The sequence below is a fragment of the Xyrauchen texanus genome, chromosome 14, assembly GCF_025860055.1.
Source record: "Xyrauchen texanus isolate HMW12.3.18 chromosome 14, RBS_HiC_50CHRs, whole genome shotgun sequence".
In the NCBI taxonomy this organism is placed as follows: Eukaryota; Metazoa; Chordata; class Actinopteri; order Cypriniformes; family Catostomidae; genus Xyrauchen; species Xyrauchen texanus.
The window spans coordinates 7,432,479-7,504,567 of NC_068289.1; the positions used below are offsets into that span (position 1 = coordinate 7,432,479).

At 37.1% G+C, this 72,089-nt stretch overlaps 2 protein-coding genes across 3 annotated transcripts; one reads left to right on the forward strand and one right to left on the reverse strand.

Annotated features, from left to right (window-relative positions):
* Nucleotides 1-1,073: 1,073 nt before the first annotated feature.
* gmppaa (GDP-mannose pyrophosphorylase Aa) lies at nt 1,074-12,444 on the forward strand. 2 transcript variants are annotated; one of them, XM_052142624.1, is made up of 13 exons: nt 1,074-1,345; nt 1,666-1,763; nt 1,907-2,010; nt 2,149-2,341; nt 2,546-2,605; nt 2,849-2,979; nt 3,124-3,138; nt 4,629-4,763; nt 6,467-6,564; nt 6,656-6,702; nt 11,088-11,180; nt 11,280-11,448; nt 11,544-12,444. In XM_052142624.1, exons 1-13 carry the CDS (start codon nt 1,306-1,308, stop codon nt 11,642-11,644), a joined length of 1,284 nt encoding a protein of 427 aa, XP_051998584.1. In that variant the 5' UTR covers nt 1,074-1,305; the 3' UTR covers nt 11,645-12,444. The 2 variants fall into 2 exon arrangements, with proteins under 2 accessions (XP_051998584.1, XP_051998585.1); XM_052142625.1 differs by lacking the exon at nt 3,124-3,138.
* A 424-nt stretch (nt 12,445-12,868) lies between these two features.
* On the reverse strand, nt 12,869-36,061 carry LOC127655107 (rac GTPase-activating protein 1-like). Its single transcript, XM_052142734.1, has 19 exons — nt 35,979-36,061; nt 35,780-35,892; nt 35,546-35,711; nt 28,203-28,303; nt 27,570-27,772; nt 26,804-26,940; nt 26,629-26,701; nt 26,423-26,479; nt 26,144-26,239; nt 24,733-24,874; nt 22,144-22,289; nt 20,406-20,567; nt 20,233-20,328; nt 18,699-18,897; nt 17,030-17,135; nt 16,817-16,949; nt 13,325-13,448; nt 13,004-13,115; nt 12,869-12,923 (listed from the first exon to the last, which is right to left on the reverse strand). The coding sequence occupies exons 1-19, from the start codon at nt 36,059-36,061 to the stop codon at nt 12,869-12,871; spliced, it is 2,304 nt and encodes a 767-aa protein (XP_051998694.1).
* Between the last annotated feature and the right edge of the window lie 36,028 nt (nt 36,062-72,089).

A 72,089-nucleotide genomic window follows, 5' to 3' on the forward strand; every position in this document is an offset into this window, starting at 1 on the left:
AGTGGGGCAAAGCCAATTAAGGCTGAACTTCTGAGAGAGGGTAAGAGAGAGAGAGAGAGAGAGAGAGAGAGAGAGGTGAGAGGCATAACTTTCATGTATTTTCATGTACTATGTACATTTATACACAAATATGTCTTGTAGTTCATCTGTAATTTATCCTCAAACTGTGAAGACGATCAAACTGTGAAGATGATTAAACTAAAACCTTTAATAAATAACTAATATAAATGTTGAAGCCTGTTTGACAGTCTGCAGATAATTTTTTTAACTCAGATTGAGTAATTTAGGAAGGTTTTCATCCACTAATCTAAGCATCAAAAAACAGTAACAGGCCCTGAGACGAGTAACTTGCATTTGTAGACCAGACGAGTTTGCCATTCTCAGCCCAGTGTAAAACATGCCTTGTTGTTTTCTGTCTACAGTAGTCTAATCTATCTATCTATCTATCTATCTATCTATCTATCTATCTATCTATCTATCTATCTATCTATCTATCTATCTATCTATCTATCTATCTATCTATCTATCTATCTATCTATCTAATCTTTTTTTAATATTATTATTAACAGCTAGAGATGGAAAAAGGTAAACTGTCACTTGAGAAGAAATGTTAGTCTGTTTATGCAGCTGGAAGCAAAGTATGGGTCTGATGTCTTTTGTGTCCAGGTCGACCATGTCTAACTGCAAATCATTAGCGGTGTTAACCCCCGTTGGAGGGTTGATGACTAATTCCTGGATATGTTGATGTTTTGTGGCTAAAAATTAACATATAAAGCAATTTGTTAACTGATCTGAGATATTTAGAATAACATGTTCACAGAAAAACAATATGATCCAAATATATTGCACATAGGCCTACATATAGAAAATATTACTTCACAATATTTAAGTAAACTGCAATTTACTTAAATATCTAAAAACGTTTTAGTTCTGTGTACTTTCTCCTTTCCATAATATATACTACTTGTCTAAGATGCGACTTATAAATGATAAGCTTATTTTTGGACTGTTTTCTTGATGAGTATAGATTTTGACTTTTATTTTGAAATGTTCAACCCCGTCCGTGACTTCCGGAACTATGACTGTCGCTGATTTTGTGCTGCTGTTGATATGAAGTTGTTTATTTTGGCAATGGATGTGTTACCAATTTTTATTTAGTATTGTTTATTTGTTTAGTATTTTTTGGCACGTTAAAGACAAACATGTATCATCATTTATGCATCAAAGCGAGTCACTAAAGGGGCTTGTGTACTTACTATATGATCTTCCATTTGTTTACTCTATACAATTACCTCAAAATTGAGAATGCTGAAGGCTGTGATTCTTATTGGAGGTCCTCAAAAGGGTGAGTAAATGTTTCGTTAACACTGGTACAGATCCATACAATCACAAGACTCAATTCACCAGTATATTGCATATGTTTAAGCTTAAATGTGTCTTATTATATGTCTATAAATATGTCTTAATATCTATTATATGTCGTCTAATATGACTATTATATAATGTGGATAAGTAGTCTTAAAGATACAGAAGATATGTGAAAAGTTAGATATTGTATGACTAGTATATACTGTATGTATAATGCCTTTTTGTTGTCTGTAGTATTATATAGAGAGTCTGATGTGGATTTTTCATGAGTCTTGTGATTTCCTACTGCTCATACAGGAACCCGGTTTCGTCCGCTGTCTTTTGAGGTGCCCAAACCTCTGTTTCCAGTGGCTGGAGTGCCAATGCTACAGCATCACATTGAGGCCTGTTCTAAGGTATATAGTGCTTAGATCACACAGAGAAGATTGGATAATTTCACTTTATTGATGGGAAGTTTTGCACTGGGCTAATGTCTAGTAATGCTTGATGACCTGTTTTTTTTTTTCTTTCTAATTATATATTTTTTATTTACATTTAGCTTTCGAATATGAAGGAGATCTTACTTATTGGCTTTTATCAGCCCAATGAAGAACTTAACCGTTTTTTGTCGTGTGCCCAACAAGATTTCAAAATATCTATAAGGTAAGTTATATATAATAAAAATGCACTTGTATACCATGTACTGCTGTGGTTGTCTTCTTTAGCTTTGCAGAACTGTCTGTTAGAAAACATGTTTTAAAAAAAGCCATTTAATCATGACTTGTCTGAATTCCCTCCAAGATACCTGCAAGAGTATGCTGCTCTGGGCACCGGTGGAGGAATCTACCATTTCAGAGATCAGATCCTGTCTGGTAGTCCAGAGGCATTTTTTGTCATGAATGCTGACGTGTGCTCTGAGTTTCCACTGTCAGAAATGCTGGACTTCCAGAAGGAGCATGGAGACGCCTACAGTTTTGTCATCCTCGGCACCACTGTTAGGAGACATTTTATAATGTGTAATTTATATAGACTTTTCCTGGACACATATTGAGCCCAGCTAGTCCAATTGTAAAAAGGATTCTAAATTGATTTTGATAATTTCATCTTGTTTTTAGTCAGATATTTTGTAATAGGTCCCTGATGCTTTGTTGTGGTACTTGAAAATCAAATGTATTAACTTAAAATCTGAATGATTTAGGCCAACAGGAAACAATCCCTGAACTATGGCTGTATTGTTGAGAATGAGCAAACTAATGAGGTAATTTAATTTAGTGTCTGCTACAATTAAAATTTACAGAGTGTGACATTTTAAATCTGAAATGTACTACAGTTTCATTGTTTCATTTTCTCTATAAATGCCTAGTACGTAGATCTAAATAGTTATTAGTAAAAATATGTAGTAAATTTATAATGAATTAATTTAAAACTGTACTGAAATTACAAACAAATAAGATAATTTCTACATGTTCTGAACAGTAATAGAACATGTTGCATTCCCCAGGTCTTGCATTATGTAGAGAAGCCTGGCACATTTGTGAGTGACATAATCAACTGTGGAATATACCTGTTCACTCCGGAGATATTCCAGCATATTGGAGCAGTTTTCCAGAAGAACCAACAGGACATGCTGTTGTGAGTAGGAGAAATCCCGTGGGGTTCTTTAGTGGAAGTGCATGCATATTTAATCAGCTTCTTTTCCTCGGTTCTCTTCATTTGTCTTTTTCCCCTCAAACTTCTTCTTGTCCACCATCATTCTGTTTCCTGTTCCTTCATCAGATATCCATACGACGGGTAAGTTTGAACATGGACTGAAGCGCTGGTTTTATAATGATGTAGAGCAAGAGAGAGCAAGTGTGATGTATGCTTTGTAGTGAGCACACCAGCTCGTGTGATGCAGTTACCAGATATATTAACTAGATTCACATGTTAGCATGTCGTGGTGTGATAATAAAGTCACATGGGATATCAAGCATGCTTTGATACCACAATAAATATAGGGGACAACAATAAAACAAAGCTTGTTTTTCTGGTTTGATCTTTTAAAGTGGTCATGACATGAGGACTCAAATTTTCCTTGATCTTTTTACAATTAAGAGGTTATACTAGCATATAGTATGTTTCAGAACTCAAAACCTCCTCACTGCAAAAGAGCATTTGTTGAAACCAAGCTGCCAAAAATTACTCATTCACTACATCCTCCATATTGTGATGTCACACTGTGGTAGACATTTGCATCTGACCGCCTTAACAAAAACAAATTAACGCCTACTTTACCTTATCACTTCTGTAGCTTTTTTTAGTAGCAGTGATCAGTGAGATGTCAAGAAGAGAGCAGATCAGTCAATAGCAGAGAGCCTGTCATAACAGTTGGTGTTTACTGTCAAGTCTTAAAGGATAAGCAGCATCAAAACCAAGCGTTTCTGACAAAGGATCAGAATGAGGGTGGACAATTTCATGTTTTACAAATATATGACTGTTTTTTGTGTGCAAAAAAACTTTGCTAATAAAGTGAACCACAAGAAAAAAAGATGTCATGTCATGACACCTTTAAGTCTCACATAAATTCTACTGGCTGTTTAAACAGCAATAACTTGCTTTTATGATGTCATCCCTTCTACAGTATGTTGTAGAACTGCAGTTTATCTGTCCGCCCCTCATCATGACCCCTTTTACAATGCATTGGCAACTTAATTTACATCTTGCATTTAACATTAAAGACAACATGTTATCAAAATTGGTCTATTTTACTTTTTTTTAATAAATGTTCCTGATTATATTGTGCACAATTTATCATGTTATTCTAATGAAAAAAATTCGTTTTTTTTCATAGTCTTGTGTACAACAGAACTTCATCCACTTCTGGAACTAATTTATTTTTCTGCTGACGTAACCAAGGTCTTAAGGGTGGGGAAAAATAATATTATCCAATAATATTGTTGCCTAACTGTCAATATCCAATCAATTCCTGATGAATAAAGTTAAGTCCCACCCTATAGTATTTTGCACTGAATATTCTGATTCAATCTTAAATACATCAAAGTATGAAAAGTTAAAAACATTGTGAATGCTCTTCCATGTTGTCTTTAACACCCAGCATTTATCTTCATAAGTGTATAACATTCATACATTTGTTCCTTTTCAAATTAATCTTCCTATTAAAGCGTTTGTCTGTCATCACATCATTTTTGTTATGTTCTGACCTGGATTGTAGAAAACTATTCTGACGGTACTAGTAGGTGAAGTGAAAGCTTTTTTATATTTGTCTGGTTGTGTTTACTCAGAGAGGAGCAATCCAATGGCTGGCATCGGGCAGAGGTGATCCGTTTGGAACAGGACATCTTCACTGCACTAGCAGGACAGGTCAAATTATATGTGTACAAAACAGACCGCTTCTGGAGCCAGATCAAATCTGCAGGGTTAGTTTCTGATAAATTCAGTATTATAACACTTGTTCCCTGATTATAGTACTACATTTTCTCTGTAATCTCTGTTGATTGTTAGGAATGTCCTAATACCATTTTTTTTATTTATTAAAATGAGTACGAGAACCGATACTTCCATTTTGGTACTTGCTAATACCGATAACTGATTATATATTTGAAATGAAATTAGATCAATTAACTTTCAACATTATATTGTATTATTTATTATAACAAATTATGTGCTTTTATAAAGAACCTCACAGCACAATACAAAATACAACATTGGAGTTATTTTTCCAAAAAGAGATGCGTATCACAGATGTGTGATATTGCGTAAATATAATACAATTACTATTGCTTTTATTTTGGAGTGAAGCCCTATTCTGTGTGTTTTTGACAGTCTCACATAAAAAAAAAAATCAGGTCGCTACGTGACCAATGCGATTTTCAATCCACAAAAGGCTGCTATTTAATTAAATATTGTTTTCCGTGAATGTGCCAAGGAGCTATAAAAGTTATGAGCAACTGGTATTGGCACAACACAAACTAGCATGTAGCACATGCAAACTTTATAATGAATTGCAGCCTTTGCAGTTTAATAGTTCAGTTTCATATGCCATTGTAGAAATGTAGTATTCACAAGCTGGGTTTCCATTTAAAATGTTTAGCAATTGTACATTATATTATTAAATGCTGCCAGGAGAGGTTGCAGAATAAGTGCAATAGATCACATAATGAGGGCAAACATGTCTATTCCCATTCACCGCCAGCCTCCATATACCTGGGAGCACATATGCTTAAAACAAGGTGGATAATGAGGACCCAATTTAATGACGATCTGTGGGTGAAGCACTTTCGACTAACCAGGGCTACATATGAAGAATTGTGTGCCATGGTCGGGCCTTTCGTTGAGCCAGTCACGTCAAACTCTTGCACACCCATACCATCCGGCGAGCGCATTGCCATTGTGCTTTACAAATGGTCATGACTCGTAATTGTTTACGTGAATAAGCCATTTCCATTACTTTAATGTGCATTTTAACTAATGCTAAACTCTAGAAAATCCACCTCATCCTAGCGCATTAAATCTTATGCGAATTTCGAGAGTTTATTTGCATATCAAGCGTTACCATTCAGGATTTCTGGTTAGTTGGATGGCAACGGAGTCGGCCATGATTACTTTAATCAATGAGTGAAAGTGTCGAATAACAGGACGGTTACTGAGATTAAGCGAGTAGTATTTGGCTGGTCATATGATTCTGAAATGCAGCGGACAATCTCCATGTAGAATAAAACAGCTTTTATAAGGTCACTGATATGATTGGAGTCTGCATTTTAATTTAAGTGGTCATGATTTCCTACATATATTGCAAATTACAATTTATGTCTTTAGGAGTTAAACTATTTGAATGTGGAGTGAACTGACTGCACCTTTAATAATTACACTAGGACACAACGTGATTTTAATTTGTGTGCCAAATGTTTAATGAACGACATCCGTACGTCAAATTGTTATTTCGTATTGGAGCATTTTACAGAGTACGAGTACATCGTATCGGATTACAATACCAGTATCAGGATCAGGACATCCCTATTGATTGTGTTAAATTATTATATATATATTAATATTGGCTGACTTCGAGCAGACAGAAAATATTTTAAAGTAATAATGATTTTTTCCTCCTGTCTTATCTCAGATCTGCAATCTATGCAAGCCGCTTGTATCTGAACCAGTATCACAAAACACATCCAGAGAGATTGGCTACAAATGAAGTTGGAGGGCCAACGACCAGAGGTACCTTTTTAACTAGTGGAAATCTAAAATTTTTAGGTCTGAAATATCTTCATGCAGTAATTCTAATTTGTTTTTTAATATTTGATTTTAGGAAATGTTTATATACATCCAACTGCCATCATTGACCCAACCGCTGTGGTAAGTATTCAACTCTTCTAGTTGTGTTTCTGGACCAATACTGATGACCGATAGTTCACTGGTCATTGTGGTCGATACCATAACTGATATTTGTACTTTTTTCATTTGAACTTTTATACTTAAAATAATTAAAAGCCACTCACTTGAAACCAAATTGGTGTTATTTTAAAGAGTGGAATCTAGATGTTTGGCAGATGAAATGTGAAATAGAAGTGTGTCTGTAATACAAATTTTATACTGATTTGAGTTATAAATAAATGACATTACACTTGCATAAATTGTATGGTGCCATTTATATGTATGGTCCCATTTACGTGTTTACGGCAATCCTGATGAATCACTAAGAGAGAGAAAGTAATGAAATTTTAACAGATTTAATAATCAGAGCTGTTAAAATTTCAGAATTGTCTCCCCTTCAATTTATGAGTTGGAATTTAAATTGAACTGGTCTCACGCCACAGAAAGTTAAATTGGAATGATCGGAGGTGAAATCGACTAAATTGCTATTTCAAAGAAGTTCAACACTGTCAAACTACACAATTTCATTAGTCCAAGACACATTTTGTGAAATAAATAATGTGTTATTAGAGCTATTATTAGAGCTGTCAAAATTAGCATGTTAATGCATACAATTAATCTAAGGCCTTATCCCAAATTGCACCCTCCGCCCTTGCGGTCTTCCTCTAAGTGCAGACTTGAGTGACATAAGTGAGTGCAGACCGATGGGGTGCTAGTCAGCAAGTCCATGAGGGTGCATGAGTGGTAAAAGTGTGCATTTAGGACAGACTTGGTCATATGATGCATTTTTTACATAGTTTTTATACAGTTTTACAAATTATTATTTGAAAAATTCATGGCATTGATAGATAAGGTAAAGGAACACACTTTAAACTTACTATTGAATATTTTTTTATTAAAATATTTCAAGCAACACACTGACAATAAAGCATTAGTTAATGTAATCAAGAAACTCTAAAAAAACTAAGCGTACATGTAACTACAGCAACAAGAGCCCATCGTTTTAATTCCTTAGAGAACAAATAAACATGTTTCAGACACATGGATGGTTACAGGCAGGTGCTTAGAACACGTAAAACATATAGTAAACTGTATAGAAAGAATATACCGGCATATATTTGCAAAAATAGTTATAAAATACACACAGCCATACTTCTGCAGGTATAAATATCACTGTTAGACCACATTTTGCTATATCAATAAATATAAGCAATCTTACAAGCCATATCTCTGGAAAATTAAACAAAACAAAGTTTTGAAACATTTCTACACATCAGACTTAAAAGTGAGACTATACAGTATACACATTATAAGCAAGTGATCCGGCATTGACAATCAGTAAAAAACTATTATTAAAATATTTTTTATTATCTTTTATATATTTATATTTTATTTATTTATATTTTTATATCGCCTTGTCCGCCATGTTTTTTCCTCTGGCACGGAAACTCCAGTCTGCTGTGATTGGTCGAGAGGATTATTAGCGGTGACTGTCGGGTAATAGTCCGCTGTGGAGCCCGCACTGACGCAAGTGCAGCCGAAGGGCGCTTGAAGCTGGCGTTGATTCCCTGACACAAATCAAGAATGTGGCTATACGAATGCTCTAGCAAAGTGGATTGCCACAGTCTGCCAGCTGATTAATATTGTGGAGTTTGGGATTTTTTTGTGCAATTCTATAAATATGCAAGCTATGGAGGGGCTAGTTCTTTAAATTAGGCATCCTCCCATTTAAACTTAACATTTAATATTACTTGAATCGGTACTACTGGTATTTTAGTGCATTTCTATCTTTATACTGTGGAAGGCTTTGTTTCAAAAATGTTAATAAAGCATTATGTTGTATGATTTCTAAAAAGCAAATACATGCATTTTGACAGGAAAGAAATGTACATATAGTTACATTTCACTACTTTCAAACTCTGCGATTAATCATGATTACCTATTAAAAATTATGCCATTAATCACGATTAAGATTTTTAATTGACTGACAGCACTATTTGTTATTTTTGATCAAGTATGACTACTTATTGCTTGATTGGTATAATATTTCTCTAAAAACAAAACTAAAATTATATAAATTAATAAGAGGAAACAAGAACAAAATAGATCCTGTTTTTGCCATAAAGCACCAGAAATTGTCCACCAGGTTGTTTTCAGATAACTTCAAAAAAATCTATTGATTGATTCATTATTGAGCAAATCAAAGCATTATGGTAAATAAATTGCTCTTCCACCATGGTCCATAAATGTATTAAATATTGTGAAATGCGTGTAATAAAAATGTCTTCATCTCATGAACATTTCTGTAAATGTATATTTCATGAAGAGCAAGGTGCTTGCTGTCTTATGCCAATGATATCACATATTACAAATCACACAAACACTTATGAGGGAAAAAATAACATCACTTTAGACTTTAACAGTTGGGACACAACAAGTGTAACAATCGACTAATTGATCATTTTGAATAGAGGAACAAACTCCTGTTTAAATCCTGACATCACAAGACAACAAGTTATTTACTGCAACAACAAAATCAACAAGAACAATATCAATAAAACCATGCAAATGGCCAAACAATGCAATCATATTATTCATGGCCCAGTTTGTGCTGGATGAGGGAATGGAACTGAGCCACATATATCTTAGTACATTGTAATAATAAATCTGCATCAAGCATTATTTGTGTCTGAAAGTTGCTAAGCTGAAAAACTACAATAAAGCTGTTTCAGCATTACTTACTTTATCACTGTAAAACATTTTTTGCAGTGTAATGTTTCTGGAATGTTTCTGTTATGCACATGATAACATGTTTCATTCTGACAAATCAGATGTATTATTAAAAACTAAATGTATCAATAGTTTCTTAGAATTTTATTCCAATTCAATTCTACTTTCTTAAATGTTTGCAAAATGAATTCAAATTCAATCCAAATTCAGGAGTTAAATTAGCATTCTTCATTTAATTCTCAATGATGCTTTACCCTGATAGAATTAAAGCAAAATGAGATGATAAATTAACAGCATGTAATGATCATTAAACAACAAAACACACAATACATGCACAAACCTTTTGTATACATGGTGTAATATTTATGCCAGCAGCCAGACTGTGTATGCAGCACTAGTGTTTGTGTGTGTGTGTACATGCAAATATTCAGTATCGAAAGCAAAAGTAACAAAGTAACACGGTATAGCACAGGATTTTCTGACATTTTTTAGTTTCAGTATATGTTAGCAGTTGCTAAAGCTGAGAACAAAGCCCCATAACCATTAATGGAGCACTGGTGGAGAGATTCAGCAGTTTCAAGTTCCTCGGTGTCCACATCACTGAGGAACTCACATGGTCCGTCCACACTGAGGCCGTTGTGAAGAAGGCTCACCAGCGCATCTTCTTCCAGAGACGGCTGAGGAAGTTTGGAATGAACCACCACATCCTCACAAATTTCTACACCAGCACTGTAGAGAGCATCCTGACCGGCTGCGTCACTGCCTGGTACGGCAAAGGGTGGTGCGATCTGCCAGACACGGCAAAGGGTGGTGCGATCTGCCAGACACATCATCGGGAGCTTCACTATCTCCTGGACATATATACCAGGTGGTGTGTGAAAAAAGCTTGGAGGATCATCAGAGATTCCAACCACCCGAGCCATGGGCTGCTCTCAGTGCTACCGTCAGCCAGGTGGTATCGCAGCATCAGGACCCACACCAGCCAAATTCACGACAGCTTCTTCCCCCAAGCATTCAGACTTTTTAACTCCTGATCGCGCCCGATACTTATATCACCGCACTTTATTAGCCTCAGACTGGCTACACACTGGCAACCCAGTATTTTTTATTGTATAGTCTTATTTTGTGTATTATTAGATGTATATTGTAAACTGTGTTATGTGTAAATCAGATGTTTATTGTAATTGTCATACTGGTATGTTGCTTGGAAATGCACCCCAGACTTTCACCCACTGTTGCACTTGTGTATATGGTTGAGTGACAATAAAGGGATTTTATTTGTGTAATTTTTTTTATTTTTATTATTTATTGTATTCCAGCTTCAATGAGTGAGTAAGAGTTAAATGAGTAAGCCATTTGTAGGTTGATCCTAAAAGTGCAACAATGCTGCGCTATGAAACATTCTGACGAGTGCCTCATCCAGCCCAACAAAGGCAGGACTATCTGTTTGTACCACCAGTGAAAAACAGAATTTTATTTGAAAACAATTATTATTTATGAATTATGCTAGTGTTACAGCTACACTCCACAGCTTTAAAACTTTAATGTTTTTGACTGCTGGCATGTTTTATTATAATTTGTAAATGTGCAGTTTAATTCAGTTAAAATTCTATTTTGTCATTTCCTTTTTTCTTCAGTTAGGTCCAAATGTTTCCATAGGAACAGGAGTAACTATTGGTGCTGGAGTTCGTGTAAGAGAGTCCATTATCCTCCATGGTGCTACTTTACAGGCAGGTTTTTATTTCAAATCACTGACCCTCAAACACAACCAGCATTGACAAAGATCTGTGTATATATACACGTTTATAAACTGTTTTTGTCTCCTGTAGGATCACAGCTGTGTGTTGAACAGTATTGTGGGCTGGGGTAGCACCATTGGCAAATGGGCCAGAGTGGAAGGGACCCCTAGTGACCCAAATCCTAATGACCCATACGCCAAAATCGACAGTGAGACACTTTTCAGAGATGGAAAACTAACACCCTCAATTACAATTTTAGGTAATTGTATAGTATCATAAATATATAACATATTTGTTCATTAGTACTGAAGACTTTAAACAGAGTTGTTTCATAAGTTCTCTATTTCTTCTCAGGCTGTAATGTCAATATCCCATCTGAGGTCATCATACTCAACTCCATCGTCCTCCCACATAAAGACCTCAACAGAAGCTTTAAAAACCAGATCATACTATAGTTGTATGTTCAGTTGTTTCAGATTTAATTTGTACATGTCCTCTGTACTTATGCATAGCATTTACATACAAGCAAAACATTAACAATATTGGACAAATCATCTAAATTATGTAGTAATATCTGGTGCTGTATTTTAAACATGAATTTACCACAGTGTCAACACCTTGAAGCTGAATACAACAGAAATGCCAAAATAATTATATATATTTTATTTTTTTGGTTTGTTTTGTTTTTCACATTGCTGATGAAAAGATTTGAAAGTGATTTTGATTTTCTGGTATTATAATTTTTTTTTAGCTTGTTGGCTCAGCTTCTCGCTCCTGTGAAATTAGATTTCTACTGTAAACATATTGTGAAAGTCAATTTAGAAAGGTGCAAAAAAGAAATATACATTTGGTTCCCTTTTCCTTCCAACATTTAACATGTCTTGTAAAATGAAATATGAGACAAATGGCAAAATCTAGTAATTGCATACCAGCTGTGTTGGTAATTGATTTGAATAATTGATGTTCTTGTGACTGCTCACTGTATGAAAGCTGAGCACAGTGCAACAGTCAGGCATCTGCTATGAGTTATATTTTGATTAAGTCACAAAAGGTAATAAAGTCATTTACTGCCACCCTTGTAGAATGCCATGACATCTGTACTTGTAGTTAAAGAGCTAAAAGACCATCAATTCATTTTTTTCTTAACCTTGTAGACTAAAATAAATGAGACAATTATAGACTTGGCATTATTTTCATTATTAAAACATTCACCGAAACACATTTTTCTTTTTGAAAGGAATTTCTAATAAAGGCTTCTGAGTGAACATTGAACTGGTCAACTGGTGCAGACATCAACCAGCCATGTGAAGTTTATTATACCAAATCACAACAACACAAAGACAACATTAATTCATCTAGTTTATTTCAAAATAAAATGTGCTTTCACCCATATTTAGCCATGCCACCTTTAAATATTTTCCATGACATTTCCTTTACATTATTTGTACTTATGTATAGTCTCATACCTTCTAGGTTCTTTTTGGACAAACTTGCATTTACATAACTATTTTTAAAGGTAGGACATAAAGTGCTGCAGACCCCACAAAGCCACCAAATCAGTGTATTCCTGTACAACTACCAGACACAAAAACACACACATACATACATACATATATATATACATACATACATACATATATATATATATATATATACACACACACACACACAACAATACATCATTTCGGGGATGTGAAGAATTTCTTTTTGCCTGGTTCATTTCTTGGTTTGCTCCTAGAAAGGATAGGGCATTAATTAATTCCAAAATAATAAACAAATCACAATTCAATTGTCACACAGAAAAAGTAGCTTACTGGTTATTGAAAGCACCACCAAAGTTCTTTATTCGACCCTTGATTGAGCCACTAGATGTAGTTTTAGTGCATTTTCTCATCTCAGGGGAGGTCAGGGGTTTAAAAAGCTTATCTGAAAGACATACAGTAGTGCGCAATGTGTTGACAACATTTTTTAAGACAAAGTCAACATCTATTTACAGTCTACATCTTGAAGAGAATTACATTGGATTATAAATAACGCTACCAGAACCAAATGTGTGTAAATTATTGTTCTCATTTGGATGTTATATTTGAATGTTATAACACCTGGATATACAACATGGGCACTGATGTGTGTACCTCTGCTTGTGCTTGGGCAGGCACTGTTTATGGACTCCACTTTAGGACAGTTGACCTGATCTGGCTCCTCGACTAAAAGGCCTTCCCAGAAATCTGAGGGGAAGGACAGTAACCGAGCAACTACCTGTTTTGAAGAGTTCAAAATTGCCTAGATGAAACCAAAATATTTATGCCTGAAGATATTTATATCACTTTGTCTGTTAATCTGCTGTACAGAATGACGAAACAGACGTCACAAATGAAACTTGATTTTGCTATTAGAAGTAAATGGAATAATATAATAACAATAATAATATACATACACTTGCATATAAATATACAGATTTTGCTGTTTTGGAAGGAAATTAGTAGCCTACTTCAATTTCACCAAAGTGGCATTCAACTGATCACAAAGTATGGGCAGGACATTACTGATGTTAAAAACAGCACAATCACTATTTTCTAGATAGGCCCCATTCCCAGCAGTCATCACTCCAACACCTTATCCTTGAGTAATCATGCTAAATTGGTACTAGAAAATCACTTGCCATTATATCAAACACTGCTGAAAGCTATTTGGTTTGTTAAATGAGACTTAAGATTGTCTTTGTGTTTGTTTTTGAGTTGCCACAGTATGAAATAGACTGGCATGTCTTAGGTTCAATATTAGGTCAAAAAAAGAAACCACGTTCTCTAGAAGCTCATCAGTCAATTAATGTTTTGATGAATGAATGCTATACACTGCTTGATATTGACAAAAAAATAAATAAAAAAATGAAGATTTCATACAAAAAGGTGTACACTACAGTCTTCAAGGACAACGGGATCTAACACAGACAGAAAGAGATGTGGAAGGCCAGATGTACAACTAAACAAGAGGATAAGTACATCAGAGTCTCTAGTTTGAGAAATAGACACCTCACATGTCCTCCGCTGACAGCTTCATTGAATTATACCTGCTCAACACCAGTTTCATGTACAACAGTAAAGAGAAGACTCAGAGGTGCAGGCCTTGTGGGAAGAATTGTGAAGAAAGGCACTTTTGAAAAAGAAAAACAAAAAGAAAAGGTTAGAGTGGGCAAAGAAACAGACATTGGACAACATATAATTGGAAAAGAGTGTTATGGATCTTTACCCCATTGAGCTTTTGTGGGATCAGCTAGACTGTAAGGTGTGTGAGAAGTGCCTGACAAGACAGCCACATCTATGGCAAGTGCTACATTAAGCGTGGGTTGAAATGTCACCCGAGTAACAAACTGACAGCTAGAACAATGTTTCCCAACCACTGTGCCATGAAAGATTGTCATGTGTGCTGTGGAAAAACAAGTAATTTCAGGGATCCAAACTCCTCACTTTTTGGAGAAATTCACCGTTTTGAAACCATAATTGGTCACTTTTGAGGAATGATTAATGTACGAAAGTGAGTGATATTTATACGCGTTAAGGGTCTTCCACATGACTCACATCAGCGCTGCAGAATACATTAAAGTCTATGAAGTGACGTCACACCAAAGTGTTTTTCACACACACGTTTTTGCTTCATCAATGTCTTTGAGAGTATTAAGCAACAAGAAATATTTAAAAACTGTCCAAATTTGTGACGAGACATTGAATGTCTCATTTATTTTAATTAAATATTACCTTATCGTTTTGAGTTGTCAATTGAGTTCCGTTCAGTTCATTTTTGACGTGTTTTGTTACTATTTTAATCGTATTTGTTTTTTGTAATATTGCGTTGTTCATGTTTTAGTGGTCTCCGCTGTCACTGCGGGGGAAAATACATTCATCTGCTTTATGTGATGTCTCTGTTGTTCATCTGTTCTCTTCATAAATATATGCATAATCTGCCATATGCTTGTCCTGTAAATTCATGATTCAAAATTTAAATGTGAATTAATAGCTTTTATTTTCAATGTCTGATTATCATTAAAATATGAAAATTAAAATGACGGGTAATCGATTATGACGGAATTTTTACAACCCTGTATTTTATTCTATAAACTACTGACAACATTTCCTCCACATACCAAATAAAAATATTGTCATTTAGAGCATTTATTTGTAGAACTGGTCAAAATAACAAAAAAAATAAGATTTTTTTCTCAGACCTCAAATAATGCAAAAACAAGTTAAAACATGTTTCTAAATAAATATTAACTTGGGAAGAGTTCAGAAATCAATATTTGGTGGAATAACCCTGATTTCCAAACACAGATTACATGCTCTCTACCAGTCTTTCATATTGCTGTTGGGTGACTTTACGCCACTCCTGGCCCAACAATTCAAGCAGCTCTGCTTTTGTTTGATGGCTTGTGACCATCTTCCTCTTGATCATATTCCAGAGGTTTTCAATGGGGTTCAGGTCTGGAGATTTGGCTAGCCATGACAGGGTTGATCAGGTGCTCCTCCATCCAGACGTTGATTGACCTGAAGCAAGTTTTCTTCCAGGATAACCATGTACGTGGCTTGATTCATGCGTCCTTCACAAAAGACGAATCTGCCCAATTCCAGCCTTGCTGAAGCACCCCCAGATCATCAGCGATCCTCCACCAAATTTCACAGTGGGTGCGAGACCCTGTGGCTTGTAGGCCTCTCCAGGTCTCCGGTCTAACCATTAGAGGACCAGGTGTTGGGCAAAGCTGAAAATTGGACTTGGAGAAGATGACATTACTCCAGTCCTCTACGGTCAAATCCTTATGGTCTTTTGCAAACATCAGCCTAGCTCTTCTTTGCTTCTGTTTTTTTCTAGCTTTGCACGATTTCAGCCCTGCCCCTAGGTGCCCGTTTCGAACCGTCCTCTCCCGTGCACCCCAGCTGCCATTTGCCATTCTTTTTGTAGGTCATTTGATGTCATCCTACGGTTGTTGAGTGACATTCAAATGAGTTGGTGGTCATCCTGGTCAGTGGAGAGTAATTTCTTCTTCTGGTCTGTAGATTTGTTGTCCCCAGTGTCTGCGGTGATCTTGTTCTTATGTTGCCTTTGAAATTTTAAGGATGGAAGCAACTGATTTACTGTATCCCTCTGCCAGTAAAGCCAGAATCTAGCCCTTCTTTTCCTCGCTGAAAACATATCTTCTCTTTTGTCATGGTCAATATTTATTTTTTGATTCCAATTACTTTTGAGGTACTACTAGCAATGTTTTTGCCACCCAGCTGGTCCTATTGCAAGAGGATAGTGATGACCACAGTAGGGTCCCTCCCGACTATCAAAATAGAAATCCTGACTATAAAAATAGAAAGCTTGGAATAAAACTAATTTTGAATTTATTTTTTAATTTACACAATTTGACATTTTTCTTAATATTATAACATTAAATTGTTATTACTTTAAGTAGTTTAACCAATTTGATAATTATGTAAATAGAAGCCATCCAATATGACTGTTTAAAATGCTACAAAATAATAGTAATAATAATAGTAATAATAATAATAATAATAATAATGAGGTAAAATATATTTTGTTGAAACAGGCAGGACATCACATCATGATTTACTCAAAAAAGAAAAACTCACTTTGGGCTGGGTGTTTGTGTCCCTCATAATAGTCATGGGAGAAGGTTCCAGAATCCCATGTCCAATGATAGTGGGCCCAAACACTCTGGCCAAGTTATTCTGATTCATTTGACACACTGGACTCTGCATAACTCTGAGAAACAAATTAGTATGGTTGCTGTTTGTGGATGCACAAAGTAAAAAATAAGAAGTTAGCATATGTGAGCATCTTACCTCTGCAAATGCAGCATTAGGAAAGCAAGTGTATCCTTATTGGGCAGTGGCAGCTCTTTGATAGCCTGTAATAACATTTCTGTACATTTGTCTTCATCTGCCATCTCTGTAAGTGATAACATGACTCGTATGTATGAACCAGCCAAATCATCAGATTCAATTACATTCTCTAGCTAGAGCAATGTAACATTATAGACAAATTAATCACTTCAACTTTGGCCTTTAAGAATAAAGAACATGGATCAGGTACGAAAACACCTGTAGAAGCAATGTATTATGAAGGACTTTCTATCATTTGCATGCTACAGCCATTTATGACTGAGAAAATTAGACAATATAGCTCTACCCATGACATCCAATCCAATTTATAATTTAAAAGGGAGGTACTTTACCCTGGAGTCATCCATGGTAATCCATGAGGGATAGAGTAAAAAAAAGAAAAAAAAAAAAAGAAAAAGACATTCTGCAGGAATAATAGCAGAAAGACCCTGACTGATCCTAAATCTACCACTTACCCTCTATTCAGCAGCAAATAGGCTGAAATTAAAATGCTGAAGACGACAAGCACTGGTTTGGGAGATAGTGTTCGACATTGATTGTTTCTGAGTCATCAGGGACTTGTCAACTATATCTCAAGTAATGGAAAAAAAATACCCACCCCCTTAAATGAATGAGAGTATAAATCCGGCCTTATGCCTCCGGCATACACAAGCGTTAGTATCCACCCTCTGATAAATTGCATTTTCTCCTTATAAAAGACAACCCTTTTTCCAGACACCTCAAAGCAAACAAAAGTTTGAAAGTCAAGTTGTGACCATTAATGCGTTTTCAGAAGATGTCACACTCAATGATATGGTTAAAGAGTTATACAGTGAGAATAGAAACTCTGGACAGACAGGTCTTCCATTGATTTATTGACTCTCATACCAATTTATAACTCAGGGTTTTTCCAGCATTGACATCTTATTGTCAGCCAGTGATGCCAAACAGCATTTGGTTCTCATATCTGATCGCAATGCGCAAGGCTGAATATGCAAAAATCAGACATACATATTAGAGCTACTGTGGAGGTAAATGTATACAGTGAATAATAACTAAAGGCTTGCTTAATCTCAGTAATCACCATGTTATAGCATTATTATGGCTGACTCTAGTGAACTTCTACAAATGACATTGGTAAATTAAACCTATTGTGTTAGAATGATGCTGCATACAAACCGCTAGGTACTGTAGGTGTCAGTGCAAGTCTATGATGAGACCTTTTAAAAAAATTCTGAGTGCAGCTTTAATTTATGTCCAATCCTTACACAAACCTAACGTATAGCTTCAGAGGACTTAGAATGTAGTGTACAAGTGGTATAAACTGACAAGTACTGTAATTTTTGGGGTTGTATGGAAAAGTGCACCAGAGTATTCTGCTAAACATCTCCTTTTGAGTTCAATTGAAAAATATAATATGGGTTTGTAACAATATTCGAGAAAATGACAGAATTTAACTGGATTGGATTAGTATTGGATATTTAAACTGGCACTGAAAACTTGTCAAAGTCAGTCCTTTAAGGACTGGAAGAACACTCTTTTGTCAGTAAACAGTTAATTGTTGCCTTAAAGTCAGATTTAAGTGTGGTTTATTTAAAAATGACAATTTCAAATCCATCCTCAAACCTACCAGAAGCCTCCATAAATGCTTTGTGAAGTTTAAATGTTATGAGCGGCTCCTTTAGTTTCCTCAGGAAGTCTTTGAGGAGTCCACAGACAGCATGAATCTCATCTACTTTGTGGAGCATCAACGGGCCTTTGCCACACAAATATTTCTCCCTCAGTTCCTTCACCAGCCGCTCTCCTCCTGGCACTCTGTAAATACCCTTCTACATACGCCAGTCAGACAGAAAAAAAAAACTGTTGAAATGTAACACTTGTAATGTACTTCAATTTGAAGAAATTAATTTCTTAAATCAAATAAAGCTTTGCCTTAAAAGTTGTTGATTGAAAATGTCAATCAATCAAAAATGTCCCCATCAAGACTATATTTGCATTTTTTGAAGGAAATACCAACACTATGCTTGCAAGGCAGCAAAAGCATATTACAGTTCTTTACTTCTGCATAAATAATGCATCAGAGCTGCTTTGCTGTTATCCTGTAAGTAGCATGTCTTTTTCTTTTTGTCAGCAGCACTCAAGAATCAACACAGCTACTGTGTGCAATGTAAAGGCAGGTATAAATGGTTAAACTAGACCAGTCACAATTTATAATGAAAATAGATGCAAGAAACACCAATGACAATGCAGCATTTAAGTTGACAACATACTTGCTTTTCGTTACATTTTAATTGCTGAAATGTATCAGTGCAATTCAATGAGAGATTTTCAAAACTTTAATACTCTTAAAAGAAATAGTTTACACAAAAAAAAAAAAAGTGTCATAATTTACAAAACGTCATGTCGTTTCAAGCCAGAATGACTTTCTTTTTCGGAACACAAAAGAATATCATGGCCAATCAGCAGTTGATAATAACTCACTTCATAAAAGTAGTTTTTGTGCTCCATATTCAAAGTCCTCTGAAGGTATACAAAATTCATTTTTAGTGATAATATGTTGCACATTCATGAGTGTTTCAAGAGAAACACCATTCACAATGGCTTGCGTGTACATGCAGTACAATAACTTTATGATATTTTTAAAGTGAGTCACTATCATCTGCTGTTGTATTGAAAAGATGGACTGGGATATTCATAAAATTTTATTTTGTATTCTTCATGAGAAAAAAAAAGAAGCTAAAACAATTTTGGAATAAGGGTGAGTAAATTATGACAGAATCTTCTTTTTTGAATGATCCATTCTTTTAAAATTATTGAAAATGCCCAAAAATAGCACAACTATGGATGAAATGTTTATTTTAAATGGTTTGGTGAAAATTATATTAATTTAAATAATGCATTGACTTATCAATGTTCAGGAATGTCAATAGTACTGCCTTGCCAGCACTGCAATTCTGATTTCCATTTGTTGAAAATGTAACATTAACAAAAATAGCACCACAGACGCTGAAATAGTCTTAAACGGTTAGGGGAAAATTGTTGACATTATTTAAATGATGTTGAAGAGTTAATAATATTCAGGAATATCAATAGTAATTATGATTTCCATTTACAAAACTATCCCCATGTTGAAATAATATTACTATACATTAAGAAAAACAAACCTCTTCAAGTCCTCTTCTCTCAATCTCATAAGCACACTGAACGATCAGAGAGGGAATCCTGGGACGTGTAGATGAAGCAAAGCCTTCTAAATTCTCCTATAAAGAAAATCCAAACCATTTTAATGGATCATCTCAACATGTGAATGTGTATGTGCACTATGAAGGGTGAATACCTCTTTGGATCGTGCTGATCCATGTGCAGTAGGACTGCACTTCTTAAGACAAAGGTGTTTACACTCAGGATGGCTCACCACTCGACAGTCTCTACATTTTACAGCGATCTTCCCAAAGCGAATCCTCTTCCCACATGGTGTGCACGTCTCTGGACGAATCACCTAGAAAATACATGTTGATCCAGCAGCTCTCAAAAGCACTCATGAATGGGGGGGGGTGGAAGAAATACCAAAACACATCCCCGTTGTAAAACTACCATCCCCTTTAGATCAATTTTGTCACAGATCACTTGGAAATAATCATGCAAGTAAAATATAACATTTTCTACATTTTATAAATAACAGATTTTATCTTTACAGATTGAAAATATTCTGCCAGGGAGAAACTTTAGTCACAAAATCTTGAGAGCAGGAAAGCTTTCTCTCCACTGCAAAAAGATGCCGGTTTTCTGAAAACACTGGCAAACAGGTTTGTCGAACTTAATCGATGACCTCCACTGAAGGGAATGCAAGTTTTGCACTCTTTCAAAAAATGACCAAGAGAACAATTCAAGAAAATATTTGGTCTTTCTTTAAAAAGAAGAGAACAGAAGGTAAGGTATTGGTATGAGGTGTGTACAACATGTACATGGTTTCAATTCAAACCATTTTCAGGGTTTTGCCAATAAAACACTTGTGTGTAGAACAATTTTTTTGCACTATGGTTTAAGCATCCTTCAGAGAAACAGCCCAAACTTCCTGTACTAGTCCGATTATTGGAGTAGAAAACAAATGTGTCTGTGACAGTGGGGTGAGCAATCTAAAAAAATTGGATTCTTTTCACAAAATGCAATAACAGAGTGTAACAGGGGCATATTATGGCCACGTGTCCTAACGGTTTATGAAGTGATGCTCATTTTTGTCCAGACCTATTCAAAAATGCAATTCACACAAACCATTTACTTAAAAAATACCTCTGCTATATTGAGCAAATTTACAATTTAAAGTCATATTGATATTTTTACTTGAAGTCATGTGGTGTCCAGACACAATACAAAAAACAAAAGTCAACGTCTCATTAAAAGCTAAAATTCCTGAAAAAAGAACAGTTGACACAACTAGTGCAGAATAATCTGACTTTGATTTGGTGGATAAAAGTGTTTTTAAACAAAAGTCATTGGGTGAAACCAACATAGTAGCCATTTTGTTGTTTATGTTAACAATAAAACAGAGCGGACACCATTAGACACTCAAGACTGAGTGTGAAGTTTAAAAAACATTGATATTTTTTGTACAATTTAATGAAAAGGCAGACTTTGTTCAAGACATGTGGTGGAACCCTGAAAAAACTTCTTGATATTCTTGACTCATTCATAATTATTATAAAAAATATATTTTTACCTTGAAAAATGTGTTTGAAAACTTTTTGGGAAATTAATGATCAAGTTGTTTATACTCTCATGTATTCAAGGTGCAATGAAAGCATTATAATACTAGCAAATGTTTTTCAAAAATGAATGAAACCAAATTAGACACAAAGATTACATTTCAACAGTGTTTTAAAATTCATTTTTCAAAGTTTTTTTTAATAACATGATGAATAGATGAAATCTAAGAATATTTGAGACACATTTTAATACCAGGTAAACGTTAATCTGTCTCAGCTGACCACGGTTCAGACCACGCATCACTAGAAATGAATATTAATACCAAGCTTACATTAAAAACATGTTGAAAAGTATTACGTATGGCCACCTACTGTTTTTTGCTGGAATACATGCTGCAAACTTTTATCCACAGTAGGTGTGAAGTCCTGAGGGAGACTGGGCTCGGGGGTAGTCACCTCCATCTCAACAATAGTCTCGGCCTCCAGGACCTCACAAGGTGCCCACACAGACGTTTGTTCTGAATAAAAGAAACACGGTTAGTTTGGGAGGATTAGAAAGTGTCATAGGAGACTGTAGCCTATGGAATGATTTTCCGGACATTATTCAAAAGGAATTGCAAATTGTATTTGCAATTGCGTTTTCAATTTGTGGACGCATAAAATGTGACATAATCCAAACGCAATTGCAAATCGCGCAATTACGGTTTGCATTTTCGTTTAAGCGAACGCACAGTGACTGCCAGATTTCAAATGGAAAAGCAAAGTCCGTTTGCAACTGTGTTTCCCATATCTTACGAGTTTTGGCCCTGTCATATTTAAATAGCAATTTCAATTACCACATCTGCTTTTTCACTTTCTCAGCGTCGCGTATGTAGCCAGCCAAAACTCAAATGGAATACTAATTCCCTTAGTATTTCCATTGATGCCTTACACGGAAACCTGTCAATCAGGGTCAAGGGTGGGATTATGCTATGGGGCGTGTTTGTCTTGGGAAGTGACGTCACTCACGGTCGACGGTCAAGAGTCATTATATAAACAAGCATTAAAAGTAATGGACCAGAAATCTGTAAGATGGATCACTGCATCATTCTAAGGAAGCATAATATCTTGAGTTTTGACAGTTTTGTAAATTTTTCTTTTTTAAAACTAATTTTTAAGTGTGTGAACAACGTTGCACCAGAAATATTCTGTCAACTAGTACATAAACAAAAGAGCGGAATAAGAACTAGAGGCACAATAAGTGGAAACTATAGCTGCAAAACGTAGAACAACATTTGGTCAGACATCATTTTCAGTAAGAGGCATACATTTGTGGAATGCATCTGAAATTAAAACATTGACAGACTTCAAGGTTTTTAATACACATTTAAAGCAATGGCTGAAACTGAAACAACTTTGTGAACACTGACTGTACAGGACATAACACAATGCATACAAACATAATGTTGCATATGTGAGCACGCACAGACATATGCACACTTTTGTGTTCTTGTATTGTTAAATGTGTCTAGACTTTGTTTTATAGTGACTTCCACATCTACTTAAGCCCATATCTTATTTCATATATGGGATGTATTTGTTGTATGTATTTTATTAATTATAAATCTTAAACTCAATACTCTGTAATTTTTGTTTTAAATTTATAAGCCTAACCAGGGACAGGGGTTGCAAATTAGTCATGGCTAGAAACATGTATGCGTGGCATCTACTTTGTATTCTTTATAAAGCAATGTTCTATGCATTTGTCCCTGTCAAATAAACATTAAAATAAATACAAAATAAATAAAGAGGTGATGCCCTGAACAGACGCCGGTTTATTTGATCTTGACGTTTCTTCCCAAGACAAACACGCCCCATAGCATAATCCCACCCTTGACCCTGATTGACAGGTTTTCATGTAAGGCATCAATGGAAATACAAAGGGAATTAAGGTGCGTACACACTGCCAGCGACATCGCGCGCGACAGCGACTCAATACCATTCATTTTCAATGCGAGCACAGCGACTTCCGCCGACACGAGCTGTCGCGACCGTTGACGCGTCCAGCGACGCGACAAAGTTGAGAAAAGTTCAACTTTGGAGCGACTAACGGAAGCGACAGCCAATAGGAGAGACGACGGGAGAGCTCACGTGATCCTTCTCTCTCTCTCTCTCTCTCTGTAACGGAAAGATGGATGAAAGGCTAATTCTTGCTGTTAGAAATTTTCCAGTGCTCTATGATATGTCTCTTCCCACGTACAAGGACATTTTAAAGAAAAATACTGCGTGGAAAGGTGTATCTGAGATCGCGGGGATTTTATGGACCCAGACAGACTGACATTTGCATTTTCGCCGCAGATAAACAGCCACTCTGGCAAACAGCACGACTTGTTTCTCATTCATCTTTGATATAAAGCATTTTATGTACTGATTCCATTTATATTTAGTCTTTTCCCTCCAAAATGTTTGTTTTTAGTGGCAAGAAAAGAGATTCGCTGTCAACAGCAATGGAATGACATCCGTGAATGTCATTTATAAACGTTACTAGGCAACCAGTAGTGGGAACACCCACTAGCGATTTCACCGCCAGCCACTGGCGACCTGCAGCGATAAAGTCGCTGGCAGTGTGTACGCAGCTTTAGTATTCCATTTGAGTTTTGGCTGGCTACATACGCGACGCTGAGAAAGTGAAAAAGCAGACGTGGTAATTGAAATTGCTATTTAAATACGACAGGGCCAAAACTCGTAAGATACGGGAAACACAGTTGCAAACGGACTTTGCTTTTCCATTTGAAATCTGGCAGTCACTGTGCGTTCGCTTAAACGAAAATGCAAACGGTAATGCGCGATTTGCAATTGCGTTTGGATTATGTCACATTTTATGCGTCCACAAATTGAAAATGCAATTGCAAATACAATTTGCAATTCCTTTTGAATAATGTCCGGAAAATCATTCCATAGTAGCCGCTGAGCTTTATTTACCGCCAACAGATGGAAAATGTTCATTTCTGAAAGCTCTGGATGGATGTTCTGGAGTCTCTTGAGTGATGTCTATTACCATGTGAATCTGCCCTCCACTCTCTGGGGTAGAGACAGACGCTTTCACAATTGTCGTCTCAATTTCCTAAAAAAAACAAAAAAAAGCACAGACGAACAAACATAAAAATCCATTTGAACTAATAATCCTTTCTCAAAGAATCAAAGACCCTTAGGAGCATAACACTTGGTTATCTAGCTCATGTCCACATTCAATGAGGAAAATAGGACAAGAAGTGTCTCAAAGTGCCAAGTGATTGGTTTCAGCAGAGTGGGAGTGATATGAGACTCATGGAGGACATGGTCTACTGCTGTTTTCATTTGAGCAGTGTGGTGATAGTAGGCAATATGATTGCAAGAAACAGGTTGAGAAACTAATGACAGATAAATTGATGAGAAAACAATATCTGCTTTATTGAGAATGACCACATTTTAAATACTTAACTCACGGTGAAATGAACAAATTACTCAATTGCCTTTTTAACAGTTCTGTAGATGCATTATGGCATCTAGAATTGTCATGATTTTAAAGGTGCATCAAGTAATTTTGTTCATGCGCTGAACGATATGGTCTAGAGGTCTGAGTCCAGCATCACACAAAAGAAAAAACATTTTAGTTACCAATTCCATAGTAAAATTGTTTATTTGCAGTCAGCCATGATTAAAAAGGTACTTCAAGTGATTTTTTTTATTTATTAAATGTCATGCAGAAAATTTCCTTATGACCTGTCAGATATCATGGAAACATCACACGGTCTCTGTAAGCCCAGTTTGTTTAGCTAATCAGAAGACTTACTGCCTGTCAATCATTGTTGAGGGCAGCCCATACAGTATATGCTCGTATTTGTGCCTTCTTAGTTTCCCGCTCCCGCGAAACACTCCCCCATCTTTCTGCTCTAAATACAATGGTGTACAAGTATGTCCGTGTGTGTGCGCACCTTTAATTTATTCCATTAGCAAGTGTCGAATTTAAGTGGGGTTACCGAGATAAATGCAAGTATTACTTAGTTGGTCCCGCTTCATGAAATATAAAAGTTGTTTTATGCTAAATGTTTTCTAAGGCAACTGATGAGCCTGGAGTTTTCACGTGTGGGTGTATATAATTTAAAGATATTTCAGAAGTACTAAACCAATAAAACTAAACAAAGATTAAGTAGTTCTTCCCCTTTCAGCAATTTGTTAGCAGTGCACGCAATGTACAATTGTGGACATTTTTATGGATTTCGAAGCCTCAACTTTCAGGTGTGTTTCTCTTTTGGTGCATTCGTATACACAGAGATCCTTGTATGCATTTGCTTGCTTCAAAAAATAGAATCAATAATAAGAAACATAATAGTAAAATCATTCATCTCCCAACCTTCTCCACTGGTCGAGCACACAGGAGATCTCCTGAACGGCTGACTCTTCCCCGTTTCTGCATTGGTGGACCAACACTTGGGCCCATTGAGGAACGCTAAAAAATGAACCGAGATGAAGTGGACAAACACAAAACTATGATAATTACTATCAATTTACAACAGGCATATTGAAATATAACTTTTACATATGTGAAATGGACATATACAATGTGTTAGGGTAAATGGATTCAAAATACAAAGCAACAAGTATCCAAAAAAAAGATACAAGTACTACTTACTCTTCTCTCACGAGCTCTTGACTTGAGAGGCTTAACAAATGCTGAGCTGTCCAAGTCCTAGAAATCATATCAGACAGATAAAAATAATTTTAGGAACAAATGTTATGAACTAATTTTTATTTTCATTCATAACTTTCATGTGCATGCACTTTGCTTGTGTCTGACAATCATATATCATGAACAAAAAGACTAATGTGATGCATTACCAAATCATCGTCGGTTCTATCATAACTAATGTCAGAGTGAGACAGGAAGGAGGACTCATCAATCACAGATAATCTGATAAAAAAGATGATGGAAAACAGCATTGTGTTAGGTGGGAAAAAAAACTCAGATCAGCATGTGTGTGCTAATTGAAGAGCACACTGCCTGTTCATGTACCGTTTCCCTCTGTGCTGTGGGACACAGGCTCCTCTGTGACTGAAACTAGTCAGCACTGACCTCTGCTCATCATTCAGACAGGCACTTGACTTGCTGTCATGCACAAGAACGTCACATATCAACTGCATCTGCCGTTCCTGTCAAATAAATTAATGAGAGATAAAGACATTGCAAGTACCCTTAATGAACTACGCTGCCATTTGAATGGTCAGCAGCAATAAAAGAACAACTTCATAAGCACATCAACACCCATATTTACAAGAATGATAGTGGCCTTGTCACCAATGCTGCCCTCAGCCCATCTCAGAGTCCACACTTGTGTGTAGAATATGGAGCCTGAAGTTGATCATTTCAGCAACATTAGCATCCACAACAGAACTGCAAAAATTGTTTTCCAACTTTTGGCCAGAAACACAGATAGCCCCATTCCAAACAAAAGGTTGAGCCAATGTTGCTCCAGTGTGTCAGACTGGTTGGGTTTTAAAAGTACCACAGTGTTTAAACATTTCATATAAATAAACCTTCAAATGGCTCAATTCTATTTGCCGCTGCATATTAATTGGAGATGTAAAAAGTATTTTAAAATAAATGGTAAAAAAAAAAAATATTTCAGCTTTAAATCATGAGGAATTATGTTTATTTGAACATACTACTATTGTGTGAAAAGAATTGCAGGGAGACTGAATGATTCCACCTCCTGCAGTATGGTTATAGAACTATGGTTTTTGGCTCAAGGAGATTAAATTAAAGTAATGTCATAACTAACCAGGCACTGGTAGTCCGCCTCGGCTTTGTAGCGTTTCTTGATCTCCACATCCAGCTGGTTTCGAGCATGTTTAAGTTTGACTTCCAGAGCAGCTCGAGCCACATCTGACTTCACCAAGAGCTCCTTGTGTTTTTTCAACTCAAGCTCTGCATGCAACCACTTCTTTCGGGCAGCCTCAAAGTTCTTCACCACCTCAATTAACTCTTGTAGATAAGAGACAACCATTGGTAATATGACAACATGGCTTCATACTGGTCCACATTCTATTTCATATCTTTTACATTTGTGGCAGCACAAATGGTTTTAGCGAACAAGTGTTAGCTTGTAATGTGACCCCATCTGTAAATCAAAATGTCATTTAAACCTGGCTTTCAAATGTGCACTTAAATAGCAAGAGTGAACTTCTACAGTGTATAATATATATATATATATATATATATATATATATACACACACATATACACACACACACACACACACACACACACACACACACACACACACACACACACACACACACACACACACACACACACACACACTTCATAGGTAAAGGTGCACACAACCATTTAAGCTGAATCAAAGTGCAAACATATCGTTTACAAATAATACTAATAAATGTGACATTTATACCTTGTTCACAGTTTGACGCTTCTTCAATGGCAAGCCTCTGCAAACACAGACTGAGAATTTCTTTAACAAACTGATCCCCCATGGTCGTGCCTGTTGATGAACTCAAACAAACCGCTTTAACTGCGTCACGTGAGTGTTTTAATGTCACATGGACGTGTTTGAACACTTGCTACGGTGGGAACGCGCGCGTTTTCTCCGATTCGCTCCGATTGGATCTGGAGTGGCGCTCGAGCAGTTTTAAAATATTTGTAAGACGATCGGCTATACAAACACTGTGCTTGGCAAACAAGTTCGGTTAATTAGCTATTGATTGATAGATTATTATTTTTTTATTCTTATTGAAAGGTAACAATTTATAATATGTAATATTGCCAATCTTTTTTTTTTTATTTTTATTTTTTTATTGTGAAGGCAAAAAAGTTAACAATTGTATAATTAGACATATAAAGGCAATAATAATAGAAGAAAAATAAATAAAAAACCCAGGATTTTTTTTTTTTTTAATAATAAACATACAAAACTTAATATTTGTCCTGGTTCACGGTTCATACAAAAATGTCATCATAATATCATAAAAAAGAAGAACATTTCTTATTCATGAGCAATTTTAAAGATTTTACCAAGTACACATCAACTAAGAACTCAGTGAGCCTGGGTAGCTTTTTAAGATACCTCTGCTTGTGCAAATACAATTTTGCTACAAGAATAAAACTATTTACTATACAAACTAATGCTCTATCCTCATGTTCAAAATAACAGATAATATCTTTAATGCAAAAAATATAATTTTTATCAATTGTAGAAAAACAATAATCACTCAGTTCACACCAAAACTTCGAAGATATATACTACAAGGCTTTCACTTTCATTATTACAAAAAGTACACATATCGCTTACATCACAAAATTTTGCCAGGTGTGCGTTACATGGAAGTAATATTGCCAATCATATTACGTTAAGGTTGACAACGTGACACCATCCATCCATCCATCCATCCATCAATCCATCCCTTTGGTTTCACCTGAACTAAGGTAGGAGCTTTTTTACAATAAAGTCCCAATGATGTAGTTTAGAAAATGTATGTAAAGAAACCATTTTGTTTGCCATTTTCTCTTTCATTTGTAATTGCATGTGGTAATATTTACTCTGAAATGCTTCTCAAACATTACATTTAGGACCAAGATGACTGCCTTTTTTATTATTATTTTCTCTTCATTCACATTCTTACAAGGCATGTTGAAATTTTTATTTGTAATATTTTTTACTGCAGTGGAAATCAGGGTGGGGTTTGTATTTAAAACTTAGTTAGACTACTTTAAAGCTATGAACACTTCCACCATTAATTCTCAGGAATAATGATACAGTTCATATTTACATACATTAGCCTTTTGTGACAACATGCCCCAATAGTGGGGATTTGCCACAATAAAACCTTCTCTTCAAAAAAATTGACTTGTAAGCATCTGATCTATTTATATAATGACTTTTCAGCTAAATATAAATGATAAAACAAGTCTATGAAGCACAAAACAATTAAAAAAACAAAAATATTATACCACTAAAACTTTGATATAATGTTAAAATATAAAATGTATGATAATATTAGAATTTATTTTAAAGGAGAAGGTTTTGAACTAGCTGTTTGAAAACAACAGATACCAATGCTTAAGAAAACAAGCATTTATTGGACATTTGACTCAAAGCCTTATAGCTACTGAGATATAGCCATTGATTTTATTCTTACTAGTGCCATCTTTCATTTTTGACCGAAATGATAACGAGGCTTTCAGGAATAGACTTACAGTCTCTTTAATGGGTTGTAATGATGATTTGGACCATCTGCTGATGAAACATTGAAAAAAATCTTTACAAAATATTTTAGTAGACTAAACACTACAGGAGTTGTGGAAAATGAGATGAGATTTCCACAGGACAACCCACTGAAGAGAATTTAAGTATCTGTCACAGCCTCGTTTTCACTCTTATAAAAAAACAAATATGATGCTAATGTGAATAAGGTCACAATTTAACCAAGCGACAGCGAGTCCCAATCTTCTTGACAGTTTTTGGCTGTGCAGTATTAAGCTTAAATCATCAGCAAATCAAGAGCAACTCATGACATGAGGGGCACTAATTCAGGCTTTTAAAACTACAGATGTTTGACTCTTTTGTTGCTCTCATCCAAGGACAGAGCTGGGTCAAAGTCATGCTATCAGCTAGAGCTGCTGAGATACGTTTAAAGTGCATAACTCTTACTTTAATGCCAATCCTGATTATAACGGACCCTAACCCATCTTTAGTGCTCATTAAGGAGGAGTTTTCACGGCCCCCGTCCACACTGGCCAGGAGAGGGCAGTCAAGGCATTTTGTAGTGGACTTTCAGCATGCCGCACCTTCACTATTTATGGCTGTGTGAGATTGCCAGTGATGTAAGGTTGGTGTTTGAGCAAAGCTTTGTTGTGTTTGCTTTACTCAACACTGTTCACAAGAAAATAAGCTTCTCTGTGTATAAAGGCCTGAGTCTCCACTGCAAATGCTCTGTTACACAAATAATGGGTTCTGCTGCCACTGGAGTCACTTTAATTTAGCACCCTAAAAAATCTTATTACAATCATTTTTAACATGACTGCTTTGAGCATAGGAGATCAAGAGCGGTGGTGTTTTGTTGGAGCGAATTCAATTTTGTAAGAAATAAAAGACTTGCAACACCAGGTCTTTCTCATTGTTGAAAGTTTAACTGGCTTGTGGGGCCATGGTCACTGTTTGTGCAATACTGCATTTGAATTTTAGTGCAATCTGAAAATGTCATGGGTATCAAGATTCATCCTTTGCATAGCAATAAATTCAGTGGTGTTCACTGCTGATGGCAATTTAAAGGAATAGTTCACCCCAAAATTACAATTCTGTCATTTACTCACAATCATGTTTTTCCAACCCTAGGCTATATGACTTTTTCTTCTGTTGAACACAAAAGGAAATGTTAAGCAGGATATTAGCCTCAGTCACCATTCACTTTCATTTAATCTTTGTTCTATATAATGAAAATGGGAGAGGGTTGGCTCATTTAGTTAAACTCGTTCGTTTGAATTGTTTTGTGTGAATAGCCAGTTTTATTAGAGATTAATATGTAATTTTAAATTTATGATTAGTCAAATTAATCACCCCCACAATTTTTTTAAACCAAAATCTTCTAAAAACATTCATATTGCTCAACTGTTTTCCTTATATAGCCTATGTATTTACCCCATCCTCTTGTACGCAATTGTTAATTAGGTGGAACTCTACAAAACAAATAGCCTAGATTTCGAGAGTTCTGTACATAAACATTTAAAAAACAATTTATTGTCTCTTGGCTAATATTAATGTTTGCTCTGCTGTGCATTGGCTCATTAGGGAGCTTATTGCCTTTGGCTGAATATATTCACAGCTCAGCCGTTGAGACGCTAATCTGAAATGCATAGATGCATGTGTATGATACTAGTCCCTATTTAGTCAACATGGTTTTACTAAATTAAGCATTTCTCTCATTAATTATTTACTCAACAACCTAGAGAGCCATTTATTCTGAGCGAATAATTTTTTCTCCAGGAGTGCTTGATCCGAGATCCCTATTTAACAAGCCTGCTCTCTGGAAAAATTGGCCTAACAAGCCAAATAAATAAATATTTTTCATCCTTTCATTCTCAATCACCTTTTTGCCTATGTATTTTTAATCGCTTTCCACTCTTAATTAATCTACAAACAAATAGAGAAAAACAAAAAGTTTGTCCAGTCAGAATTGATTCCTTGATGCTTACAAGCAAAGTGTGACAACTGTTTCACAAATCGCATGTAAGAAGCTGCGTCTGAGTCTGAGCTCCACCCCGTCAGGCCTTCAGAATTTCCACAGAATCCCTCAACACTGCAAATGAACGTGCAACTAAAGTCAGATTGTCAGATTCACCAACATCTTGTTGGGTGTGGTCTTTAGGATATGTCCCGGTCGAGGCCTTCTAGCTGCCCTTGAGTGACGTAATCACGCTTTAAGTGATGTACGTATTTCAAGAGTGTAAAACACAAGATCTTACTGAGGAGTTGGCTGTCACTGCCTCATCACCACTGAGAAAGATCTTTATGGATTAAAAACGAGATGTTCTGCATGACCGTGATTGCTTAATTTATTAAACTGGAAAGGAGGACTGATTTTCACTTCAAGTAAATTGGTAAGTGCTTTTTGCATTGTTATATCAACATCAAGAGTTTTCTAAGTGTAAATTATGCTGCTGGAACATTCAGTGTCGGATCAAGTTTTGAACATTAGTGCTGCATTCCATTCAACTCGGAAAGTCAGATTTTATAACTTCCTACTAGGAAAAGTGCAATGGAATGCATCTTGAAGTCAGAATTACAACTTGTAGGCTCGTGCAGAAATTCTCAACACATGATGTCACACAAACATGTCGACACTCAGGGAGATATACAAAGTAAGTGATAAACATACAATTTATTAAGTAATATCAATAAATGAGTTTGTTTCTACATTACATGACATTAAAGCTTGTTTAACAAATGCTTGCAGAAACAGGTGTATAAAACATGGTAAATTATAATGTATTTTGATAATCATACACCTGAAGCACAAATGCTGGCGCTGCAGCATTTTTTATCAGTTGGGTTGCTAGGAGACATCTCTAATGAGATTCAAACCCCTGCTAAGCTAACGGGAGCGTTGCAGTTTTGAATATCACGGAATAGAATGCATTTATGGTCGAAGATATCAAGTAGGAATATGCCTTGTCCAACTTAAATGGAACACAGCATAACCATGTTGAGGCGGCTGTGGCTCATGTGGTATAGCGGATCGGCCACTAATCGCAGGATTGAATCGAATCCTGGCCCACACGACTCCACATGCCGAAGTGTCCTTGGGCAAGACACTGAACCCCAAGTTGCTCCCAATGGCAGGCTAGCGCCTTGCATGGCAGCTCTACCGCCATTGGTGTATGAATGTGTGTTTGAATGGGTGAATGTGTCACAGTGTAAAGCGCTTTGAATACTGTTAAGGTTAAAAAGGTGCTATATAAGTGTAGACCATTTACCATTTTACCGTGTACTAGGGCTGCAATGTCGTATTGCGATTATTTTGAAAAATATTGTGATTGCGATTTGAACTGCGATTATGATGGTAATGTTTTCCACATGTTCAACTGCAAAAAGGCTACTGGGGTTTTCACACTTGAGCCCTCTTAAAAAGAACCAAACTGAGACCTTTTTTCAGTTCACCCACAAACAAATAAATATGTAAACAGTGAAACAAAGCCTCCTTCATATCCAAATGTTACCATCCACCGTGTACCTTTTTTGTCCATTTTGTGATGGGGTCTCAGCCCACTAATCATCAACTTGAATATTAGGGATGCTCCAATCAGGATTTTTTTTTTTACATCCGATACAATCTCCAATTTTCTTTTCATCTCATCAATTGATGCTGATCATTTAACTTTTTATCAGCAGCTCTGTCAAAACTGGTTATATGTAAGCTTTCTGCTCAATGTCACTGTTAACTACATTTCCCTGTTGGTAAAACCATAGTTGTTGCCTAGTGTTTGCATCAAAAATAATGTTGGTTGATTGAATAATGCAATAAACACAAAATATTATTTTTAAATATAAATGTTACTCTTTATTCTAGGCCTTAAAAACTAGTTGGCTAATACAAATTTTTTCTTTACTGTATATAACATAGTCCTAAAGAATGAGGCTTAATGTCAAACTAAAGTTGAACTGATAACCCATTGGTGTAATTCAGTTGAAAGTGAAAATTTTGGTTTGTTTGTCACCATTTAATTGAATTATTTTTATTCATTATTTTATTATTTAATTTAGTAATGCATTATAGTATAGTAACTAAATATTTAATATAGACGTATTATATGTACGATCCTTTTTTGATCCATGTTTTTAATATGTCAATTGGTATTACTAGTTAGCTGTGACATAATGTATGATGCCCAAAGGCATAGGGTGTCTTATTCATTGTGAAACTGTGTTTTCTTTATTGCGTGAATCACAATGAAGGCCTAGACTGCACGGCCCGCCACTAGTTTCACATATACATAATATGTGGTGCCTTATATTTGTTTAGGCACAGAAAAAAGTTAAAGCTGAAGTGTGTAATTTGTGCACCACCAGTACCACCAAATGACAGTTGCAGAAATAATCACTGTTTTCAAATTGATTCCAGAAAACTCCCCTGTTTTCAATTGTTTTTTTAAACAGATAGTCCCATCTCAAACTCCCGGCATTGGTCGAGCCAATGTTGCTGTACTGGGCAGTTGGGACGCTCAAACAGTTTTTTTAAGTGACACAGCCTGTATATTTTTCAGGAAAATCTGCTTTTTAATGGCTCACTTATAGCTATTGCATTTTAAGCTGGGATAGGAGAAAAAGTTACACACTTTAGTAAACAGACTGTAAGGGAGTCACACAGTATGAGGGAAGGAGGACACTGGGACAGGATGTTTCAGGTCTCAGGTGAGCTTCGGGGTATCACAGTCACAACTGGCACAGTAACTTCTTCAGCTTCACAAACTCTTTAGCATCACAGGCGCCTAGTCACAGCCTCTTAATCATCACAAAGTCTTTATCACAACTCTTTAGCATCACAAACTCAGTAGCATCAGCACGAGTCTCTCATGCCAGACTCTCTCTCTCTCTCTCTCTCTCTCTCTCTCTCTCTCTCTCTCTCTATCTGGAGTTTTGTGTTCCTTGCCAGTCTCCTTCAGCTTGCTCACTGGGGTTATAAATACAATGATTATTTAATTACCTATTTTTAAACACAATTCACAATCGTATTTTATCAAACTACACAATGATGACTCAGACATTATAGAGATTACAGTTTTATCTTCTGTAAAGCTACTTTGATATGATTGACACACAATGTGTGTTGTGCAAGGTGCTATACAAATAAAAATGACTTGACTTGACTCTCTTGACTTATATGCCGCTCTCCCCATGCTCACTGGAATTAGAGACAGGTGTTAGACATAATCTAGCTCAGGTGTAAGCGCCCTTACCGCTTTCTCTCTCTCCGGAAAGAAGCTTGGCCACACCCCAGCTGCTAGATATCCCCACCGCCTGACTCAGTCCAGGGAGCCATCCGGCCTGTCTAGCACCCCCCCCCCCCCCCTTTTTTTTCTGGAAAGGAAGTCGGTGACAGGCATTTGTGCCTCCGGTCTGTGGACCACCTTGAATTTAAGGGCTGGAGAGCCAGACACCACAGGGTGATCCTCGTGTTGGTATCCTTCTTGCAGTGGAGCCATTGGAGTGGGGCGTGATCTGAGCAGAGGGTGAAGGCCCACCCCAGCTGGTAGTAACGGAGAGTGAGGACCACCCACTTGATGGCCAGACACTGCTGTACTTTGTTTCCCTCAAGGATAGCTTGCGGCTGATATACACCATCAAGGGCTCCTACACCTCCACCACCTGTGCGAGCACGGACCCCAGTCCCTTGTCTGAAGCATCCGTCTGCAATACAAAAGGGAGAGAGAATTTATGTGCATGTAAATGCGGCCCCTGGCAAAGTTCGGCTTTACCCTGTGTAATCGCCTGTTGGCACTGCTCTGTCCAGTGGAACGTGTCTGGAGCCCCCTTTTTAGTGAGATCAGTCAGTGGAATGGTGACATCTGAATAGTTAGGCACAAATCTCCTGTAATAACCAGGCAGGTTGCAATCACTGCCGCGTTGTCGATTTGGGGACGCACCTGCCCATGATCCAAATTAAACCCCAGATACCATACCTCCACCCGCCCAATCGCACACTTCTTAGGATTTGCCGTGAGCATCGCCTGTTGCAGCAAAGCCAGAACTGCCCTCATATGCTGCATATGCCGCTGCCAATCATTGCTATGAATAATGATGTCATCCAAATAGGCAGTGGTGTAAGCCAAATGCGGTCTGAGGATTCGGTCCATGAGGCGCTGAAATGTGGCCGGAGCCCCAAACAAACTGAATGGAAGTGTCACAAATTGGTGTTATCCGGAAGGTGTGGAGAAGAAATTTTCACGAGAAATTGGTGTCAAGGGGATCTGCCAATAACCCTTGGTCAAATCCAGTGTCGAGTAAAATCGAAGTCTCACATGTGAAAACAACCACCACGAGGCATCAGTGATAGTTTTTATTTCACCTCTAGAGGCCGCTCTCAGACTGTATAACGACAGTGCACCCTTCCCAGATGCTTCAGCACTGGACACAATGGGACACAACAGGTGCAAATTATCGGTGTGGATTTTTTGATAACCGATAGTTCCAGAAATCGTTATCGGTGCCGATTAATCAGCTAAAACTATATATCGGTCAACCTCTACACAGAAGAAATTATATACATTGGTGATGACAGAAATTTCATTTTCAGGTGAACTATCCATTTAACCATCCTGTGTAATACTAGGCAAAAATCTTCAAACAAAATAGCAAAGGGCCAAATATTACTGTACCTTATTCAAAAATTCAACACAAGCCAATGAAAACAATTGAAATGTATTCAGATGATGACAGTCACAAAAGCACTCTGGAAATAAATATGGAGGCGTGTCTGATACTCCTGTAAATGTATTGTTACCAGCTGAGAGCGAATCTTAAAAGAATAGCATCCAAAGTTTGTTTTTCTTTCAGAAAAAGGTTTGATTTCTCCTGAGGGTGTGAGGTATTACAGATTTTGCAATTTTTACATGGCTATTTGTACATATCATGGCAGTTTTTCTGGTGTAATGAACACTAGAGGAACTAGACTAGAACACCATTGATTTATATTGCCTTACACACAAATCACGAGTAAAACTTGAGCCTTAACCTTAACTTCATCTGTTTGGGTTGAAAATCAAACTCTTTAAAAGCCTCTCAGTGGACATTTCACCACGGAACTGCTGCAACACAAATAAGGAGCTACGTAGGATAATTTTGCAAAAATGTTGCCACGGTCACATTTTTTTTTTTTTGACATCCGGTTAATTTTGATATTGTACAATGTAACAAATTTATGTTATGTCTGTTGTATTGAAATGAATGTGAATGGCAATTAATTAAGTAATGCACTCATTGGAAAGCAGTAAACTTCAAAAACAAACAAGCAATGTGCTTCCACAATTGCAGTGTGCTCTTTGCTGCTGACAAAGCCTTAAACTATGCACCTGGGAGAAAAAAAAAGAGCTCAAGAGACTCAAATAAATAAATAAATCTGTTAGTGTGAACATCCAAAGCTCTTACTGAAACTGTCAAAACACAAAACCCTGAAACTAATATACACAGCTAAACTAGTTGAATTTTTATAATCATCTATTTGTGAAAGTGCTCCCCAAATGTATTCTAATTCCCATGTGAACATTGATTTCTGCAGCAGGCACAGTAAGTCTGTGAAGTTCTTATGAACATATCATGGAATAAACAAGGAATATGCATGCATAACTTCCATAACTCCACCGGGACCCATTATCAGCACCGCTGATGCAGGAAATAGATTGAATACTGAAAATAATACCTTTAAATAATTAATTGGATGGGTTTTAAATGTGCAACACACACTGGGGATTCTCTCAAGGGGAAAAAGTATCTGTGATTTTTCAAGCACAAGTTTAAAAGCTATACTTAGTTTACATCTGAAACCGGAGAAGGTGATAACCAAGTGCAGGAATTAGATTAAACCCCTGTTTTCAGTGGAAAGCCCTCACCATCTGTGTTTGTTTGCTCTAAACTGTGATAACGCAGGAACGGGCTAAAGTATCCTAACCACACTGTAGGAAAGGTCAGAGAGTCAGCCATCACCTTGATCAGGTTTGTTCCAGTGAGTGCTTTTATTCAATAGAGCAAATCATAGTTTATCTTTAGCTCTCTGATTGTGAAGTTGGATGACGTTTGATGCATTGACTGAGATCAGAACTGAGATAATATTGGATTTCCAAGTGCATTTGACCATTTGTGATTACTTATCAGTTTATGTGGTGACTAATGTCTCTCTGACTCATTAGTGTAAGCAGGGTTTTACACTTATATTGTGTTCTGGTCAAAACTGACAGATAAAGTTTATTTCATGCAGTTGGAATTCATTTCCATGACTGTTCACACAGGGCACCTGAGCGCACAATTTTTTTTGGCCATTGGAAATGAATGGATTAGACCAAAACAAAAAAAAAAGAAATATTAAGTGTTCAGAAGCATCCCAATCCTTTAGATGAGTATATATGTGGATGTGTTTAAACACACAAAGTCCTCAATCATTACACACACACACACACACACAAAATGTGCATTCCACGTACACTCTGAGGAATATCTTAAGATTTACTTATAATTTAACGTTGTGTTTGGGCTCATTTGAATTGAGATCATCTGTTGTAAGTTATGATATGTCATATATGGAAGCGCAGCGTAGTTCTAGCGGGAAGACTAGCAGCTGTACATCATCACATCATTAGCTGGGTAACTCCTAGCCAATCGCATGTAAGCCATTGCTTTGCAAGTCTGCTCACAATCATCACATTGCTGTTTCAGCGTGCTAACTGGCAACCTCCACCACCCCACCACCACTAGTTGAGCCCCGTCCTGCACGGGGTAGGCTCCTCGCCCCTGCCTCCTATCTCCGGTAGGATATGATGGTTCCGAGTACAACTCCCTCGGACTGCCAGACGGGGCCTACGTCAAAGAGAGAGACATTACTTTTTTGTTTTACATTCATCAAATAAATGGCATCTTAAACCTCACTCAAGCCTGCGTGTTTTCCCGATAGAAACATGTTTCTGGAAGTAATGTGGCAATAGGTACTCCTATTTATTATATTTGTGTGCCAGTGGAAATTTCATACACTTACTCACTGCAGTTTGACCTCTGAGTGAAGCATTGTACTACTGTAGTTGAGACCTTTCCAATGGTATATAACACATGGCTATCTAATCTTTTTTATGTTTTTACCAACTCTGAATATAAACATGTACATATACACATTTGTACATATACAGTAGGTCAGACAGATGTCTTTGGTTGCTGCATTGTATCTCGTTGTTGTTCCAGTGTTTTGCATAATTATTATAATAGGCTGTTATAACGTATTTTTATTTTAGAAAAAAGTATCAAAAAACAAAATGGCAATTGTGTCATACTGTGCAGACTTGCTGGCCACTTAATAAAAGAAAGAAAGCTCAGAAAACGCATCTCTCTGCTCAACACTGAGGTTACCATAATTATCTTAATAAGTGAGCACCACTTTTTGTCGTGGCTTTCTTTACCGTATATTTGCAAACCATGGTTGGCTTGAACGGAGAAGCCATAACCATTGCGTTTTTAACATGCCTAAATGAAAGATGTTGCCTGGTGTTTGCACTTCTCCAGAGTGTTGAGCGACGTCTCTGCCCTGGAAAGAAAGTCATGGTGCCCTGGAAAGAAAGTCATGGTGCACTGTGTTGGAGCTTGTTGCTGTGATGATTCAGGGTACCACCGAAAATCATGACAAAATTAAGACCCCTCTTTGACATGTTTGTACATAGTAATCACAGAATTTTGAATTCAAAGAAAAATCACATCACACGTGATCATTATTGATCATCATTTTCATGATCGATAGTTGTTGTCACTTCCAAACTTGAGTTCTCGTGCCTGTCCCTAGTTTAATGAGGGAACAATTATCTTATTTTGAAAGTGAACAGAGGAGAAATATTGGCATTTAACAGTGTACTTCAGTTTAGAATGCATTCTTGTCTTGCACATTGACATTCATTTATTTTGTTGGTTGGTTAAGAAATGACAAATGTCAGTGAATTACCTTTTAAGTGGCATTCCAGTTTCAGATGATATCAAAGCAACTAGTTGTGTTCATTGAGGCACAAATGCTGCTTGCTTTACTTAGAATAGATAGATCATTGTGAATATTCCTTAAATTGTAACTCACACACTCAAGACTAGACTTAACATGTTATAAGTGTAGAAATACTTGTATATTTCTTTAAAGTCTCAGATGGTGTTTCAAATCTGTGTTGCATTTTGTTTTTACAAATAAAATTAAAAGCAGCAAATGCTTTTAAGCCTGAAACAGCATCTTAAAATGTATACACTCACTGAGCACTTTATTAAGAATGCTATGGTCCTAATAAAGTGCCCGACGTGGTCTTCTGTTGTTGTAGCCCATCTGCCTCAAGGCTTGGCATTTTGTGCATTCTGAGATGCTATTCTGCTCACTGCAATTGTACAGAGTAGTTATCTGAGTTACTGTAGCCTTTCTGTCAGCTTGAACCAGTCTTGCCATTCTCCGTTGACCTCTCTCATCAACAAGGTGTTTCCATCTGCAGAACTGCAGCTCACTGGATGTTTTTTGTTTTTGGCACAATACTTAGTAAACCCTAGTCACTGTTGTGTGTGAAATTCCGAGGAGATCAGCCGTTACAGATATACACAAACCAGCCCATTTACTTTTCCATAACCATTTTCCACCCTTACTCTGACCCTTAGAATTAAACTTATTTTTGCTACTGTACCTTTAAGACGTTTGTTTGTAAATGACCCCTCTTATGATTGGCTAACCTAACCCATGTATTGTCGAAGTTCATACTGTCATTCATCAGGGTAACCATTGTTTTTCTGTTTCAAAAGTGGCTTTTTCTTTGCAATTTTTCCCACAAGGCCTGTACCACTGAGTCTTCTCTTTACTGTTGTACATGAAACTGGTGTTGAGCGGGTAGAATTCAATGAAGCTGTCAGCTGAGGACATGCTAGGCGTCTATTTCTCAAACTAGAGACTCTGATGTACTTATCCTCTTGTTTAGTTGTACATCTGTCCTTCCACATCTCTTTCTGTCCTTGTTAGAGCCAGTTGTCCTTTGTCTTTGAAGATTGTAGTGTACACCTTTTGTATGAAATTTTGGCAATTTCAAGCATTGTATAGCCTTCATTCCTCAAAACAATGATTGACTGATGAGTTTCTATAGAAAGCTGTTTTTTTGCCATTTTTTGACCTAATATTGACCTTAAGACACCCATTTCATACTGTGGCAACTCAAAAACAAACACAAAGTCAAAGTTTAGCTTCATTTAATGAACCAAATAGCTTTCAACTGTATTTGATTTAACGGCAAGTTATTTTCTAGTACCAAATTAGCAATTTAGCATGATTACTTAAGGATAAGATGTTGGAGTGATGGCTGCTGGAAATGGGGCCTGTCTAGATTTGATCAAAAATGACTTTTTTCAAATAGTGATGGCTGCTAGTGTATATTCTGAGTGACCATTGATCTATAAACCAAGTGGCCTTATGTTAACGTAATTAACTATAGACCTAGCTCTGACATCATAACTGTGATGTATTCTGAATGAATTGTTTTTGCAGTTTTTTCCCCATAAATGATCTAGGTGGACCATTTAACTAGAATGGTTAACCTGGACCAGGATAAGCGGTTGACGATGGATGGATGGATGGTTAACCTGGACAATTTTAGCAGTTTTAAATATATTTTTAGGCTATGTACTATTTGGCATTCCTTACTTTAAAAGTGACTATGGAAAGAACAATCTTTTAAGTTTAGCTTAGCTCAATTTACAGCTGTGAGGTTTAGTGCAGATGAAATATTTGGAGATGAGACAAAAATAAATGGTATTAATGCAAAGATTTTCCATTACTTTTAATAGAAACAATTACTCTAATGTTTCCAAAAGTTCGACGGTATGCAGGCTCTATAATAGCTGACTTGGCAGAGCACTGAATGTTTTTAGTGATTTGTCAATGTTGCTGTTCCCTGTTTTTTGCCAGTTGAACACATCCACCTTTTGCTTCTGTTCACTTACTGAATATACTGTCAAATTACTTTCAAGCATGAAATGAATCGGGTACATCTCACTGCAGATTTTATTCTATGTTTTTCATTCTACCCTGCCTCCTGTTGCTCCTCTGATATGGTTCTATGGAGGGGAACCATCTTGATAGGCTGAAATAATCAGGCAGTCAGAATACAGTGTGAATAGGGAGAGACACGTCTGTAGACCTCAGTTGAATGTAAATCTTTACTGAATAGAGGACAGGTCTCTCAATGCCAATAGATATTATATGGTATAAGGTGATGTCAGATCCCCATTTAGCTTACATTTTGTTATTTTAGAGTTTATACTGAGTTTACAATTATGTGTTCTTATGACTTTGTAGAATCCTTTCCCAGTAGTTTTGACTCTTGATTCAGCCAAGCATTTAGTTTTTAATTTGTACCTTTTTTACTGTAGATGTTCACTGAACCACTTAAAAGCTTATGTCGATTATGCATAATTTCATGCTACACACTGTGAAAATAGCATTATGTCAATTGTAGGCAAATAAAACACTGATTACATACTGCATCTGCCGAGATTTTGAAGTGTGCAACCACTGGACACTTTGCTACCCAACTTTCCCAACCATTTTCATTTGTACCTGTTTTTAATTCCACCTCCCTCTACCTGCCCCGCAAGTCTCTTATATTTTGGTACTGTACTGTATATTTGCATCATCATGAGAGCAACCATGAGTAGCCTACTAGTGGCAGCTGTTTACCACTGTTGCTAGGTAACAACTCAGGTGGAGAAGGTGCCAAAAATGGAAAGCGGTGTTAGCTTCAGTTTCTTATTCTAAACTTAACACACAGAATAGTACTTTCACATGTCTACTTCAGTTGCTTTGCAAGATATTCAAAATTTCAGGCTGTTCGCCATAGGTAATTTCAAATTAGACATGCAGTAATGAGAATAGCTTCATAAAACATTCCTGATATGGTATAGTGCTTGCAACATCAAAGTCATAGGTTAGATTTCCAGGGAAGATACAAATTGACAAAATGTATGCCTTGAATGGACACTCCAGAGTTCCTTTGGAGAAATTAATCTGCAAAATGCATAATTACAAATATGTAATCAATATCGTTTTACTCTACTTTTACTTCCAAATGATGTCGGATTACTTTCATACCACTAGACTGCAACGGTGCCTTCCCACTTTTTCAGCCATCTTGGTTCTGGAAGTATTTTTCCCATTAATTTTTATAACACAGATTTAATAAAATTCTTAAAAAAAAGTGTTCTAAGCCATGAACCAAACCAACCAGCACTGATGTGAATCACATTACAGATTATGATTTAAAGCAAAAACCTTGGATAAAAAGACAAAAAGTGCATCCCAAATCGCACACTTCTGCACTATTCTACACCAATTTGTTGTGTAATCATATGTTTCCACTGGCACATTGTGAGTGAAGCTAAGCAATCATTTTCAGTTCATTCCTATGGAAACCGAGCACCATGCTCGCATGGTGGATTGTGGGATTGTCAGTGGCGCAGAGGAAGCTTTTTCCTAGAATTGTGAGCGTTTGAAGAGTTCAGGTATGAAAAGCGTTTATTCTTCTTGTAATATTTATTGGTGTTCGGCAATACATCTTATTGCGCATTAACGCCACCTACTGACCTGGACTGTGGACCAAAAGAAAGTCTTTCAGCGGAGGCGAAATTTTGAGGTGAAATGTCATCAAAAAGAGGTCATGCACACCTTATGTAGGATTAAATCCTTAAGTGAGTATATTTTAAAGGTAGATTACCTTAGGGGATTTATTTGTAAACAAACAAGTTATGTTTATTTTCATTCTTGAGATCTGACAAACATTTGGAATGTCCATTAATTATATGATTTTTCTTTTATGTTGATAATGTTTGATCTGGCCTGACAACATGTAAGTTACCACAATAAAATATTAGTGCTGTTAGTCGATATTTTTTTAAAATCACGATTAATCGCATATTTTTTTTTGTAGTTAATCGCGATTAATCACAGATTTTAAAAGTGCTGAAATTTGACACTATTTACTTATTTTCTTGTCAAAATTCATTTATTTCCAGCTTAGGAAAGAAAACAAAACATATGTAGCAATATAATGATTTATTAACATTTTCTAAACAAAGCCTTCCACAATATAAAGACAATGCACTAAATTATCTCCAATACAAGTAACATTAAACGTTTCCGAAAGTCTAAGTTGGAGTTTGACTTATTTTAAGAACTAGTCCCCACATAGTTGCATATTTATTTCAATGGGCATTAAATCCATTAAACTGTCATCCTCCACATTATAATATTGTCGGTATACTGTTGCTATCCACTTTTGTTACAACAATCGTGAAGCTGAGTTCATGATTCATGTCAGGGTGGCAACACCAGCGTCCAGCTCCGTTTTGAACTCGCTATGAAAAGCTGTGTTTTGGTGATAGTTAAGGTTTGGTGTGCTTCTGTGGTAATTAAAACGTGCCTTACATAGGCTCAAAAACAGTAAACGCATTAATCACAATTAATACAAATGTACGCGTTAAACTTTTTTAATGAATTGCATGTGTTAACACGTTAATTCTGACAGCTCTATAAAATATAAATCCACTAACTAAAGATTTAGGGTAATCTGGACTTAATAGAGCAGAGGCGATCATGTTGAGCGATGTGTTGTGTGTACAGTTAATTCAAATTTTAATTGGTGTAAAATCTCTTGTTTGTCCTGATCCAAATATCCGGGTGAAAATCTAAACAAGTCCAAATCTCATACAATCGTTTGGACACAGCACCTTTTTTTTCCACCTCAAATGAAGATCTAAACAGCTCCCTCCCACGGTTGGTTTAGTGGAGGCAAATATTAAGGTGTGAATTGCTGACAATGTGAGGCTATCTAGGTGTTTAAAACTTGTGTCCATTTAAAGGATCTTGATTTTTGAACACAAAACATTTTTGAGATCCTAACAGATAAGGACAAAACAATGATAGCACTCATTATGTTTATTAATAATGGGAAAGTGGTAATTTTTTTTCATTTTATTGAGCCATTTTGTTTTTCCGGTTTAAAAAAGAAAGCTGTAGCATCATCACAAAAATGAGGTATATGCTTAAACTCTGAGTTGTGATTGGTAGGACACATGTACGTCAGCAGATCCTGAGCGTGGATGAGAAGGAACATGTCCATCTGCATGTGCGTGAGAAAGAAAGGGAGAAAGAGTGTGCACCTGCAAAAGGGTTGTCTCAGGTATATTACAGTGAGAAAACAGCACTTTTTATGTAAAAATAACCAGTATAATGTTATATACATCAGGGAGTTTTTATTCTGATGGTACTATATAAGCTCCTAAATTAAGGTTAGATGTCAGATGTTTCTCGAACCGGTGCGGTCAAATAATTTTTCGCATTCGCACACAGTAATTTTCACTGGCAAATACGAGTGAAAAGGTCGCACTGTAAAGACCTGAAATGTCTCTATGCTATTAAAAAAGGTATTTTCATAAGTCCAATATAATGCATTAAAATGTCCATCCATCCATCTTCAACCGCTTATCCGAAGTCGGGTAAGCTGGATCGCTTGGCAGTCGAGTGTGAAGCGGCTGGGATGAAGATTAGCACCTCTAAATCTGAGACCATGGTTCTCAGCAGGAAACTGATGGAGTGCGTACTCCAGGTAGGGAAGGAGGTATTGCCCCAAGTGAAGGAGTTCAAGTACCTCGGGGTCTTGTTCACGAGTGAGGGGACAATGGAGCGGGAGGTATTGCATTCGCTCTATCACACCATTGTCACGAAAAGAGAGCTGAGCCGGAAGGCAAAGCTCTTGATCTACCGGTCAATTTTTGTTCCTACCCTCACCTATGGTCATGAAGGCTGGGTCATGACCGGAAGAACTAGGTCGCGAGTACAAGCGGGCCAAAATGGGCTTCATCAGAAGGGTGGCGGGCTTCTCCCTTAGAGATAGGGTGAGGAGCTCAGTCATCTGTGAGGAGCTCGGAGTAGAGCCGCTGCTCCTTTGCGTCGAAAGGAGTCAGTTGAGGTGGTTTGGGCATCTGGTAAGGATGCCCCCTGGCCGCCTCCCTAGAGAGGTGTTTCAGGCACATCCAGCTGGGAGGAGGCCTCGGGGAAGACCCAGGATTAGGTGGAGAGATTACATCTCCACACTGGCCTGGGAACGCCTCGGGGTCCCCCAGTCAGAGCTGGTTAATGTGGCTCGGGATAGGGAAGTTTGGGGCCCCCTGCTGGAGCAGCACTAAAATGTGTTACAGGAAATTGTTTAACATGTTTTACACATTTAACATGTGTCTCCACAAAACCTTTTAAAATATTTTGTTAATGTTTATTAAAAGAAAATGCATGGGGGATGGGAAGAGTGGGACCAATAGTAGATAATAGATCTCATTTATCACAAGGCATTTGTAGGTCGTGTGGTTGCACATTTGACTGTGTCATTAGAGAACATGTTTAAATCTCAACTTAACTTTTTTTTTAATACATGTAGAAAAGTAAAATTTACCCAACAGACGAGCGACATACCTTTATTGCATAAATACACATTTAATCACATAATTATTAATATGTAATATGACTTACAAGTCAATTACAACATTCAAAACAAATGCCAAGGCATATTGTTGCAGCTTTGGAAGGTTTTTATATGCATATAATTTCATAAAAAGCTAGATTGCAGCACAGCTGGAGTTCAACAAGTTTCACATGTCTCGCCATAAAACCCGTTAAAATATTTTATGTTAATGTTTAAAGAAAATGTCTGTCTTCATTGACATCAGATGATTCTAACCTTTGGTGATGTGCAAAACCATCATTACAGACTGACGCTCTACAGATCATGCTTCTTTTCCGTTAACAGCGCAGTTGTTTTTCCTAGTGTGTCTGGTTCCGCCTGACCTAAAACGCAAATATACTCACTGTGTGCACGATGCTATTCATATGTTCTGCAAATAGTCAACCCATAAAAATAAATACACTTAATTAAACGTAAATTCATAAGTTAAGCATCATGGCTGATTGACCAGGATGCTGAGCCGCCATGTTCTCCACTCCCAGCCCCTTTCCTAAATCAAAGCCTTATCTGCATGGTCTGATCACTGAGCCACTTCATTCACTGCGAGAACAGTGTTTACTTTCATTTATAACACACTCCATTTAGACACGTTTAAAATACTTTGTTAAAGTGTATTAAAGTAAAGTGTATGTCTTCAATGACATGAAATGGAGATGTAGAGTGGGATTGGAAAAAAGCTGATAATGAGTATAACACTTTGGGGCAACATCGGTTAATAGCAAATATTAACAACTAAGAAAATACTATTACAGATAACACAAAGCATGTATCCAGATTTGAAGTGCATATAGCTGTCAGGATTGGAAGGTGATTGGTTGGTGAGTCTGTTTCTGTGTCTGTTGTTCCCTATGTTCCCTCTGTGTATCATTGTTTGTTTGGCCATGTGTTGGATTACGTCTTTTGCGTTGCGTCCTGCAAGCTAAGTCGGTGCTAAGCTCTTTTTGCGCACTTTGTTTGCTGCGGTTGCTGTATCTTTTCTGTTTAGGGTCATGGGTAATGATGTTTGTCCACCAATAATTTCCATATTATGATTTTTTTAGAAAAGAAGTTGAAATAATGCAGATTTATGGCTTTAATAGAAGCATATACCATCAATTAACAACCTCAGAGCTCAGGTTATGTTAATAAATTATTGTAAAAAATGTGTTCCCCTAAGAAAAAAATTATTGAGATTTTTACTGGAGTTTAAATAAATGTTTCCCTAGATCCCCTTTTCCATGCAGACACCAGTGTAGTTCCTTGGTGTGCACCAACGTTTGGAAAACTGCTTTTTACCAACCAAAAGTACAGATTTTTGCACCAAAACCTCTAGTGTGAAAACAATCTAGACCCACCTAACTGTGGTGGGGATCTGCATGCACATTGGCTATAAAAGGAAAAGCTTGCTTGAAAAGTAATACAAATATTTTAAAACTGTCTTTTTTCTCTCTGTCCTTAGCATTTTGATATATTACACATTAGGCATTGCAGTAGTGTACCGCTGTCAAAGGTAAAACATCATTTTGTCACTGAAGACTGACAAAGCCCTATTAATTATTGGAGTTTCATTAATCCAAGGAGCTAAATACCCCAGGAGCACGATTTGTGAGCTTATCTAGAAAGATAAGGAGTTAAAGATGATGATAGTTCTGCTTATCCCTGCTATGGGTAATTGTAATTACTACAGTATAGTGTAAAGGGAACATTGGCAAATTGTCTCAGATTAAAAAATCATTATCATTCTCCAATGAACATGCAGCCTGGTCTCTGAGTTTATTAAGAAAACAATGTAGCAATTTGGCATAAACTGAGAGAGGAGATTATTGCTAGCAGATAAGATTTGTTCTTTCACGTCAGTTTTTATTCGTAACTGGCATAATGTCATGGGCTGTCAACGATATGACAAGGGCTTCTTATAAATCTGACACAGGTATAAATGACTCTGCATAACTGGCTCATTATCACTCTAGGTAAAACTCTAATGAAATGTTTTTGAATTCCACCAGATTCCAACATGTATCCTACATTATTCATTCCCTTATTTTCTGAGGAAAGTTATTCATTTCTCATGCTATGAGCTTTCGAATAGTAGGACCATGCTGGCTTTTTTCTTTTCTTTTCTTTATATGTATATTTTTTGGATTTTATTTGATTGTGTGTGTGAAGTAAAAAGAGAAATTCATCTTAATGGATTGGCCACACCGCTGAATCCATTGCAATGAAACCGGAGTTTGTCTAAGAATGAAAGTGGTTTAGCGGAGGAGCAATTAGAATCAGCTTTGATTTTCTTTCAAGCTGCATGATGAAAGCTGGCACTTTTACACAATCATATCTCAAAGCCATTTCTAATAATTGCTTCACAAATGCACTGAGCCCATGGCCTGCTGCTGATGTCATTGATGCAGTTAATGCAAATAAATGTGGAGCCCCCCCACCCCCCTTTAAAAAACAAAAGAAGAGTAAACAGATTTCCAAATATTACAGCTTTTTATTTTTTGTATCAACTTGTTCTTCCTACTGACATTTATCAAAGGAGAAGTTAGCATGAATGTCTGAGCCGCTTTCTTCCACACAATAAAAGTGGATGGCGGACAAGGGGCTTTCAAACTCCAAAAATGGGGGAAAAAAGGCCTGATATGCTTCCGGAAATCATAAAGGCCTGATATGCTTCAGGAGAAGTTATTTGTTCTTCATTCAGGGGTTAAAAGAAGTTATAAATAGCTAGCAATGGTATACTGTTTTGCGAACATTCAGACACTGGCCACTGTAGGAGGCGTTTAGAGGAGCATTTAAATATGAGTTCACTACATGTAAAACATAAACTAATGTGACATTAAAATGTGCTATCAATGACTTTATGCCTCATTCTATGAGTAAAATTCACATGAGGATAGTAAAAGAAGCTGTTTTAACCACACTGATGATTTAAAAAAGAATATATGTGCTGTTGAAAATACTTAATTTGTCTTGTTTAAATTCTGAATTCATGACACTAATCCATTAACATGCTATACACAGCCATAGTATGCGCCGATTACACTGTATTGTTGTAATTTATGATGACACTTATACTACTGCAAAGATAAGTTTATAAAAGAGTGTTAAAAATCAAAATGAAAAATCAGCACGCCGGTGTGTTCATGTAGAATACTGACTGAAAAATTTCAACAAAGCAGTAGGCGGAGCGTCAGGTCACACCTACCTATGTGAACCAATAGCAGTAAGAAGGTGTTTAACATCTAGTTAGAAGTTTTCCTAAAAGTTCATCCAGGCAAGCTGTTACAAACCACCGAAATGAATGCAAAAACACCATCTTTTTGGCCAGATTTTGTTCTAAATTACGTCATAACCATTCTTCCTTGATTTAGTATGAAGTATATCTGGGCCTTAGTAGTCCATACGTCTTCTGAGGAGTTCTGAAGCTATATGATAGCTTTGCATGTAGAGGTGACTTAAAGTCGTTATTCACTGAAAATCTTGCTTTAAAAATATCCTTGAAAAGCTGTGGTCACCTTCTACATTCACCATATGGAAAAGAGCAGATTTGTACATTCTGCCATAATTTGTTCTTTCTGAAAAAAGTCATAGGTGTTTGGAACAATACAAGGAATAATAAGTGATTACACAATTTTAAGTTTTATATTGAGTAGTCAGATTTACAGATTTTAACAGTCAGATTTTAATTCAATGTATTTTTATTTTAAAAATCTAATTGTTGATGTCTTTTAAACTTTATTCCATTGTCTGATCATATGATATCTTGGCCAATAATATCTTGTGTTTGTGATCTTTAACCTCCCATTTGAATCAACCTTTTATCCAGTTGCCATGTTTGACAGCATTTTTTTAAAAGACAGACAAGGAAAATATTACTGCCTCTGCTTGTCCACCAGCTCTATTCTGTGGTGTCAATCTTCTGGAGAAGATTGGGATCAATTCCACTATGTGTACCATTCTGACTTCAGCACGGCTTCCATTAGATATTTACTTCACCTCAAATCATAGAGGATAGAAGTGCACCCACGACCGTCAAAGGATTTAGCACCTGAGAGTAGGAAAGCTGCAGCATTCTGAAACAATCACAGCTGTGAAAATGGAAGCAGAATGGGCCTGTTGTGGATGGATTGATTTGTCTTGGATGAGTGTAAAAGAAAATGTCCTTTTAGGAAGATGTTAAATGATGAATCCTCTTTTACAGGTCAGATTTTATCTCTACAGTTTGGTGTCATTTCATCATCTTTATGTTAACAGTAATACATGTAACCAAATGTTTTTTCTTTAACAATTTGATTAAACTCATCTAGGTATCGAGTATACAAATCTCTAGAAAACCTCCAATAACTATTAGGACAGTCAATACACCGAAATGTATTAGGAACACTATGGTCCTAATAAAGTTTTTGATGTTGTCTTGTGCTATTGTAGCCCATCCACCTCAAGGTTCAAGGTGTTGTGCATTCTGAGATACTTTTCTGCTCACTACAATTGTACAGAGTGGTTATTTGAGTTACCATAGCCTTTCTGTCCGCTCAAACCATTCTCTGTTGACCTCTCTTGGGACCAAAGTGTTTCTTTCCGCTCACTTGATGTTTTTTATTTTTGGCACAATTCTGTGTAAACTCTAGAGACTGTATTTCATGAAAATCCCAAGAGATCAGCAGTTACAGAAATAATTTAACCAGCCCGTCTGGCACCAACAATCATGCCACGATTTAAATCACGTACATCAAATCTTTTCCCCAATCTGATGGTTGATGTGAACATTAACTGAAGCTCCTGACCCGTATCTCGAATGATTTTATGCATTGTACTGCTTCCATTTGATTGGCTGATTAGAAGAAGTAGGTGTACAGGTGTTCCTAATAATTTGCTCAGTGCGTATATATTGACCCCGTTTACTTAATAAATATCTTAGATTTTTGTGTTTGTTTGAACAGTGCACGGTACACCTAGGAAAACTATTTGTTTTAATAATTTGTTAAAATGCATTAACTTTCTTTACCGCTGCAACAAGTTTTCTGTTAAATGTGTTATGATTGGCATTTCATTTTGACTAAAGCCCCAATCGCACCGTCAGCGACATTGATGCTGGATGTTGCCAGTCTCTGTATTGTGAAGTCGCTAGTGGGCATTACTTCTGATGTTGCTATAATGTTATTTGTGGACTGCAATTCTGGCTATATCTGGCAAATAGAACATTCGACCACAGATGAGATGTACTGCCAGTAAAATAATGAAATCATTCTAATTTGACAAACGAATCCATTCTCTTGCCTCTTAAAATTAACATTCTGCAGGGGAGAGTGTTTTTATATGAACTGCTGCAGTGCTCATTGCATCATATTATTAACGTGATAATCGTGATCTGCCAATGCATGAATCAAACTCAGTCAGAATGCTGACAGTTTCTGACTCTGTTTTCCACTCATCATTGTTTTATTATATACATGCATGTGGTTACAGACAAATGATACTGAACAATGAAATCCCTCACAACATTATAAGTTCTCCTCTGTCTTGCCTGTAATCCACACCAACAGTCTCAGAATGACGGGAGCTCCACTGCCTTCTCTCTCATTGGTAGTCGCTCCCGAATGTCACTCTTCATTTCCATAAAATTCATGTCGCTCGCTACGCCCACATCTTGTCACTATCAGTCACTGTCGCTTGCGTTGCCGGAAGTAATTGAAATGAATAAGATTGTGTCTCTTTTTCAGCTGTGTTGCTGTTTTATAGACCCCTCTACATTTACACACTTATTCCAACATGATTAGCCTGGGCGGTAGTTCACCTGATAGAATGTTGGATTTTGGAGTTGGAGGACCGAGGCTCGAGCCTAGCCAAGCAAATAAGATGACACAATATCCCAAACTGTCTTAGAAGCAACACAAAATGTCGCGGTTGCCTCAGAAAAAGTACTTTTCATGTTGCATTTGCTTTTAGGACACTATTGGTTAGGTTTAGTTTAGGGAGGTACATTTTATTCATTAAAAACTCCATCTACATTTACTCTAAAAACCTTGTCTGATTATGACTTCATTAGGTTAAGGTTCACTTGCTTTTGTCACCCCTTGCTGGACATTTAACAAAGAAAGTGCAGAAAAATTTGTTATGAAGCAGGTAATTTCGTTTTGCAAAAATGTTGCCATGGTCACTTAATTTTCATAAGATCAGGCTGCACCTTTTCAAGAACAACAATCATTGACCAGACTATTTAAACTTTTCCTGGACCTGTCCTTACAGAACTAACTTGCAACCTTGTTGTAATATCTATTTGATCAGTGCTACATATTGTTAATCCTATTTTAGACATAGCTGCAATGACATATGCATTATGTTTGCAGTTGTTGTTCTATTCTTTGTGTTTTTCACACCTCTTGGTGCTTGACTTTATCCTTAGCCACCTGCTTGGGTAATTGCCACCAATATGCACCTATATTCATATCCAATGAAATAAAGTGTGGATAATGGCTGAGCACTGGTTATTTGTGAGGTGTATACATTTATGTACGGTTTATGTGTGCATGTGGAAGTGTCAGGCAGAGAGAGACCTGCAGTGCTGGCTGTCCTTAAATCTGTGCCAGCAGGAGTGACATCACACTCACTGTCTTCCTGTGTGGGAGGTGGCTGGAGGGCACCCAGTTTCAAACATCAAGAGGAATCATTGTCATCTGAGCTGGATGGTGCCAGGGGGAAAAGCTCTGAAGATATTGGAGCATTTATATATGTACAAATCTAAACTGATTCATTTGCATGGTCTCATCAACTTGCCTACCCATTCTCGATCTTGGCACTGGTGTTTTTGTTACACGTCTTGCATTTGAAGAATGTCATTCTCTCATTAAAACGTGCTCTGCATGTTACCAAGAAGCCTGTCAATCACACTAGAGATCAATAAGCATATGTGACAGTTATCTGTATCTGTCCATTAAGCCAGACCCTTTGATTTTGACTACAATAGGAAGCTTTTGTTTTTAGAAACTGAATTGTTTAGATATCCTCAGGTTCATAATGAACGTTTGGGAATTCTGTCTCATTTACTCTTTGCTCAGCTCTGTCGAAGTTGAAAATGAAAAAGTGTTGATGAAATGATCAAAATTAGAATTATTCTTGCAAATGAATGTATCTAATATAGCTTTAGGTGATGGCCTTGCCTAAATATTTCAACTTTTTTAGATCTTGTAGATGAATCATAGTGGGGTTTGAGATGAATATGAGTGATGTTGCTTCAGTTTCTAGCAAGTCTTCCATCAGAGACGCTCTTATAATGGCAACTGTAGCGCATGGCTGGTGGGGCAAAGCTCTTCGAATATCACACTCCACTAAAGCGGGTAAAACTCGCACCCAGGAGGATGCCATTCCAAATCTGAGAGATTTTCCATGAAGAGAACCTCTCTTTATGGAATTCAAAGCTTCCTCAACTGAAAAATGGGCTCCATCAGAAACACTCTGGTTGGTGGCCATCATGGGATCACTGGGCTCCCTCCTAATCTATTTCTGCTGCTCTACTACGTTTTATTTCCAATACCACCATGTCACCACACGTGGTGTTAGAGAAGAGGCCAGAAGTTAGATTCACTTTACCGCTGTAAAATTTTGCAACATTAACTCAGTCTGGTTGTCTGCTCTCACAGCCTGTGATGTGCAGCACATTAACCTGTTGAAACGCACCCTCTTTTTGAGCACAAACCATGAAAATGACATACCTGAACTTAAATTGTTGTATTTACTGAACCCTTTGGAGTATGGACACAGTTGTAGTATCTTTTGAAAGAAGACACTTTGGGCTTTATTTCAGAATTCATATATGTTGTTATTGTTGAAGCTGCAGTTGGAGAAGCTGAAGTTTATAGTCATGGAAATATTTTGTGCTAAACATGTTTTTCTAATCTAAAAAAAACAATATTAAAAGTGCCAAGACAACCCAGAAATACAATGCTCTCAAAGCCACAAGTCTAAAGAAGTTACGTTTCAAATTTGAAGATGATCTAACAAAAACTTAGGTTCCTGCAAGCTTTTTTCTCTGAAAATCGCTGCCGGTATACAGAGTAAAATTAAGAACATTTCAAGACGCACAAAATTTGACCGCACTTCCATGGACAAAAGGTGCTATTGGATGTTTTTCAGTGAACGCTTGACATGGACAATTGACCCAAATCTCAATTGCATAACAAATGTATGACGTCCCATTTTGATATTGCTTGTTTTCATTTGTACTCCTGGCACGAATAACTAAATTGCTGTTTCTGGAGCATTACTATCGTGAAACAGAGATCGCATATCAATGTTGAACCCTTAGACCTTTGAAAAGATGTATAATTTGTTAAAATTAATTTCATTTATAGACGGTAAATTATATTGTAAATGTAAGCAGAGTGACGTCACTCCCAAGTGTGGTGAAATTGCATATCAACAGGTTAAAGAAATTTGGGCCCTTCCTGTGGATACCACTAGGTACAACCTCACTAACTGCACCAGCCAAACAAAACATGTCTATGGGCCACAACTCAACATGACAGAGCTGGAGTACAACCTGAGCAGGTTTGACTTGCAGGAGTTGTATGATCGAACCAGTCACCGCCTCTGGGACATGGTGAAATCTTGTCATTTTCAGGGGCAGCACTGCACAGCTAAAGACTTTAAATCTGTAAGTAATCCTTGGCTCTTGCCTTTGAACTTTAATCCATTCAGCTCTCTATTGCTTCAGGCCAGTGTTGTCTGCGAGAGGTGTCTAGGAACTTCCTTATATGCATATAAACTTCCTTCTACTGAAAAATCAAACTTGGCAAAATAGGTTAAGATGAGAATAATTTAAGATTAGGGTTTTTTTTTTTTTTTTTGTAGGTAGTTCATCTGACATCTTCTAAGGCCTTTGCACAAGTGGTGTGAAATTAGAATAAAACCACTATGAGAACGCCTTGTCTTTTTCTCCTCTCTTAAAGCATAAAGAAACTAACCAGACTTCAAAGCATGAAACAGATTGTTTGAAGTTGCTTTCTTTTTCAGGGGCAGATTTAAGACCACCCGTTTAGTAGTCCAATAAAACTATTCAAAATTGCAGGTCTTTTACAATAAATAAAAAAATCAGAACAAGAGCTGAAATTCTAGATTAGAATATTCTCTCATTTTTTTTTATTGCCAGTCCATTGTCAGAAACGAGCTCACACTTTCTATTCAGCTTGTATAGACCTAATCAGCACTCGTATTGGAATAAAGGTGTAGGCATATGATCATTTGTAGAAGTTAAATTGTGAAGAATGTGCCATAAGTGCTGTTATAACTTCATAATTGATTAACTTTACAGAGAGACACAACCTCGTCATAAAGTGGAAGGGGTGTAATTGACATCTGGTGGGCCTATTTCATGAAGTTAATAAAGCTGTTGTTGCTTTAAGGGTCAATGTATTTTATAGAGTACAGTGATTAATACTTCAGCTGAAAGAAGATCAGTTCTGGAGATACTGTAATGTATTTTTGGGAGTGCTGAGTATATTAATCTCGGAGATCCCTAATATGTAATGTTCAGCAAAATATCAAGATGTGCTGGGGAAAATATCAATGGTATGGTGGAATACAATTAGTCAGACATTAAATGAACAGTTTTGCAATGCCAAGCAGATGTATCAAACACAACAAAACAACAAAAAGTAAAACAGATCAGGAGCAATCAAAGTAAACACATCTAGCCTTGTTGTTAAAATGCCACAAACATCAGGATATTCCCATGAGGGAGGTTAAAACTAGGACAGCTGCACAGAAAAAATAAATATAGAACATGCTATCTTCTTAATCACTGGGTTTACTTGAAAAGGATAAAAAAAAAAAAAAATTATAAAAATACAGTACATCAAACATTATCTGTAATTATAGTGCATCAAATAATATGAGACACGAACAGTTTCAGAACCTATATCAGAACCTCTAGTGCTGTTGTTTGACAATAATGCACAGGGACATTTAATTCCCATTTAGAGGACAAACTGCCTTGTGAAACCAAATAATTAAGCACATTTATAAAAAAATCAAAAATAAACCTTGACAAGTTTGTTGTTTGTCAGAACTGTGCAAGTGGTGCATAACAATTGATGTATTTTATGTATTTTCTTAAAGGGTTATTTCACCCCAAACTGAAAATTCTCTCATTATTTACTCCCCCTCATGTTGCTTAAAATCCAAATTACTTACTTTCTTCCATGAAACAAAAGAGGAGAAGTATGTTTAAAGACTGTGGGTGCTGCTTTTCATACAATGAAAGTGTATGTTGACTGAGCCTGTCAGTCTCTAACATTCTACTTAACATTTTCTTTTGTGTTCCATGGAGGAAGGAAAGACATTCTTGGTGGTAAGAAAATATTGACAAAATGTTCCTTTTTTTAATCATGCAGCTTAGTCTGATGTAATATGTAAGTTGATGAATAGAGCGTTTGCTTTCAGTGTGTAAAAATGTTGATTTGGTTTGGGTAGTGGTAAAAGATCTGGGCTTGCAATTCAAAGTTCATCAGTTCAAACCTGGCATATGGTGACATGTTAACTGAAAATGTTACAGAGATCATGTACTGTATCATGACTTTATCTTTGAACACGACACTTGACCCCAGACTGCTGCTGGGCGACTGTTCATGCTATAAATGTACTTTAATCAGATTTTAGGTGTCAGTTAAATACAAGTAACAAATAATTTACTGCGCTTCCAGACTTCTGAAGAAAGGAGTTCAGAACTCGGTTGCTGGTAAAATCTTACGTGCAAACCCCTATATAATGTGCCAGGAATCCTGGGTGGTGAATCGTAATTATTATAGTTCATAGGTTGAAATAAGCAGTCGTGGTCTGCTTGACTACCAGGAAGTGTCAATCCAAAAAATAATTTTGCATTGGGGCTGAAGTTTTCAGTTTTTAAATCTTCACATTATATTGATTTAAAAAGATCTCATAAGATCAAGGACAATTTCATTTCTCAGATGTGTAGTTCATTAGGAGAGGTTTCAATGGTGTCAGTACCTTAAACTGAAGGCAAATTCATATCCACTTTTTTTTTACCTTCCCAAAATAATTTTTATTAGGGCTGTCAATTCACTACATAGTATGTCGACGTGCTGTGCATTCTGCTCACTGCAATTGTACAGAGTAGTTATCTGAGTTGCTGTAGCCTTTATGTCAGCTCGAACCAGTCTTGCCATTCTCTGTTGACCTCTCTCATCAACAAGGCGTTTCCGTCTGCAGAACTGCCACTCAATGGATTTTGTTTTGTTTTTGGCACCAATCTGAGTATCTAGGAAATCCCAGGAGATCAGCAGTTACAGAAATTCTCAAACCAGCCCATCTGGCACCAACAATCATGCTACAGTCGAAATCACTGAAATATGTCTTACCACACCCTCCACAGTTTTAGCAAGTTTTAGCACAATGTGAGGACATTTCAGACTGCCCCTAACACACCATAGGCACAATTTTCAAGGAATATCAAGGCTAAATTAAACATCTTGAACTATTGTGCCATGATGCCTTTGGGCCGAAATAATAAGGGACAAATCGCATAATTTCATCTTTAAATACGGGACGATCACTATTTTACGGGAGGATGTGCCAACCTTAGTCAATGTACACCTGCGTTAGTCGGACACTTTTGAAGCTTCTTACATTGGTTGCATTGCTTCTTAAACATACAGTTTTTAGACCACTTTGTCAAGTTAAACGTAGTTTGAAAAACACATATTGAGATCCTTGGGCGCTCCATCAAGCTCTGTTTGAACACAAGATGTTCTGATCTTGTGCTGTCTGCGGTTAATGAGTGTGGTTTATTCTCTTTGCAATAGAGAATGAATTTTGCATACTGCCCCCTGGACAAAACAGGTGGTACTTCATGCTTGGGGAGACATGGTTTATTGGTTAATTTAGGTAAATGGTTAATTTTTCAACAATGTATTTTTATATAATTAATTGCACTGAATTAATGTGTTAAATCAACAGTCCTAATTTTTATATAAAGCCGATATTCATGCTGGAGTTTTATACTTGGCTTTATACTGTAGGTTCAGCAGTGTTTATGTTAGTATTAAAAATCTTAGCAGACAGTACTGTCTCATCTCAATACATCAGCAATGACATTTGTCCTAAGAGACCAATTTAACTTTCTTGATCTTGGCAGATGAACACAAAGAATGAAAAGGTTGCAGACTTGAACACCCATATGTTATAAAATCTAAAGCATTACACTTTGTGGCAAGCTGGTAGCAAGCAATAAATGAAACCAAACAGCCTGTGATAGAAGTTTCAGGTTATTTCTAATGTTCTATTTCTTATTCTTCCCGGTTAAAAGAAGAACCTCAGTCTTGCGCTACAAATCTGAAGAAAGTTCTGAAGTTCAAATGTAGTATTAAATGACTATGTACATTTGTCACCACTCTGTTGCTACGTTTAAAGACCTCCCACACATTGGTTGTCCAGACTTCTCATAGAGTAGAACTTAGTATTTTACCAACTGCCCTCATATGCAACTAGATTCTAAATGAATTAATGGTTTATTTTGTATCATCTTGGTGGTTTGGCATGGTTTGCCCAGGAGGAGCCAATGAGGCTGAACATGTTGATGTGGACACCTCATGTTCTTAGTCCTGTGGGGATACATTTGTTTTGCCTGACCCATGGTCTCATAGACTAGTAATTGGTCTCTAGATTATTTATTGTCATGCTGCAGTACATCTGGAAAGTCTCTTTGGCACAATATTTATTTATTTATTTTACACGTGCAAAGATTTTCAAGCAGCATATTAAAGAATATTCAAACAACATTCATTAACACTTTATATTCTGGTCATTTTCATAAAAGTTAGAACGCTGCTGAAGTGACATTGTCAGATTTGGGTCTTTTCAACCAAGATATCTAGCAAGAACAATAGACACATTAAGATGGATGTGTCATCACATGATAAATGATATTAGTTGGAAAACTGACATGGCCTGTTATGTATGGGAACATCTCCAAGTTATATTGGGAACATGCATTATTGGTAACCGTAATCATTAGTAGTTTTCTTATCAGAGAAATGCTCTGTCTCAATATCAGTTCCAGTGTATAACTGTCTCACATCCTGTCATTATGGCTTTGTGTCTTTGAATATATAGCAGAAATATCATAACATGTAGGCTAGGTCTGCCATCTCGCTTTAAAGACCTCTGTTTTGTGTGTGTGTGTGTGTGTGTGTGTGTGTTTGAACTGGTAAATAATAGAAGGATGAATACAGTTGAGATGTTGTTGCAGGGAAACAATCCCATTACTTCCTCCGCAGGTATCCATGGCAACCCTAATTCTGCAGGTACCGACCATTCGTGGTTGGTAATTGCTTCAAACGGATGCATACGTTTACCGAATTAACCTTTATCAAAACCTTGAGACGTATTAATCTTCTGTTTTGTCTCCATTAGTGTGACTCTGCAAAGTCATCCTGATTTATGGAGGTGTCGGGCAGGTAGCTCCAGACATCATCTCACGAAACGGGCCCCTGAATGTCATCATTTCATCCTCCTGGTTCCAGAACAAATGTCCCTCTGTGACAGCTCCTGAGCTATTGATGTAAGATCACTTTAGAAACCTCTGACGTGGCGCCCGTTTTGTTTTATCTTCCAAGACATTTGTCCCCCTTTGTGTCATGCTAAAAACGTTTCTCCGTCTTAGGAAATTAAACCGCTGAGATGCACTTTATCAAATAGATTGAGCTGGGCTAGAGAGATCTTAGGGTAACCCATGTTTTGTTTTGTTTGTATTACTTTTTTTTGTGTTTTGATTTTGTCTTATTCATCAGGTTGGATTCTACTAATATTGTGACAAGTAGCATGCAGTATAGAAATCAAATGTATATTGACTTTGTGCACATACTTCACAACACTACAATTCATGCAATTTATGCATTCTCAGAGATATGCATTTAAACTGCATTTAATTGCATGTTTTCCCAAATGGTTATATACAAGAATCATTTTTGTAGTGTGGGTTTTTATACCCCCTCTCCAAGACAGAGCATAACAATCTACAGTATTTCCTCCCTTCAATATCATAGTTTTGTGAAATCATTTATATTTTTCATCTGAGCGGGTCCCCTTGTGGCAAGCTATTAAACTGTCACAAATGTTTTACTACAATAATTTCTGACAAACAGAAGAAGAAATTAATGTTCCAATGTGTGAACATTAAAGTGTCCATCAATAATAATTCCTCTTGGGGAGAGAGTAGAAATAGTACAGTTAAGTTCAAGTCTAAAATTCATTGTGAAAATATTTATATTTAGCATTTTTCTCATTTTTCTCATTTAATGTATTATTTTCCAAAACTAATTATATTATCTGAATAACAAATTGAGTATAACGTTACATTGAAAAATGAACACGTATTTCAGAATTATTTGATATTTGCCATGTTCCCTTTTTTTGTTTTAATGACATCATGCACTCAAACTGGCATTGCCTCCACAAGTTAGGGCAAAACCTGATAATCTATGTTATCCAGCAAAATTTAAGAATGTTCCAAGGAGCATCTTTTGTATGGAGGGCCATATGCAATTATTTTTCTTACTTCTCTGAAAGATATTAATGAAATAAGTGCTCTGAGATATCTGTGACAACTCTAGACTCTGTAAACCAAAAAAAATTAAAATAAATGTTACCGCGGTCTGCGGACAATTATGCTTTCTACCTGTAAATCATTTTGCATGTTCTCATAGTATTGTAGTTGCAGCAAATTATTGAGGCATAATGCATTTTTATGCCATGTTGTTCATAACAGTTGTCAGTTGAGGGCACTGTTTTACTACTGTTTTTTTTAACAACTGTTTCTGCTCTCAATAAAGCTCATTTTGGTTTCGTTGGTTTTCAGGGTTTTGGAACAAGGTGCCGTGGCTAATCCAACAGCTCAGTCTCGTGGAAGTACAACGGCTGAAATCGCTTACAGCACCTATTAAGCACGAGCTTCATGTCTGTTCATTTTTACTTTCAGGTTATGGCTATCGGCACACTACTCAATTAAGTGATTGTTTGCATTTTGGTTGGCAACTTCATCTTCAAATCTCTTTTTGCACCAAGCTCAGCCATAATTGCAGTGTGAAAATAAACCATCTAAACTCTCTTGTCAGAAAGTCCACTGTGGCTGAGTGATGTCACGTTCCTGTGTTGTCTGCCCCGTGTTTTCTGTTTCACATGCCACTTTTCACGTTCCATGTCACGTTTTCCTTGTTGCCCGCCCCGTGTTTCACTGTCTGTGTAATAAAACTACATTTCCCATGGTTCCCGGCCCTCATCACCACTGCCACAGCGTTATTGTCTGCACTTGAATATCGTTTGTTATCGTCCTGTGTCGCTGTATTTAACCCCGTTTGTTTCTCCATTCCCCTGTCGGTCTGTAATGTTTGTGGATGCTTGTTTCCGTGCTCTCCGTCATTGTTTCTCCTACCCATTAAACCCATCTAATGTCTTTCGTGTTGTTTTGCTTTATTTTTCCCAATCGCGGGTATTTCCTTTGTTCCTGTAGTGTCTGTTACCATTTGTTTTGTTTCAATAAAAACCGCTGCATCTAGATCCTCGCTCCTCGTCTGCCTTCACCTACATTCGTGACAGAAAGACCAACCAATAATGGATCTAGCAGCGGTTTTCACCGAACTGGCCCGGGCAAATTTTACCATCTGCGAGTACTCACGACTCTTCTCCACTGTCGCCATCCACACCGGGTTCGACGACGACTCCCTGAAGACCATCTACCGGGTCGGGTTACAATCATCCCGGTGGAGGGAGGTGCCGGAACCCGGAGAGCACACGTGGAGGGAGTACGTGAGTCTCGTTCTGAGGAAACTCGCGCCCGAGGAACCACCCCTCTTGATTCCGGCTTTCGAGCCTGAGCCCATGCCTACCCTGATCGATGAGCCAGCACTACCAACTTCGTATGCCCGGAGGAGGAGGAGAAGAAAAGCTTCCACTCTCCAGCTCACGGCAGCCATGATCAGGGAGCCAGCACCCACGCCTGCCACGGTCAGAGCCTTCCAAGCCTCCACCTCTAGAGCTGCCTATGGCGCCACCGCCCTCGGCTCCACGTCCTGGGCCTCTGGGCCCTCCCTCAGCTCCGCCTCCTGAGCCTCCAGAGCCTCCCTCAGCTTCATCTCCAGAGTCCCTCTCAGCTCCACCTCCGGGACCTGTCCCTGTCCTGAGGCCGCCTCCCAGGCCTCCTGGACCTGTCCCTGTCCGGTGGCCGCCTCCCAGGCCTCCTAGACCTGTCCCTGTCTTATGGCTGCCTCCCAGGCCTCCTGAACCTGTCCCTGTCCTGTGGCCACCTCCCAGGCCTCCTGGACCTGTCCCTGCCCTTGGACTGCCCTCTGTGCCCCCCGGACTTCCTGTCTGCCCCGTGTGCTCCCCTTGGACTGCCTCCTTGCCCTTGTGCCTCCTTGGTCTGTCTCTGTGTCCCTTGTGCCTCCTTGGTCTGTCTCTGTGTCCCTTGTGCCCCCTTTGGTCTGTCTGTTCTCCCCCTCGTCTAGCCCCCCTCTCCTTGAACTTTTTGTTTTTTCAATTTTTTTGTTGTTGTATAGGACCGTCTGGAATCTGGTCCTTTTGAGGGGGGATTATGTCACGTTCCTGTGTTGTCTGCCCTGTGTTTTCTGTTTCAAATGCCACTTTTCACGTTCCATGTCACGTTTTCCTTGTTGTCCGCCCCGTGTTTCACTGTCTGTGTAATAAAACTACATTTCCCATGGTTCCCGGCCCTCATCACCACTGCCACAGCGTTATTGTCTGCACCTGAATATCGTTTGTTATCTTCCTGTGTCGCTGTATTTAACCCTGTTTGTTTCTACATTCCCCTGTCGGTCTGTAATGTTTGTGGATGCTTGTTTCCGTGCTCTCCGTCATTGTTTCTCCTACCCGTTAAACCCATCTAATGTCTTTCGTGTTGTTTTGTTGTTTTGCTTTATTTTTCCCCATCGCGGGTATTTCCTTTGTTCCTGTAGTGTCTGTTACCATTTGTTTTGTTTCAATAAAAACCATTGCATCTAGATCCTCGCTCCTCGTCTGCCTTCACCTACATTCGTGACAAGTGAAGTGCAGATAACATAACACTGAAAATGGAAATGGAAGACACAAAGCCTGTGCTTAAATTAGTTACCAAAGATATGGCTAAAATGAAAATGGATACAAAATTTAATACTAGGGGCATGTATTGATTTAGTTTACAATAATTAAAACACCCAAAAAATGCTAAAAGGTCAATATCATTATAATATTGTAATACACTGGCTCGATTGTGATGTGAACTGAAGAAAAATCAACCATGCTTAAGATAATTTATGATTCACTCTAAGGGGTTTAGGTGTCCTCAGGAAGACTTCTAATTTGTTGTAGGTTTAGGAGCTACGTTTAATATTAAAATGCTCCATAAAATACTGTGGCAAATCAGGTTCTCAGTGTGGAAAGGAGGAAGCGGACACTGGGTGAACAATCCACATCAGACATTTGATAAACACTTTTCAGTATATAACAAAACAAAAGCATGCACTGCTTTTCAGCCAGCTATGTATAAACATAAAGAGAAACACACACACATACGGGCTTGGTGCATCTCTCTCTCTCTATCTCAAACTGCAGCTCCAGCTCCACCTTATCCTTCTCCCGGCTGATTGCGATCATTCCCCCCAGCCATCCCTCATCGATCAGCTATGCACTCCCGCTCTCAACAAATACTCTTAGAGATATGTTTTTTTCCTAGAATTATAGTGGCTCCTAAATTCTCACATTAAGTGCTACTTATAGCCTCAAGATTTATTTTGTGAATACAGTCACTGATCTTTATACAAAGGGGTTAAATGGATAGTTCACCCAAAAACGTAAATTCTCTCATCCTCATGCCATCCCAGATGTGTAAGACTTTCTTTCTTCTGCAAAACACATACAAAGATTAGTTTTTTAATGTTTCAGCTCTGTAGGTCCATACATTGCAAGTGAATGTTGGCTAGAACTTTGATGGTCCAAAAAGCATATAAAGGCAGCATAAGTAATACATACGTCTCCAGTGGTTTAATCCAAATCGTCAGAAGTGATATGATACCGTAGATCTGGGTGAGAAACAGTCCAATATTGAAGTCCCTTTTTTAAATGCTCTTATTAATAAAGCTGCATATTGCCATTTTTCTTCATGATAAGAAATGCACAGTGACAAATATTATGATTAAATAAGTCGCGAGCAATCGCGTTCTAATCTAGCTGCATTAAGCGTCCGCGCTCGAGGGATGAGCGTCCCCGAGGTAGAGTCTCTCTCAGCCGGGTGCAGTTTCAATCTCTCCCCCTTATATCGGGACATTCGCGCAACTCATTGAAGAGGCGCTTACCACACAGCGAAATGCCAGTTTCTGAGTTTAAAGTTATTAACATGACCTGCTTCTGTATTATTTGAACTTTAATAAAGCTATAACACATTAAATATAACTGCATTTGTAACGCCGGGATGTTTCCTTTAAAGAGCTCCGGCTCCGCTTATTCCACAACATTTTTTTTTTATATAATTCCCTAAATTTTGGGATCTAGGTAAAATGAAGCTGTGAAAGTTTAGAGTGCATATGGACTGTGATCTGTGTAATTATTCTCCTCCGTCAGGCGTGAACTGCAGTGCTGTTCTTGTGCGTCATCATTACAGTGTAATATGATTTCATTTTACGTTAAATGAGATAAAATAACTATTCGACAATTAAAAAGTTTCTCGTAATTTTTTTATTTTCAATGTTGTCGATAATGTCGACGAATCGTTTCAGCCCTAATGCAAATGATAATATGCTTTTAAACTAACCTGCTTTGGTTGCTTGAATAAATCCAGGTTTATGTCTTTCAGGTGCTTTATTAAGTTGGCTTGTGAGAGCCAACTTACTGAAATCCTACTTAAACTTATTATTATGCTTCCGCTTCTTCTTATTCTTCTTAGCGGTGAAATTTCAGTATCTTAACTCCTCCTAGAGCTTTTAAGCTACAGGCACCAAACTCGGCACAGACCTTCAGACTAATCCCAAATAGTGTGCTATATCTTTTCTAACTGATCGGACTTACGGTTTTCCTAAAAATGACGATCAAACTCGGAAAAAACTCCCATTGACTTAACATTGCGGAATGTTCAGAAATTTAAATCCCAACTGACATTTTCACACACACAGACAAAAAGGGCCTGTCACCCCTGCATCTCTCCCTCTCTCTCTCCCTCAGAGGATTTATTTTATCAAGCAGCCAAAAAGTAATGACCTAAAATCTTCATAGCCACACGCTAAAACATGCTAAAAATGTGCTAGCATCATGCTAACACATGCTAGCATTGACTAGTGAAGTGCTAAAACAAGCTAAAAATGTGCTAGCATCATGCTAAAATCACCTAGCGAAGTGCTAAAACGTGTTAGCATCATGTTAACACATGTTAGCATCGCCTAGCGAAGTGCTAAAACATGGTAAAAACGTGCTAGTATCGCCTAGCGAAGTGCAAAAAAATGCTAAAAATGTGCTAGCATCATGCTAACACATGTTAGCATCGCCTAGCGAAGTGCTAAAACATGCTAAAAACGTGCTAGCATCATGCTAACACATGCTAGCATCGCCTAGCGAAGTGCTAAAAAATGCTAAAAACGTGCTAGCATAATGCTAACACATGCTAGAATTGCCTAGCGAAGTGCTAAAAAATGCTAAAAACGTGTTAGCATAATGCTAACACATGCTAACATCACCTAGCGGAGTGTTAAAACATGCTAAAAACGTGCTAGCATCATGCTAACACATGCTAGCTTCACCTAGCAAAGTGTTAAAACATGCTAAAAACGTGTCTATCTATCTATGTATCTATCTGAGTGTCTATCTCTCTATCTATCTATCTATCTATCTATCTATCTATCTATCTATCTATCTATCTATCTAGCAACTAAGTTAAACTTTAAACTACTTTAAACTACAAACTACTTTAAACTAGTTTAAATTACAAACTAATTTAAACTCTAAACTACTTTAAACTATAAACTACTTTAAACTAATTTAAACTTCAAACTACTTTAAACTTCTTCAAACTTTCTGGTCCAGACTTTCACAAGCCAACTTAAAGTTTGTCACGACGAACTTTTTTTCTAGTTAAGTTTGATGTGTTTCCTCCTTTCATCTGAAAATTGCAAAAGCACCGTTTACAAATAGGTTTTTGCTGATCTATGATGTTTCCCTTTTCATCAGCCTCAAATCCAAAGAATTTCCAAACCTGGCTTTTTCCACTTTTCTTTTCGACAAGATTCAGCTGAGACTCCGCAGCAGCAGCTTTGCTTGTCGCCATCTTTTGCTTGTTGTGACCGTTCGAAAGTTCCCGACTCTGCATGGGAACCGGTTAGACCAGGTACTCGGTATTCCGGTACCTTCAGAAATTCTGGTATCGTACATTTTTTTTGTTTCAGTACCGACTTGACAACACTACAGCTTACTACTGTTAGTCAGGAATTCACTACAGAAATAACGTTCCACCAGGGCTGGCTGTGTGCACACCCCTGATGCTCTGAATCCTGAGTTTATATGTATGTACAAGCAGTATGCGCAAAAAGTTTCATCTGTCAATTTTGTAGTATCAGCACACCATTTTGTCAGCTTCTGATGTGCAATTACTTTTTTTTTCTGGGCGCACATCACTCTCTCTCTTCTTCCCCCCTTTAACACTCTCAGATAGCACTGGCCTTGACGCACTCACATAATCCCCTCTTCAGCTGCTGTTTTAAATAAATTACAACATTTTATGGTTGATTAGACATTTGAAAGGGAACAATTGTACATTGACCCAGGCACAATTTTAATGAAAAAGCCATTAAGCTATTTGATGGATACCTTATGACACTCCTCTGCCCAATGTGTAACATGTCTACAGCTTGCTTTTAATTTATCACATTGATCTGATTTTCCTCTTCAGGAATGTCTCCATGATAATCCTTGGTGAGGACAATTGACTTTTACAGGCATTCCATCACTATTAGGAGACTCTTTAAATAATTACAATCAGATCTTGGCCTCTGATCATTAAAAACAACATCACATTAAGTATGTTTATCCCAGATGTGCCATTATTTTTGAGAGGCATGCTTTCATTTGCCTGAGTTTTTCGTCCCTCTTTGGTTTTGACCCCAGAGCTGTTTATTAAGCAAGAGGAGTGGAGAGGGGATTTAATTTGCTGAAATGACTGGCTAATAGTGCTTAATGAGCTGTGTTTTGGCATGGTGATGTATTCCGGAACTTGTTTGTGGAGAGAGGTGATGTGACATCACCCGTCCACAATCTAACAGTGCCACTAAACGTGCGTGTGTGTGTGAGATCATAACATTTTTGAGGTTGACTTGCAGATGTTCCAGTATACTCTTGGTGCTCATCAGCAGCTGCAAGAGAAGTGGGACTTGCCTCACATCACAAACTTAACATCTCGGTACTAAAGGGAAAGCATTTAATGTGTGTCTGAGATGCCAGTCATGAACCCAAGGCACTGGGCATGTTGAAAATGAAAGTCACTGTGGTGTCGTTGGAGCAGAAAATGGCATCTCAGCAGTGCACAATGAGATCAACAAGCCTGTGAAGTGCTCACACAGGTTGGATTGCATGAATCTTGAGGATTTTTCCATGAATTTGAAATATTCGTTACTCTTTGTTTTTCTTTTTTAGAATTGATACAATTAAAGTTTATTTTAAGTTTATTTTCCGATTTGTAATGTGATGAATAGAATAGATGGATGCCATCATGGTACAGCTGATTTCACAGAGAAAATAAAAAGGATATTTTGGATTAAGCATAAAAAATGTAGTGCCTTTATGGACATGTTTATGAATTTGGCAGATTATTCAATCTCATTAGACAGACTATCTCCCATTATTTCATTGGTGAGTGATATGCTCATTAGTTGGACCTGAGCTCACATTATTTTTCTAGTGAGAGATGTGATTTGTGTGATTGTACTAATCTTCCTTAGACAATACAAAATCATATTTAAACCTATTTACTTTCTTTATAAATGTTTCTGGACTTTTTGTGCGCAATTCATGTGTGCACATCAATCTAAAGATTATTATTTTATTTTTTTTTTGTATTCTGTCATCATGTTAAAATGTAAAAACTCTCATCACTGAAATGACTTTTATTTTCTGCTTATGTAACAAAGGCCACGTGGGCGGGGAAAATTATATTAACCAATAAAATGATAGCCTAAAAGGCGCCCACTTGTCAAAACCCAATCATATTTTTGCATATTGCTGAATATTCTGTTTCAGGCTGAAATATGTCACATTATGGAAGTTAAAGTATTACAAATGTTGTTTCATGTTGTTCTAAAGTTTATGTGGTGGCCTCTTGCCTGAGAGCACAACTTTTCTGAACTTTTGTGAAATATTTAATATTTTTAAACATTACTGCCATAGGTTCAAAGCACAACATATAAGTGTTCTATAGAGGAACATAAAAATGATCTGAGTAGCTATACATTTTTAGGCTTTCCCACTTCTCTCATGGCCTCCCTTGCATATTAAATGAATGTGAGCGTTATAAAATGACAACACAATATGCACAGAAATTAATTAGCTCGATTGTGATGCACCATCCATTAAACAAATGAATATCATACTATCATGGCTAATGTTTAAATACGGGGGGGTTCCCTGTCCTTTTCTGCATATTGCTGCACCATTTTGTGGTCCGTTCTTCATAACGTGGTGGCTCATTGCTTATCACTGCCCATTCAGCACTTTTCCACCACCGGCCCGCTTGGTTCTCCTGATGGTCATTCTGCCCCTGATCAGCCCAAAAGTGCGTCGGCCCACCGGGAAAATGCCCGGTATGCCAGATTACCAGTCCAGCCCTGCCACAATGCCAGACTTATCTGTCTCTCATTTTGTTCCATTTACATCTTTGCAAAACTGATTTGGAAGATATTATTTAACTTACTGGAGCATATTTTCGCAAATAAAGGCTTCTTATAATAGCTAAGTATTTTTGCCTGTAAGCCTGCCATCACAGGACATGAAACAACTTTTGTAAACCTTTAGTCTCGCCACCATGCGCATACAGTAATGATAATTGGGCCCATTTCTGTTGCTTCTCTTTCTTTGTCTTTTTCTCTCTCTTGATTTATAATCCTATGCTGAAGCTTTGGTAATAGTGTAAAATCAGACAAATAATCTCTTTTAAACCTGTTATGTCTCAAACTATCATTCATTCCTCCTTTTCCTGACCTTTCTCTGTATAAATGGCAAGTCGGAAACATCTTATTGAAATACATAACGCAAGCTGTACAGAATTATTCTCTCCGTGATGCACTGCATTTCAGCACGTTCTTGCAATTTTAGCACCTCTAGTACCGCTTAAGAAGTGAATATTTTATGTTATAACAATTACCTTGATAATGTCATTGCTTTTAAAGTAATTTAATAGCATTACAAATTTGAATACTTGAATATTAATGAATGATCTGAAAATTAATATCCAAGTTCATGAACCTCCTATAATGGTATTTTTATTTTATTTTACAAAATCTCAAAACTGTATGTGAAATAATTGGATCAAACGTAGCAGGAGAGCTGGAGTTTATGTGTGCATTTCTTAATTTATTAATACCACAATTAATATTTAAAATCAGTGAAAATTCAAAATGTTCACAATTATCTTAATTGTCCACAACCTGCTTGTGAATGATTCTGTCTTTCCTTTAAAATAATTTAAACTAATGAAAAATTTAAATGCTAGCATATAAATAAAAAAATGTAATTGTAAGAACCAAGTGCATTTGGTGTTTTCTTTAATTCAATATTTAATCTGATATGAAATTAAAATCAACAGAATGCAACTGTTTCACATTTCTGTTTATGAATCAAGCATATTACAGTATAGTTCACCCAAAAATGTAAATACTCTCATCATTTACTCACTTTCATGCCATCCCAGATGTGTATGACTTTCTTCTGCTAAACACTAAGTATTTTAGAAGAATATCTCAGCACTGTAGGTCCTTTCAATGCAAGTGAATAGTGACCAGACCTTTATAGCTCTAAAAATCACATAATGACAGCATTAATGTAATCCATTAGACTCCAGTTGTTTAATATATTTCTTCTGAAGCGATGTGTAGGATCACATGGGCCGAAGAATCATTAATTTCCACGCTCAGAGGCCCCTTGAAATTCCTGAAAAGCCATAAACTAAGAGTTGACAAAATGGCTCCCTAAATTCTAGCTCACATCTGGCCAATAAAATGATGTCCAGATAGCACATGACTAGAAAACTATCCCCCCCAGTTAACCACGGAAATACAAATTCCATTCCTTCAACCTCCAACCCTTCGGTTAGCCATCACATGATTAGCCATTTGATGAGGGACTACTCTTTTCATGATTGCCAGAGAAACCTATTGTTGGAAACCTATTGTTCTTCAATATAAACCAATTTGCTACACTTAAACTAAACTAATCAGGAGATCCAGAGACATTGTGATCATTTTCTACAAACAGCATTTGAATCTATAACTTCTGACACAATCGCAAAACTTCTTTACTGTAATCTAATCCTGTACATATTCTGCCAAAGTGCCTAGAATGGTCATTCAAGGTTTAACATGATCATAATCCTGACAAATATGTTTTTCATAGTTTGTGTGTTTAAAACTAACAAACTAATTAGTAGGATGTTTTATCATGCATTTTGACTGCAATTTACATTTACATTTATGCATTTGGCAGACGCTTTCATCCAAAGCAACTTACAGTGCACTTATTACAGGGACAATCCCCCCGGAGCAACCTGGAGTTAAGTGCCTTGCTCAAGGGCCCAACAGTGGCATCTTGGTGGTGCTGGGGCTTGAACCCCTGACCTTCTGGTCAATAACCCTGAGCCTCAACCACTGAGCCACCTCTGCCCTTTAATAAGAATGTACAAGTGTTTGATATGTAATTGATTGTCTCTTAAATTCCAGAATGATGGTGTGAAGTAATTTTGGTTTATTTGCGTACATTATAATGATGGAAGTACGCGGCACTTTAATCTGAACAGTGTACATCTACATTAACCGAAATTCCTACAGATGCTTTGGGTGAGAAACAGATCAATATTTCAATCCCTTTTAACTATATATCTCCACTTTCACTTTCAGAATGTGAATGCATGTGAAAGTGAAAGTAAAGACTTATAGGGGAAAAGAACTTAAATATTGATCTGTTTCTCACGCACACCTATCATATAATTTCTGAAGACATTGATTAAACCACTGGAGTCGTATGGAATACTTTTATGCTGCCTTCATATGATTTTTGGAGCTTGATTTATCTGGTCATCATTCACTTGCATTTAATGGACCTACATTACTGAAATATTATTCTTAAAATCTACATTTTTGTTCTGGAGGAGAAAAATGTCATACACATCTGAGATGGCATGAGGGAGAGTAAATGATGAGAAACTTTCATTTTTGGGTGAACTATTCCTTTAAAAAAAACAAACAGGATACAGGTTTGTATGAGGACGGATGAAGAGGCTGTGTTTGATGGC

Bases quoted from the DNA above. Each gene is read 5' to 3' on its own strand.
- gmppaa (XM_052142624.1), top strand. From the start codon at position 1,306: ATGCTGAAGGCTGTGATTCTTATTGGAGGTCCTCAAAAGG. The intron at 1,764-1,906 runs GTATATAGTGCT...ATTTACATTTAG, and splicing joins ACATTGAGGCCTGTTCTAAG to CTTTCGAATATGAAGGAGAT. The intron at 11,449-11,543 runs GTAATTGTATAG...ATTTCTTCTCAG, and splicing joins ACCCTCAATTACAATTTTAG to GCTGTAATGTCAATATCCCA.
- LOC127655107 (XM_052142734.1), bottom strand. From the start codon at position 36,061: ATGAGGGCAGTTCTGGCTTTGCTGCAACAGGCGATGCTCACGGCAAAT. The intron at 35,893-35,978 runs GTATCTGGGGTT...TGGTTATTACAG, and splicing joins ATTGGGCGGGTGGAGGTATG to GAGATTTGTGCCTAACTATT. The intron at 26,480-26,628 runs GTAATGCATCAC...TATGATTTCTAG, and splicing joins ATAGAACCGACGATGATTTG to GACTTGGACAGCTCAGCATT.